Raw genomic sequence first — 60,948 nt, 5'->3', positions numbered from 1 at the left:
AGAAAAGGGATGGTGTATATTATTAGTGTAACGCTGGATTCATTTTATGGTTCATCTGATTGGGGAAGAGCTTTAGTTCAAAGTATTCATCAGTAACACCATGGTTCGATCCTCTTGATATAGAGAGGACTAGGGAACCGGGAGCGTTGTCCTCCCCGCCTCTTGCAATTAGCATGGCTAGCAAAATAAAAAAAGCAATGCATATTTCTTTTGTTAAGGTGTCAATTATATGACACAACGTTGCGAGTATACAAAAGAACCGCTCCCCATCTGATAGACTACAACTTCGCAACGTCCATTCCAATGGGGAACGTCCACTTTCATTTATTCCCCAAGGGCACGTAGAATAAATGCGAGGATCAGATACGTTTTTTGAAGAACCAGCTCCATTGAGGGAAAAATGTACAGCCCCATTGGGCCAACGTCTTTGCTTTACCAAACATTTCAGACGCATGTCATTGGCGTATTCATCTAATACCTGAAGTCTGTTCAAATGACCTTTTTTCGCAGGCCAGTAAAGAGGACTTTCCATCCCACAACACATCACCGTCATAATTAACACAAGCATATACTAAAGAAAAATGGCGTATGGAACCAGCTGTCACTTTCCTGTTACTCTTCTTATATCTTGATCATTGGCCTTTTCATTTTAAGGAAGCGGGTGCCTCTACTTTTCACTCTCCTTTGTTTCAGCTGGATCCTCGGGCATCTGAACAGACATCTCAATAGCGTTCTGCGGTGGCTTATCCTCTTGGGGACCGGGATTTTCAGCCGGTTCAGTGGACGTCAGCTTAGCAGCGGCAACAACCTTTAAAAAGAGCAGAAAATAAATAAACTATTCCATGCAATCTGTTTTTCCCCCAGTATTAAAATGGAAAAGCTGAAATAAGTTAACAAGATGTATTTAAGTAATAACATTATTGAATGATACGTCAGAGCCCTTTTTACCTAGTTTAACAATATCTCTTAGTCGGTCAATTCTAGTTTGCCATACCTTTGAATATATGTACTTTTTGGCACATTCCAATGTGTGTGTGTGTGTGTGTGTGTGTGTATATATATTATATTATATATATATATACACACATACATATACACACACACACACACACACACAGCGAAGCTGACAATATGATATTATACACCGCAGTGCTCTGGCAGAAAACCTACCGGATCCTGCTGCGAGGTGCAATTTTCCTGTTCGGATTGCCCCTGATGCCCAGTCGGCTCCTGCAATATTCCTCTTCTGTCAAGCACGCTGCAAAAAGAGTAAATTAGCTTTTTTTTTGGATTACGAAAAGACAGTGTAAAAAAGTATTTTCATCTTAATGTAACCGGAGTCAACTGAATGAGCGAATGGACTGGTTAACTGGTGGGCATTGGTTACAGGTGAAGGCACTGGGAACACTGGTGATTTTAATTTGAACAGCACCCACAACAGAGCACATCATCTTTATAGTTATAGGAACCCACGGCATACAACGAAGCAGATTCAGAGATGAAATCAGCGCTCAGTATAAAAGGTATCACCGCTCAGGGAGCACTACTGTAATCCTAATATATATTTATTATATCTCGTTTCAACAGAAACGGAGGATTTAATCTCATAAGGATTTCAGACACCAAATACAACTGGAACTGACAAAGCATTAGAAAATTAAATAAAAATTACTTGTCTGGGCAACAAAACGCTTAGTAAACACTAAGATTCTATGCTAACCTGGTCAGTTACTGAACTGTGCATTTTCTATTTAGAATCAACTAAAAAATATCAGACAACATTCAGTATGATCTATTCTGCCAGTATTCAAGGAATATTTCTGGCAGAAAGAGACGATGAGGATTTATTTACGTTTTATTTTTGTTTGTTTGTTTGTTTGTTTTTTAAGCGTATGTCAGACTCATCACCAGAGCTAACATCTTCCAGCAAAGATGACAAAACTCCAAGAAGGAAAGAACTACAGTGCTCTGGATGTTGAACTTAAACAAAGATAGATTACAAAAAGGTGGACAGTTGCTTTGATGACTCGATCGATACACGTTTCAATTTTACAGATCACCCCAACTGATCGGTACCTTGGCTGAACAGGCCCACAAAGAACTTCACAACAGTTCTTCGCCAGGTTTCCATGACTGTATGGGTTCTGAACTCTGTTTTTACCAGTCCAGGAGCCTTTTATCTGTCAAGAAAAAAATAAAAAAAGTTGTGCTATAACCACAAGAGATTCTGTAGGATCCTCCAGGGAACCCTTTGATTTACACAAAGTACGCAACGTATTAAATCAGGTTGGAATTTCAGATTGTGGCTTAATATATTTCAGTTGAAGGAAAGTCAAAATATGTAAGAGGCAGTGAAAAATACACAAAGTGAATAAAATAAAAAAAAAAAAAAGTAAAAAGAATAATAAAATAAAAATCAGATCTTGAACGAGCACTTACATCCTCATTAGTTGTCTGATTCAAGGAAACCAAGAATGTGTGGAAACCAGTTAATCCTACGACGGACCACAGTGTGAAGAAGCAAATGAAGACTTCCAGAACAGTGAAGTAAAGATTAAGAAATAAAACTTTGTTCGGTCAACAACCGCTCAAAAAAATAAAAAAAATAAATGTAAAAAAAAAAAAATATTTGGCCAATATGTGCCAAGACTAAGCATTTTATGACCAGTTCTTCCCCCTTTTGAACCCAATCACATTCTGCTTTCTCATGTATTATCTTTCATTACATAAAGTGTATTCTTCTTCTTATTGCCTTTTCCAATTTCATTATTCGGTTTAGGCCTAGGCTAACCTCCTCTTCTATATCAATTCCATTCCACGATTCTCCTTTTCCTATTTCCTTCATCCTGTTGTGCAAGGGGTTAATGACAGGGAATTACATGTGCAATGATACATTCCTTCTCCCAGACAAACCAGTTTCCTGATCAGAAGGTCTAAATCCAAAAAAAGTTGGAATAATCGCTAAATAAATGATACATTTGGGGGGGACGCGCGCGGTCACCACACGTATAGTTTTTAATTTTCGGGGGGGTTGTTCCTTTCAACTGTTCTAATAAACATCAATGAACAGAAGTCTACTCATCACTGAATATCAAAAGGATATGTGCCTGGGCTTTCTTTGATTGTATTCAAGAAACCAACTTGCAAAGTATCTGTAAAAGCAAAAATAAAAAAAAAAAAAACATTAGAAAAGAAGCTTTGGCGTTTTTCAACATTTGTGGTAGATACGATATAATTTGGAAGACCAACTCACTTAGAGCAACATATACAATGTTGAAGGAGAAGATGTAAATGGTCAGAAGGGACAAAGACAGAATGAAGAGGTAGAAATACCGATAATTCCTCTTTCCAACACAGTTTCCAACCCATGGACAATGATGGTCGAAACGCTCTGTAAAAGAATGGTACTCATGTTGAAGTAATTGGGGTTTCCGAAAAGTAGCGTTTGTGTAAAATATCTATTCTAATTAAATTCGATAAAAACAGATTAGGGTGAATGTCTCCCAAGAGGTGATTAAAAAAAGGTTTTTATAAAAAAATACCATATCCTTTGTTGATTGCATAATCTATAAATTATATAGGTTTTTGCTGATGATGTCCCTTTAACACTTTCACCCCCATTTTTTCCTGTTGGATGCGCTAAAGCACATAAAATTGGATAAAAATGACCCAAGATCAACAGATAATAAGAAGGCTGCTGTTACATTCGGGAGACAACCTCAGACCCACAAATATTAGTTTGTTATCTTGCAGTCCATGATGCAGGATCATGAGCAGAGCATCCTAACCCATGCAGTCCTATAGATTTACCCCAGTGAGTTACTCACCCACGCAGTTATCACAGATACTGCAGTGCGAGGCACGGGGAGGACGGAAGATTTTGCAAGTGTAACAGTATTTCAGCTTCACAATCTGATTGTTTATTTGGACGTTTTTTATGCGAGGTGGTGGCCGTTGACCCTGGGGGACATTCCCATTGGCTGCCTCTGAAACAAAAAAAAAAAAAAAAAAAAAAAAAAAGAAAGAAAGTTTATAGAGAAAAATATTTCGAGACAATTTGTATGAAGTGCTTAGCGCCATTATATTTTTTTTTTTTTATAGTGGAACACACTTGCAACATTAATTCCTGTTGCCACTGGAAAATTGATGATTTACCGAGGGCAGGAAGTTTACCTTCTTTCTATGCCTGCCTTAGTAAGGAAAATACAAAAAAAAAAAATAAAAAAAAAGTAACAGGGATCCACATACTGTAACATATTTGTTCCAGAAAGAAAGGGGAGGAACAGAATGCAAATATCTGCCGTCTCGTTCAACTTGTTCCACGTCATGCCAGCTAAATTTAGACGCCGGGCATATAAAAAGACTCATTCCCAATTCTTAACCCTGTATCCTAAGGCACGCTGAATAATATGAAACAGAGGCCGCGTTTCAGAATCTTGTGGTTGCGGAGATTCCATTAGTCAGGCCGTTGTGAGGTTTTCTTTGTGTGGGGACAGGCTATTTGAAAGTACATACCAAGAGGAAAAACGAATATGGTTGTGTAGCTCCAAAGATGGAGTCGTTCGTCAAAATTTTATTAGGCCAACATAAAAAGATGAAGTGCTATAAGCTTTGGAGACCTCGGAGGTCTTTTCTGCAGAAGACAATTAAGTAATTCCATATGAAGAAGACCTATAAGCACCTAAAGCACTGTGTGACTCTATATATCCTTCTGTGCTAGCCCAAGTCTAAAGACTCTCCGTACAAATGAGTAAACATGCTTAATGTTCTGATACAACACAGGTGGCACACATACATGGAACCCAACTGGGTAATGACATTCACGTATCGTAATGTACGTAATTATAATACAATCTTTTAAAGAAGCAAACGAAAATACAAGCGGCCCTCACACTTACATCACGTAAGAGTCCAATCTGATTTTAAAGTAAATAACTAGCATCAAAGGTTATGTTGACCTAAGGTCTGGCCAACAATTTTCCTATAGAAAAAGTATTTAAAGTGCACTTTTTTGGAACATTTCCATTTTATTTCTAGGCCTTTCTGCCTCTATGATCAATACACGTTATTCAATGTTTAAAGCCTAAGAAACAAATCACAGAAAACAAGTTCTAGGATTTACCGCTTTATTAGTATGTGATTGAGACAGGGAAGTCTGAATGACTTTAAGGCTTCAAGTAAATCCGCAGTTTATGATAAAACCGAAGGCTTTGTTCCATTAATGTGCTCCAAAGCGGGTACATGGCCGGTGTCATTCCTTACCTATCTCCATTTCAATGAAAGCTGCTTCGTCGGGCAGGGCGCGCGGTATAACGCCGGGATCACTGAAACTCGTCCGCAGCAAGGTGGCCATAGAAAAAAGGAAGAGCACGGCTGCAAAAACCGGGATGGCTGGAGAGAGGTGGACTGCTAGGTAACGACACCTTCAGAAACAAGGAAATAGATATCAAAAATAGAAAAACATGTAGCGGTGCAGTCACAAAGAAAACTGTGGGCCTTCAGTGGGATATTGATTTGTTTGGTAGCATTTCTATTAAAATCGACTTTACCTACACACCATGTACAGGCCCAGACTGGTCACCAGGCAAATGCCCATCTATCAATAGGCAGATTAGATAGACAGACACATTGGTCGGGTCCTGAAAACAGGAGGATAACATGGCGGCTCCCATGGTATCCATTACATAGGTGTATGTTTTTGTACCCAGAACAAAAGGATCTCTTAAAAAGGTTGTAGCAACACAAATTACCTAATTGTGTGACCTAATTAGCCAGCCTTCGAACAAATAAACGGTGAAACCGGTCACACCTCATTGCGGCTTTAAAAACTGCCTCTTGACAGGACAATAAAAATTATTCACACATCATAACACAAACTAAAGCAAACAGGCCTGTTCCTGGTTGTGGCCCAACAACCCCATGTTATTAATTATTACTATTTGGTGGAAGCTTCTCTCACTTTACTGGTTCAGTTTGAAGCATTATCTAAATGTCAGGGGGATTGCGCAAGCTCTGAACTTTAGAAAGTCCAGCTGACAATGGCTAAAATAATATGCAACATATTTTTTGTACGGGGATCACTTACACTCAGAACAATAAATTACCAATATTACAAAGAAAAATACAAAGTACAAAATAGTAACACTATCTGCCTGCAAAATACTAAGTTTAGGATGTGTGCCTAAAAGTGGCAAAACGAGTTATTCCTGCCCTAAAAATATCTGTTGTCCACACCCCACCTCTACAAAGCCCACGTAAACCCCTCAACAATGGGTAGGTTAACAATAGAGGATCGCTAACCTACTGGGAGGAATACACACGCAGCTCCTGACGATAAGAGGATTTGTGCACAATGTTGTTAATAATACTGACTTTTCAATAGTACTACTATATCTGTTTATGGAAACACAAGCTTGCCAACCTTGATTGCAAAAAACAGGGGGGGGGGGGTGTTAGCGATCCGCTGTCCCAAAAGGTCAACAAGGAATAACTCTGATGTGCCCAGCCGGCACATATATACTATGGAGGACTGTGCCCAGGTGGCACCGTCTCTACAGAACCCGGTACCTGGCGCTTCTCATGAGTTTGGAAAAAGGAACCACCGGTGGCTACATAAATGAACACCCGCACAGGTACCATTCCAAGGTACGCAAATATTTGTAGGTGCCAGACAAGTATATCCATGCCAAACCATGTTTAATAACGTAACAAGGAAGTAATGTAACAAGAGTTTACAACAACAACAAAACTCTGCATTCAGCTTGGCTGGGTGGTATGAATCAGTAACAGGACTTCAGCTGAGGCAAATCATAACTTCTCCTGATTCCAATATACACTGATCCAGGGAAAAGTAATGAAAAAGTACCATTGATCTGTAATCTTATAGAAGTCTCCTGAGTTTTTGTTTTTCCTCGCCAAAATCTTTGCAAAGACACATAGTTTCCACTGATCCATATAACAGTAGATACGACTTGCAAATGTATAGAACTTACTCAAAAGCAAAGAAGAGAGAACACGTGCCCAGTATAAGAATCAATGTTAGATAGAAGATGCCTTTCTGCCTGGCCATCATCACCCGGCCATCGCAGCAGAACGTGTTCTTCCCCGGAAGCTTCTCCCATTTCCGCGTAACCTTCTTCCTCACCATCATCACCGACATGGTTCCACCTCTGCTTTTCGAAGCCCTCTCTGAATGCAGCCTACGCACAGCTCCAGATATGCTATCCAAGGGTCTCCGTCCCAAGCCTATGTGTGCAAGGCTTCATAATCACGCCGAACAACGACCTGGATGCGATATAAAAAAAAAAAAAAAGGAAACTTAAAATCTAAAATCACCGTCTACATTATCCGACACATGATATGTGGTCAAAGTCTTGAAAATCTGAAAGCTTTTCTACAAGGATCACATTTTAAATCACTGCATAAAGTCTCCTGAATAGGTGGGGTTCTCAGGATACTCGCATATACAGCCAACATAATAATATTAATGAGGTCAACAATATTTTCACAGGAGGGACTGGTATTATTCATGCCTGCAAATTGTAACTCTAGATATGTTAATATTTGCATTACACTGCGACTAGTACAGTGGTTACTTAAAGCTTCTCCGTCACACCATAATCCGCCATAAACTAAATTCCTAGGACATGCTGTATAGTCAAAAGGTCATTGGTTAATGGAAACCGGGAGTCTTCTCTGGAATAGACTTTGGAAGAAATATTTGACGTAAAAAAAGCGTTCCCCCTACCACTGAGATTTACAAGATACAAAACGTATGGAAGGAAGGGTCTAGAAAATGGTGGTGACAACTGTGACTGGCTGACCAGAAACATTAAAAAGATTAAAGGGCAGCAATAAGTGTAACTACGGTCCTACTGTACTCCTTGTTGAGAAGCGTCGCCCATTACAGCGGAGATCTGGATACCTTACCCTGGGTCCTAGCGGTTAAGTGATTTCTACCACCGCAGGCAGTCCAGGCTCTTTGGGCACCGCTAGGTTAATTGGGAAGTAACAGATGTGGACAGAGAGGTTCCAGCGCTGCTTATACTAGGTTCATTATGCACATGCTCCCTTCTTCGTAGGAGTTGGATAAATAAAGTAATCCACATATGTTTACACACAGTGCTTTAAGGTTATATGATAAAAAATGTTTAGCTGCTGCTAAATCTACATTAGGGCTCAACTATTGATAATTTTCATAATCTATTAGTTGGCAGATTTTTTTAATTAATCGGATAAAAAAAACATTTTCCATTTATTTAAAATAACTGGATGTTATAAACAAACAGCAGACTTACCCCCCCCCCTTGCTCTACGTAAATTGTTTGATTCAGCAAAGTACGAATTCATATAAGGAAAAATCAATATATTAAACCCATTTCTTTTCCATTTCTCTCCCAACTTCACTTGATGAAAACTTCTCTTGACGGAAGAGATATTATAATTGAGAACTGGAGGGCAAGAGGCTTAGATGTAATGTGAGGAAGTTTCGCTTATAATGTATATTGATATAAAGCAGTTGAAGAGATTGTGAATTCACCTATTTGTGAGCAGTGCATGAGATATACATATTCTAAAGATGAACACGTTCTCTCTCATTTCACGAATTAAAGCAGAAGACTAACTTGCAAAAAAAAAAAAAAAAATCCATCTCATAACTCTGGAACAAAAATTGTTAAAAAAAACCAACAAAAAAAAAAAAAAACAACCCACTATACATCTATAAAGGAAGATCAAAATCACCCTTTGCACTGAACAATGTTACATCCGTGTAATTCTTAGTATAGATAAAGCAGAATACACAAACTGTTTTTTGGGGTTATTCATTTTATACACAGACTTTCTAAGTGTGGCGTTCTACTTTAAAACCAGCGCAAACACAAGAACTAGGTCAAACACAGCAAGAGATACCATTCTTCCAATACTGAGGTGTGCTAGAAACAGCCTGCCTGCGTTCCTTATCATTCAATGTTGATTTATAGATTTCTTTCGTGTTTTCTTATTCGTTGGACCGACTTCAAAGGTCACTGTAGCTAAGGCTCCAGAACATGTAACTTGATTGCAGAATCTCCAATGCACATGCTAAGTACATATGATCATCGGTTTTATAAGATTGTTTGAAAACCCTGGCTACACAAAGACATGTTTCTACCGGTAATAAAATCCTGAGTCCCCGTTTGATCGCTGGCCTCCTTTTAAAGCCAGGAATCAAAAGAGGGACATCAAGATCTAAAAAGAAACGAGGCCATAGACATCAATACGTCCCGCACATTCTGTCCTTGGAAAAAATATTTGCGGATATGTTCTATAAAGCAGTTTGGAAACAGCCTTCTTCTGGATCTTCTGAAATATATATATATATATATATATATATATAGTATTATACTTACACTATGACAGTGTTTTAAATAGAATATATTTTCCATTTTAAAACAATTACATTATTTCCCAATTCCATAAAAATGACACTAAAATTACGGAGGTAGAATTGCACAAGTTTCCATGCAGAATATATTTATAATCAAGTCACTGGTTTACTGTTCCAAGTAATTAGCAGCATAATTATTATTCATATACTTTGTTAAATAATATTAACTTATTTATGGCTACTTGGCTAATTGTTGAGGGTATGCATGTAGAACACGCCTATAAAACCATAACAGATACCGAGAATGCCTATAACCTCTTTACGCATTTATTCTGTACAACGTCATCACAGAAAGCTTGGAACGTCTTGGGCAAAGAGTGACTGCTCTACACTACACCCTACTACTTACAAGCAATGCAGTCCCACGAGAACCAATAGTGGCCCATCTAGGCCACATGATCGCTGTGACCACCAATGGTGTGTAGATGACTGGCCTACGTAGGGAGTTGTTCTGGAAGACTGCATATGAGCCTACAGCTCTAGAGATGCGCGCGTGTGTGTGTGTGTGTGTGTCGGGACGCCCTGTACCCCGACTGGGTATTTCCACCAAACTACGCTTCCTCCTGTCGGGACACCAGCAGCTAACCCCTTCAGCGCCGGACAGAACCAGCATTGTAAAGAGAAGGGGGATACCGCTGCACCACAGAGTCTTATTTATTGCCCTGATGGTGGAAATGGACATTTTCAATGAACAAATGTCCTGCTCCTTATCACCCATGTGTACTAAAGAATGTAAAATATCAACGGGAATATACTTCAACTGTATTTTTATCATATGAATTCATAGGGGTGCCAATAATTATGACATATATTTAAAAAAAAAATTTTTTATAAACATGTGTTGTGTTTGCAATTGTTTGATATCCATGAGCGCGGAGTATTTTCATACCTGGGAACTTCTGGGCTCCCCGGAGCCTACCCTTGTGGGACACGGCCAGGACTGCCCACCGACGTTGGCGAGAGGTCCCTCTGTCATCGCAGGAAACACCCCCATTTAAAGGGGAAATGGGCAAGAAGTGGGGCATGTCAAGACCCCGCTCCCGCGGCCTGGAGCATTCAGGTGTTGACCCAGAGAATTTGTGCTTCTCCTATTGTTCTCTGGGTCAAACCCGCAGAGATCCCAGTATTGAGTATTTTGTGTGTTTGAATACGAAGTCTTAAACAATAAAGACAATTTCCCAGTCTTCCTTGCTCATATTTACCAAGAGTGCCAATATTTGTGAAGCGCACTGTAAAATAAATATTTTATAGGAGGAACCAGTAAAAAAAAAAATATATAAAAAAATTGATGTTTACATTTAATCAAATATAAGAGAAAGGGTAAAAAGCAATATTATTTGGGATAATCTTATGTGAAAGCCCCCTAAAAGTAAATCACAAAGTGTCTGTCACGCATTTGTATAAAGAATGAAGACGGAATGTGGCCACACTGAAATCTTTGTTTTTACAAGGACAATCCCCCTTCAACTATTCCAGCTGTCAAGCAGATCTTAAAACCAAACCTACCATTATATCTAAGAATAGATCTGAAGAAACATTCAAAAAAAAGAAGCTTCTTGGAAAATCTAGCTCGTTGTTAAAGGGGAAACGAATGAAATAACTGTAAAAAGCAGAACCTCGTGTCTTATGATCAAGGGCAAGTTCCTAATTATGTACAACATACTGTATGTACTCCGTAGTTTTCCTAAATTAACCATAAAAAATAATTTGTATTATTATTTCAGTTCTGTATGTATACATGTTCCTATTTAATTGAAACAGAACCGGACGGCAGATCAGACCCATTTGGTCCGTCCAGTCTGCCCGTTTTTCCTGCGGTAAAGACTCAAACCTTCATTAGCCTTTGGTCTCGTCTTAGATTCAGGATCCGTATGCCTATCCCATGTAGGTTTAAATTCCCTTGCTGTTTAAACCTCTACCACTTCTGCTGGGATGATGTTACACATATCTACAACCTTCCCAATACTCTAAACCTTCCTTGCTTTACTTAAGCTTTGGACGCTCAAGTTTTAGACTATGAGTAGTATCAGAGCCGGCCTTAGGCGTTGTGGCGCCCTGTGCGGACTACTCCTCTGGCGCCCCCCTCACTGCCCCTTCAAACTACCCCCCATGCCCCTCAAACTACCCCTCCCCTCTGCCCCTTCAAACTACCCCCCCTGTCCATTCAAACTACACCCCCCCTGTCCCTTCAAACTACACCCCCCCTGCCCCTTCAAACTACACCCCCCCCTCTGCCCCTTCAAACTACACCCCCCCCTCTGCCCCTTCAAACTACACCCTTCAAACTACACCCCCCCCCCACTTACCTTGTTGCCGGAGTCCTGCGGTGAGAGCGGGAGGCATCCGTCTTCTCTCTCTGCCGCGGTGCCGGCATTTCATGTTGAGAGCCGGAATAGTCCGGCGCTCAACATGAGATGCCGGCACAGCGACGGAGTCACGGAGAGTAAGGGGCGCCGAGCGGTTGCCGAGAACTTCACGAGCAACCGCTCGGCGCCCCTGACCGGGACTTAGATTTAAGCATCATTTTTTTTTTAAACTTTATTTAACATGAATGATGTTAAATAAAGTTTTAAAAAAAACACAAAAAAAAACAAAACGATGCTTTAATCTAAGTCCCAGTCAGGCGCCCCTGCAACCATGGCGCCCTGTGCGGTCGCACAGGTCGCACACCCCTAAGGCCGGCCCTGAGTAGTATATAGAACTATAAAAGGTGCATAGAAATCAGAGAAGACGGGGATACATGGTTCTAAATATCAGATCAATTAAGCTGTTAGGAACATTAACATAAATATATCTTATAAATTAAGCTTTTCACAGCTTTTATTGGGACCGGAGAACTGCCTAATCTGCTGATCTCCTGATCCTGCTGTTGACTGACAAAGGTACCCAACCTGCTTGAATGGGCTTGTATGCGTTATTCTTCCAGCGCCATGTTTACATTATGCGTGTTTTACGAGTCGCTAGGGCTCCCAGTGTTTTGAGTCTTTTCATACGATTATTCTAAGCAGACTCAATAACCACCTTATCCACAAGTAAACAAACCTCATATCATTCTACTCCTTCCCCCCTACATCTAATCTGTGCCGTTCTGCATGAATATTACTCTACATTTTAGACAAAAAAAAAAATGATTTGAGCTCTCCTGCTGTTAAATAAATAAAATCAATTGAAAAAAAATCCTTCCAATTTAAGTTTAATAACTAAAAAAAGTTTTTTGGTTTTGTCGCCAAATAAGCATTCCCTCACAAAAGTTTACATGATTAAATATTTTTTCTGCGTAGGGCTTCGGCATTCAACAGTAGTTGGAATACCGTTTCTAATGCTGAGCTTAATTAAAAAGTGTTACATTTATGCAAGTCAATGTAACAGAAGATCATATAATGTTACGCTTATTCATTCTGAATTCACACTGTTTTAATTATGACGGAATCGCTCATTCATATTTTCTGTAGCCATGATTAGCGCTAGCCCACTGCCATGCGGCACAAGAAAACAGAGCTGATGGGTTTAAAGGCTCTGTGGCTATAGCGCTTCTTTCGAGAGCTCGGCATACAAGCTATTGGGGCTCTGAATGTTGCAGCAGGGCTGTACCCTCAAAATAAATGGCATACAAATTAAACTTGAGGTAGATATATGCATTTGTCACCAGCGCATCCGATCAAATATATAGAATAATAAAATGGGACTATGGGAACATCCTTCTTGAACACAACATCTACCAGATACGAAGGAAAAGGCATTCTGCCAAGACGTGAAACCGCTGTTGCCATATTGTCATTTTTAAATATTAATATTCTTTATATAAAAAAAAAAAAAAAAAAAAAGTTTCAGGATTCAGTGCTATCAGCGCTTTCCATCCACTAGCAGCCATTTAAAAGTAATTATTTTGCCAATATTTCCTACCATCTGTCCCAGCACTCACAATATTTAATGATGTGTCCTTACAGAATCGCAGGGCCTTTCTCTCCTGTCAGTCTTATAACAGATGTAACATTACGGAACAATGTACCGCTGTCACCCAAGTGTGCAAAGCCGAAGCCTTGCTGCAGTCGTTACTTTGCGAAAGCAAAAACTTATTCAGGGGGATTTAAATAAAATAAAAAAAATTTAAACCTTGGAATTTAAGGCACCTTAGCAACGTTAAATAGTGAATTTTAATACTTTTTGGAACCATGGCCAGATCGTGATTTAGTGGCCTTATTAGGAAACTTGTTCATGGCTGAAGCTTGACAGTCAGGTATTTATAAAGAACATTTCTTGTTGGAAAGTTTTAAAAGTGGTGCAGTCTCCTTAGCAACGAGCGTAATATGAATTTGCCAAATTACTACAGTCATACCCTGGCATTATACGTCAATACATTGCATGGTGGTAAAACAGGTGGACTGTCCTGCCCCTTTAATGATCTCAACTAACCGCACCCTTGGAACGCTTATGTCCTACCCAACAAAGGTGACCCACTTTTGACATCTGAAATGTTGGGGGGGTATGGTGAAGGAAGTTCATCTTTCAAGTACCCAATGTTGAGGTTGTAAAAGCCAAATATAATGGGTATAGCTGCATGGGACACAATGAACGTTGGCATGAACCCAAATCTGAAGGGAGCCCAGCGGTTCTGCATTACGTCTCTGGGACATCTAGCAGGAGAGTGCAGTGGATCTCGGTTTCTGTAGCAGTGAAGTCAACATCAACCAACAGAGCAGCCAGCAAGATCACAGACATGTAACCCTCTAATGAGGACATCAGGTAGACTAGAGGCTTCTCATTGGTTTATGCATGCAAGTCTTCACCCCTCCAGCCCAATACTCCTCAATCCGCCTGTGCTTTTACACCATTTAATGAACAGACCAATACACCCTTCTCCTCTCAGGTTTTACCCAGCCATACAAGAATACATATACAAAATCTTGAAGCCTGTGAATTACAGAAGTTCCTCCAATGTTTTCCTGTACTGCTCAGCATGTTCAATTCTTTTGCTCAGTTTTATGTTGCTTTATGTCTCTGACCAGCCACGTATTCTTGGCTAAGTTTAGGATAATGTATGCAGGACAATAAATCATTCTGCGGTATTCTGCCGACCGCCTCATAGCGGATTGAACTTTGCTCATCCTGACTAATGAATCCCGAAAGCTGCATGGATTTTCTGGAAATTAGCTGCTCAGCATAAATGCCTGGTAGTCTTTTCTTCGCGGTGACAGTATTTCCAGCCATATAGGCTCTTGCGATAAGGGATGACCAGCAACATATCTTGAGTTGTGCCGTGATGCTGGTAATGGGCACCAGAATTAATATGTACGTACAGTGTTGTGTTCAGAGGTTATTTAATGTAAAACGAGTTAGGCTTGAGGCCTACCAACACACAATAAAGTCGATTCCCAATTAGAATAGTAAGAGCATCCTGCAACTGGTAAAGAAAGTACGCTAAATGGGAGGCACAACAGCAGCGAGGTTTTTGATGGAGATGCTCTCCTAGGCCTGAGTACCCTCAGCTGCCCACACGCTCGGACCTACAAAGTCTTCCTCTGTCCGTGAGGAGTCCTTGTGGAGGGACGTGACGTCATAGCACACTACCTCCAAAGGAGAACCGGCGTAAAGGTGCGATACTATGGGGGTCCGTGGTGGATAACCACTCTGTAGTGAAAATGGATGGGTTAAAAGGGAGTTTAGCGATCTCCTGGTAAACTGAATTGTGGCCCACCAGGGAGCCCGATCGCCCAATAAGAAGTCAATCTTCGGCACATTTGTGGCAAGTTAATAATAAATATGGAAACCTTTCATATACTGGGCAAGCATCTTACAAATAACCTGTAGAGGTTTAGATAAAAGTCTGGAAACGGAAAAAGTAATAATTTTTGATTAAAGTCTTCAGAAATATTTGCCTATAACGAATAGCTAAAACAAACATAATTATTAATTAGCATAATGAGGAAGTGGACAATCACATTAAACTTTCCAGGAAGGTCTGTAGAGAAAATAAAACATGTACGTCTTTCCATTAGTAAACGGAACCGTTCCACTGTTGATCATAACCCTAGCAATGAAATCCTGAGGGTAATTAGCTGTCGTCTCGTACCTATTACAGCACACAAAAAAAATATGTCAACTCCCAAGAGATCCCAGAGCAGTAATAAATGTATGTTAAATTATGCAACCAATGTAAATAGTTCCCACATACTAAACGGTGAGGTGATTAAAAACCAGTACCCATTTATAATTGGCATCCGAGACAAGATCTCTAGCCATTGACGCCCTACTATATACACTATGTATACACACTCGCTTGTTATGCGATGCAGTACTTGTTCCATTATCCTTTATTTATTAAGCGCCAACATATTTTGTAGAGCTCTAGAATTTCAAAAAAGGTGGTCAACAAAAAACATAACAAAGATACATTTACACACACAGATTGCCACCTAGCCTTACGACAATTTAATATAAGGTTCCTAGAAAGAATAGCGGGCTTGTAGGGCTCTGCTAGCAAGTTTAGTACGTGTCCCGTTTATCCATTGTACAGCGCTGCAGAATACAACAGCGCTATACGAATCAAAACAATAATAACCTTTAGTGATGGAGGTGGATGGCTGGGGGTCATAGCCAGAAAAAAAGTCAGATGGCAGCTGGTTTGGAGGGCATTGGCATCACCCTGGTACCCATCAAAATGTACTTGCATTCCATAACCAGAAAGATGGATGACAAGGGCACCCAAAAGCAATCTCAATGGGAACGGCCACCTTCGCAGCATTTGGCATCTAAAATCTTTGCAATCGGTGGTGATATTTGGTTTCAAAGTTCAAGGACTCCGTTAAGGAACCTAAATAATACGGCAGATAGTATAACACTTTACTCATTAGGGTGTTATCACCTGCCATAAAAGATGGAGAGCAACACAAGGAGAGCGGTACATGACGCGAGGAGCAGCCATGGAAATCTTGAGAACAGGAAGGTAAGATGGCGGCTCTCCTGATATATTAGAAACCTTCTCTGTGGTTATACCGTAATCTGCAAACAATTAACATTATATAGCAGATGTTTGGACAAAGTCATATATTCCCTTAAATATTTCTCGGCAACATTGTCTGTAAACATTTGACCTGCGCATCATTAATCCCTAAAGCGCAGAGCAAACGTAGCACAGGCTCTGAAGAACAGAGTTCAACAAAGTGTCATTTACGTGACGTTGCGTACATGGAAACAATTACCATATGTAACAATCTAAACATAACAGCATTTTCTGCCATCTTTACTCTTCTAGACCACATTCGACTGCCTTGCAGTCAAGAAGAGATTTTTTACCTACTTCTGGATCAGACAACATGGCAGAGGTGTCCACATTTTGTTTTCTACAGTAGACCACTTCATCAGAAATGTATGTGTGCGTGGGCCACACTCACTTTTCATTGAGAAAAAACATACAGCAGGACTCATATCATTATACAGCGATCCAGACACAGATTTTCACTGAGAAGTGGACGAAGAAAGAAGACATGGGGAGAAGCAGATAAAGAAAGAAGACAGAAGAACAAGAAGAGGAAAGAGAAGAGAAGCTGCAGAAAACACAGAAGCGGTCGGTGGAGAAGTCAGGGAGACTCCCTGCATCTGCCTAGGCACAGCTCTGGTTGGAGGTGCCGTTACCACTGCAGATCTCATGCGGGTCGCAGCTCAATGTCTAGCAGGCACACATGGCCTGTGTGCGGCACGTTGGACGCCCTTGTTATATGGGTTTGTGGAACGGTTAAACTTGATGGACTATATGTCATTTTTTCAACCTAATTAACTATGCAACTGTGTTACATATAGAAAATTCTACAACGATAAATGCCAAGATGTGACATTTTAGAAAATGTTCCCCTTACTGTAAAAGTTAAGGAAATCAAAGAGCTGCTTGTTTAATTTAACATGTAAGATACATTGTCTAGGAGCTGATAGATGCGTGTAGAATTCAGGTACATGCACGAACATACGTGTAAAATACCAAAAACTAATAGCAGTGGAACATATGTGAATTTTTAGCTTTAACCAATCCTTACAGCCATAGGGTTCATAGTACATAAGGAGGAGGTACCATAAGTGCAGTTGGACATTATAAACCATCCCTTGCTCAATACCAGTTTATCTCCTTTAAAATAAACATAAAGAAAAATCTTGAGTCCACCTGAATCTGTACGACTATGGAACTTACAGGCTTTAATAGTGAAATTACACTGCCCATCCCTGGCATAAGGAAAGGTGAAATAACCGCCAACTGTTCTATATAGGGAAATCGCACACCCACCCGAATCATAAACCAGCCCTGACCTACCGTACAAAGAAAATCATACCTCCAAACGCACATCATCAGATAATTACCCCACCATCATTTACATGGGACTGAACCCCCTCATTCTACCGTACAAGAGAAGGTTAATTCCATGGCCTTCCTTCCAAATGGAACACCCTGATGGTGCATAACGAACTCGAGAAACAATGTCATTTTGTCTGCTTGTCGGTAAACATACCACCTGACCCCAGACAGCCCCCAGTGATACTTAAAGGAAACCGTAACACCTCTAGGACACAACGTTAATGGGAACAGAGTACAAGAGAATAGGAAACTATCAATCCTCCCACATGGAAAAATACACCCTTCTTCCCAAAGTGAGGAGAAAGACCACCCATCCCACCATAAACAGGCCTTCTTCTAGGTCATCTCTTGCCCTGCAGATACCCTCCCTACAACCTCATCTACCATGCAGACCTCACCTGCAGCACTCGGAGAGGAGGACACCCACCATTGTATATGTGTGGACCATGGAGGGACATACTGAGAAAGGAAAGATCAGTGGGAGAAGAAGACTCACCCAACATAGATGGGAAGACACACACTCCACCCTAATCCCTTTGTCACACTGATACGGACAGGCAGCATCCCTCCCCGTATCCTGCCTCTCCCACACTGTCAGAATGATGGCTCGCCTTCCCTTTAACCAGCCCAGCCATGCTGCAGGCTCTGTCCCCCCACACGCGGGGTCTGACCTTTCCACGGCGATCTGGGATCACGCAGGCAGAAATCACAGGCTGTCTCTGGGTGATTAAAGCCCCACATTGTCTGCATGGGGTCAGGCCCCAGACATGCACCGGATTCCAGAGATTTCACAGCCAAGTCCCCACCCTCCGTAAGCCATGAGCAGCACACTCCATGAACCCCCCCATCTCCCCTGTCCACCTATATGCCTTATGCACAGCTACTCGTATACTGGATACAATGCAGCACGGTCGCCACAACCCATTTACCTTCAGATCCGGTCTGATCCCCGGCCCGCACCACATCCAAAGCTTTGATCCCGCTCACACCCCGTTAAATCCAGTACCGTGCCCCCCCCCCGATTATAAAATCCAGTCGGTCCCTGTTTAAACGATTGGGGGCATCCTGTTAATTATCACCGCTCCACTCTGTTCTAGACAGTGCTCCGGGGAATCTCGGCTTCTTTAATTTCACTCCTTTGACGTCACGCGCTCGAGACAGTGATCAGCGCTATTGGTCCAACGAAATCATTAGACCGACCTCTAGCCATTGTCCTAGATTCTGATTGGCCAATATTTGTGCCAGTCGTTCATACCCATTCTACGCCTGGGTCCTAGCGCCGCCCTCAGCTTGTGATCGCAGCGCCTTCCATCCAAAGTCTGCTATCACGTGAAGTATATTCGTGATAAGCAGATTCGATCCATGCTAAGTCTGTCCCCGGGGGCGGGGGGACCAGGCACGCACAGGCTAATGCAGTAAAAGGGGGCAACATCAGCAAGCACCAGCCAGTAGTTAAAGGGTCACTAACATTATATTAAATACAGAGTTCCACTGGTGCTGTACGAATCAACAAACAATAATCAAGGCTATCTACGAAATGAGAGCCCCTAAGGGGCAAGAGCAATAGAGCATACCTGGGAACTCTTTTTGCCCTAGTCTCAGGGTGAAGGGGCAGATTCTCATGGCGGCACAGTGTGGAGCTGACTCATTTCTATTGTACCCAGCTGTGGTCTTATATAAAACGCCCAACTGGTGCTTTTCCTACCAGTATGTTATGGTTTATATCCCTGCTTGAATGCGGGTGATTCTGGGGAGGGCGGAGTGGCATATCTGGGGTATAAGGCATATCTGGGAGGCAGTGTGGCAAGCCTGGGCTCAGATAACAACAAGAAATGCATTTTTCTCAAAGTTTTTTTATTCTGCTGTTTGTTTTTAACATCCAGTTTGTTCATTAAATTATTTTCCATAATCCACAAATGTACATAATTTTTTTATATGATTAATCGAAAAAATTATCAGTCAACTAATCGATTATGAAAATAATCGTTAGTTGCAGCCCTACAGCCGGTCAAGTTCTTCCACACCAAACTCATCCAACCGCGTCTTTATGGAGCTTGTTTTGTGCCCTGGGGCGCGGTCACGCTGGAATAGAAAATGGCCTTCCCCAAACTGCCCCCACAAAGTTGGAAGCACAGCAGTGTCCGAAATGTCTTTGTATGCTGAAGCGTTAGCCCCTGAAAAACAGCCCCATACAATTACCCCTCCTTTTCCAAACTTTACATTTGGCACAATGCAGTCAGGCAGGTAATGTTTTCAAGGCATCCGCCAGACTCGCCCGTCAGACTGCCAAACAGAGAAGCGTGATTCCCCACTCCAAAGAACCCGTCTCCACTGCTCCAGAGTCCGGTGACGGTGTGCTTTACACCACGCGATGCGACGCTTGGCTTTGTGCTTGGTGACGTGAGGCTTGCACGCAGCTGCTCGGCCGTGGAAACCCATTCCATGAAGCTCCAGCCGCACGGTTTTTGTGTTGATATTAATGCCAGTGGAAGTTTGGATCTCTTCAGCTATGGAATCGGCAGGGAGTTGGCGACTTTTACATATCATGCACCTCAGCACTTGGTGACTTTACGCTCGGTGACTTTACGTGATCTTCTGCTTCGTGGCTAAGTTCCTGCTATTCCTAAACGCTTCCACTTTCAATGGGTCTAATTGAAACACCTGAATTCAATAATTTAGAGGTGTGTGCCAATACTTTTGCACATATAATGTATTAGTGATAAGGTCAGGTGTAATATGTAATGTGTCTAAATCTGCTCTCCAATACAGTGTTATTCTTACTCCTAAAATATATATATTAGACTTGCACTTTCTTTCTCACGGTCTCTAAATGTTTCCCTACCTTCTCTGCCAACCACTTTTCTTCCTTCTATTCTCTATTCTATCTTCAATCTCTAATCTTCTTTCTTTGTCCGCATCTCTGCGGACATAACCCGGAAACTTCCGCCAAAGTGGCGGCGCTACAATGAGGTCCTCCCCGATCCTCTAATTGGGGAAGAGGATGTCACCGAAAGCACCAACTGAGGGCAATATGGCGGCGCTTGCAGTGACCCCCTCCCCTGATCCTCCAATCGAGCAGAGGACGTCAAGTGCCGCCATATTTCCCTCAGTTGGTGCTTTAAGTGACTTAAGGTAACTTTTGTGATTGCTGCTACATTTCATATAACATGGACAAAAAAAAGAAACTCGAGTTTTCCTATAAGTGCTTGAAAGACTTCATCGCAGATGAATTTGATTTCATAAAAAAAAGGCAGCAATGCATAATCTGTAAAAGAACCTTGCAGGCAAAGAGGTCATTAAGTTCAGTGGTCATATGGCACATAGAAGAATAGAGCTGAAATTTTAGTTTTGACATGTCTGCCTTTCATTACAAAAGTCCTAGGATAAAATGGAAAATCTAAAGAAAAAGTTGAAAACTGGGCTTCTAAAAATCTTAGGTGACATGGAAAGAAACCATTGAAATCTTAGCTTCCACTTCTTGATATGGAAGAACAACAAACTCAAATCTTCAACTACTAAGGGACTCGAACCCTCGATCTACTGATCCGAAGTCAGGCGCCTTATCCATTAGGTCTAGTTCTAAAACGAAGTCACAAAAAAATGATGCGCGTGTAGATACTTTGCAATAGCTGTCAAATAGATTTCTTTGGGCAACGAGATTAGGAAGTGTACAACAGAAAATCAAGGGTTCCCTGTTACTATTATGGAGCTGCTTTGAGCCAAAGTCTTCATAACAGTAGGTGGAGAAAGAATTAAAGTTTGCCTTTAAGTGTTTGAAAGAGTACATCGCAATGAACTTTGATTTCATCAAATGCATTAGCAAAGCACAATACGTAGAAGAACCCTGCATGCCCAGGGAGCGATAAGTTTGGTGGTCATATGGCACATCAAAAAACACACGTGAAATCTTAGCATTCACATGCAGGAACTCATGTGTGCTTACACTGTGACTCTAATGAAGCCGCTTTAAACCAATGAAACAGCAACAGGTCTTCCAATAGCTAGTCCCTTGCCTTGAAACCATGTCAAAATATATCATCTTTCTCAACTGTAGTAGCCTGTCTTGTCAAGAATGCTATCTTCTCTCTGCGAGGGTGTTCCGGTCTCCATTTGGAGGCGTGGGTTCAAATCCCGCTTCTGACAGTGTCTTTTTATTGAGCTTTGTTTCATTCAACACAAAGAATCAAATATTGTCTTTAAGTGATGAAAGAGTAAATTGCAGAAGACTCAAAAGAACAGTAACCTGCAGATCCAAATCTCCAGCAACCTCGACCACAAAGGCACTCAAACCCTCAATCTTCTGATCCGAAGTCAGACGCCTTATCCATTAGGCCACGCGGTCCAGACAGAAAGCGAGGATCTTATTCCGCACTTCGGAGAGAAGACATACCGAAAGAGGTGAAAATAACGACCCAGGTGTAGATACTTTGCAATAGAGATTAGGAAGTGTACAACAGAAAATCAAGGGTGCCTGTGACTCTTATGGAGCCACTTTGAGCCAAAGTCTTCATAACAATAGTTGGAGAGAGAATTAAAGTTTGCCTTAAAGTTTTTCAAAGAGTAAATTGCAGACAACTTTGATTTCATCAAAACCCGCAACAATGCACTATCCATAGAAGTACCTTGTATGCCAAGATGGAAACAAGCCGAGGTCACGCTCAACAGAAAAGTAGCAAAGTCCGTTAACAAGCCGAGGTCACGCTCAACAGAAAAGTAGCGAAGTCCGTGTAAACAAGCCGAAGTAATAATCAGGAAATAGGAACTTACGAAACTGGAGCTAGAGAGAAAATACATCAAGCAACAAGCAGTAGCTAAGATGGAGTTTAAATGTTCCCGGGCTGATGACTTCATTGTCAGTGCGCACAGCTGAGAGCCTCCCGACGACTGAGAAAAAGGGGCTAAACCCGCATGCCAGCCGGATCAGTGTGGACGCGGCACATTGAAAAAAATACTTAAAATCTTACTTCTGACATGTCTGCCTTTCATACCAAGAGGGGCTAAAGATCTTGGGTGACACATAACATGGAAAAAAACTGTTGAAATCTAAGCAGCACCATCGTCAATGCCTGGCTCAAGATTTAGTGATAGGAGTCATGCTGTACATCCATCAGTGCCTGGCTCAGTATATAGTGATTGGACTTAATCTGTGCCACATGTATGTCTGGCTTGCTATATAATGATTGGAGACATGTTATTCTACTGTCTTTGTCTGGCTCACTATTTAATAACAGAAGTCATGTGTACATTATCTGTGTCTGGATCACTATTTAATGATAGGAATCATGCTGTAACACCACCTGTGGCTGGATCACTACATAAAAATAGGAGTCATGCTGTACTACCATCAATGGCAATGTACTTGTGAAAGTAAGTAAGAAAGTAAGGGTCCCAGAATGACAGTTAGGAAATGTGGTCACCCTAGCCAAAAGTCATCTTTTTTGTACATACGTAATGCTGCCTCTGCCCAACCCAGGAAGACAGGAATTACTCTAACAAACATTTCAAAATGATTGCAATCGGCGTTAAAAAAAAGCAACAAAAAATTGTCACTGATATTTTCTGATTTATTATTTATGTTGTCCAAAATTAAGAGGTTTTCTTGGCATGCACGGCCCAATTTCTAATTTTCTCACCAATATTTACTGATTTATTGTTTCCTTGTCCAAAAATATTTTTTTTAATTACATTTTTAATTTTTTAAATTGAAAAACAGCCCCCCCAAAATAAATCAGTTATTACGTAAAAAAGGAAATGAAACCAGGGCCGGACTGGGACTGAAAAGCAGCCCTGGAAAAATTTGGAGACCAGCCCCATATAGTTTATCTCACGGTGAAGCTCTTATACCCACACGCACCCCTTATACATACCCGAGTCACACTATGTGCCATTCTTTTTATCTCATTATTTGTATTAAAATGCCAGAAAGCAAAAGTGTTAAAAGGCCCTAATAAATTAAATACATTACACATAATAGGATCAAAACATTTACTACTGCGAACATTGTTAGATGAAAGAGTTCCATTTTATTTAGTGGAACAAAACACTGATCACATTATTCTTCACGATATTCTGGTAAGAAACTTTTATTTCTTTATTAATTCATGTAGACTATTTTTTTCCATATTTAATAAAAGCTATGATTGAGACATATTTGGTTTTTATTTCCTTTCATTTGACAACCTACCCCCGAGTTATGCACCTCTGCCCCCAGGCTTGCCACTCTGCCCCCCTGATATGCCTTCTAACCCCTATATGCCACTCTGCCTCCAGAAATGCCTTATACCCCCTATATGCCACTCTGTCCCATGATATGCCTTCTAACCCCCTATATGCCACTCTGCCATATAGGGGGTTAAAAGGCATATCATGGGGCACTCTGCCTCCAGAAAAGCCTTATGCCCCACTATATGCCACTCTGCCTCCCTGATATGCTTTATACCCTCTCTTTATACCCTCACTCTGCATCCAGAAATGCCTTATACCCCTATATGCCACTCTGTCCCATGATATGCCTTCTAACCCCCTATATGCCACTCTGCCATATAGGGGGTTAAAAGGCATATCATGGGACAGAGTGGCATATAGGGGGGTATAAGGCATTTCTGGAGGCAGAGTGGCATAAAGGGGGTTAAAAGGCATATCATGGGGCACTCTGCCTACAGAAAAGCCTTATGCCCCCTATATGCCACTCTGCCTCCCCAATATGCTTTATACCCTCCTATATGCCCCTCTGCCCCATGACATCCCTTTTAACTCCCTTTATGCCACTCTGCCTCCAGATATGCCGTTGACCCCCTATATGTCACTCTGCATCCAAAAATGCCTTATACCCCTATATGCCACTCTGGCATATAGGGGGTTAAAAGGCATATCATGGGACAGAGTGGCATATAGGGGGGTATAAGGCATTTCTGGAGGCAGAGTTGCATAAAGGGGGTTAAAAGGCATATCATGGGGCACTCTGCCTCCAGAAAAGCCTTATACCCCCCTATATGCCACTCTGCCTCCCTTATATGCCTCAACCCTCCTATATGCCACTCTGTCCCATGATATGCCTTCTAACCCCCTATATGCCACTCTGCCATATAGGAGGTTAAAAGGCATATCATGGGACATTTTTGTTTACTTTATATGGCAAGCCGATCCAGCTTGCCATATTAAATAAAAAATAATATATGCCACTCTGTCCCATGATATGCCTTCTAACCCCCTATATGCCACTCTGCCATATAGGGGGTTAAAAGGCATATCATGGGACAGAGTGGCATATAGGGGGTATAAGGCATTTCTGGAGGCAGAGTGGCATGAAGGGGGTTAAAAGGCATATCATGGGGCACTCTGCCTCCAGAAAAGCCTTATGCCCCCTATATGCCACTCTGCCTCCCCGATATGCTTTATACCCTCCTATATGCTCCTCTGCCCCATGATATACCTTTTAACCCCCTTTATCCCACTCTGCCTCCAGATATGCCTTTTGACCCCCTATATGTCACTCTGCATCCAGAAATGCCTTATACCCCTATATGCAACTCTGGCATATAGGGGGTTAAAAGGCATATCATGGGACAGAGTGGCATATAGGGGGGGTATAAGGCATTTCTGGAGGCAGAGTGGCATATAGGGGGGGACACTTACATACACACACATGCCGATTTTTTTTGTTTTTAACAAATACAAAAAACATTATACAGTACAAAAAATACATTATTTTACTCACCTTCTACTTGTCTTGACTTCCTGGTAGCTGCACACTGTTCTCCTCTATGCTGACAGGAAGTCACTGACCTGACATCCGGTGCTGCAGCAGTCTGAGTGCGAGGGGGCGGAGCTTCCACCTCACGCTGCTCCCATCACTATGCAGCCATCAGACTGCTGGGAAAGTAATCTTAAACGGCCGGTGCGTGCTGATGCCGCCGGCCGGAGCTACTTTAACACTTTTTTTTTAATTATATGGTAAGCTGGATCGGCTTGCCATATAAAGTAAAAAAAAAGTATTAAAGCAGAGCCGGCCGGCGGCATCAGCACGCACCGGCCGTTCAGATTACATTCCCAGCAATCTGATGGCCGCATAGTGATGGGAGCAGCGTGAGGGGTGAAAGGTCAGTGCGAGGGGGCGGAGCTTTCACCCCTCACACTGCTCCCATCACTAGACGGCCATCGCACACGCCTGCTGGGTGCTGATGCCGGCCGGCCGCATCAGCACCCAGCGGCCGCTTTGATTAGATTTCGGGAAGCCTGGGGGGCAATTGCCCCCCTGCCCAGCCCGCCCCTGGCACCGAGGGAGGCGTTCATTGCCATTTGCAGCCGCTCAGCGGCTGTCTTCATGGTAAGTCTGCCGGCCGCCCAGCCCACGGACCTTCCGGCCCACCGGGAAATTTCCCGGTATCCCGGTGGGCCAGTCCGGCCCTGAATGAAACCTTCTGCTGCAGTGCCAGTAAATAAATAAAATGAACTATAGTTGTACAGCACCCCACCCTTTGTAGATAGATCAACTTCAATCTCAGATGAATCTAACACTATCACTGACACTCCTGACTCCCTTCAGTCTGTGGCGGCTACTCAAAAGTTAAAATGGCATCAGCACAGGGCTCTGAATCGGAGGTTTTGGGATGGCCTGAGGGAGTCCAAGCGCTACAAAACAAACAATTTCTCAATTGTTCTGGTATCTTATGTGTGTGCCCATACGGATGATCTGACCTTTCCTCTTCTGCTATTATTTTACTGTAATAGTCGGTCTGATCTGATTTTCTTACCGTTCTGCCATATTGAATTCCATTCCGATGTTTTGCTGCCTTTCAATTTATTACCAATTACCGATCATAATCACTTTGTTATAATGCTGTTATAACTATCTGAAAGCGTTTGATTGATGTTGTATAGCACATATGTTGTGACTTTGCTCAACTATGCTTTCTCCCGCTAATTAAGAAATGTATTTTAAAAGAATATAAAACACACACACAAAAAAGTTGTTTGTGTGTATTTAGCGCCATGTCATGTGATCGGATGCCTGGTTTACCTTAAACTAAGTATTTATGAATATTTTAACTTGTCCTCAATAAAAAATACAGAGGTTAGCTGAGGTAAAGTGTAAACCGCTAATATAGTGCCCCCTATGGCTAACTATAGGCCAACTGTGATAACTGACTCAGTCCCAAGAAGAAAAATGTACCCCAACCCCCCCAGACCTTATAATTTATATGACAGACCTTTTAGACAGTATTACTTGGGTCACGGTGTAGGCTGTCTCTCTCCATCTCCTTATGCCATACATGTATCATACGCGTACCATATACAAATATACCCATGGCCATAGTGGGTGTGGTTAAGGGCGTGGCCAATTTACACACCTGGGAACTTGTGGGCTCCGGCTACTCGGAGCCTACCCTGATGTCAGCGAGCGTTCCTGCTGATGTCAAAGGGGTATTGTCACCGACATCATCGCGGGAAACACCCACATTTAAAGGGCGTGTCAGCACCCCATTCCCGTGACCCGGAGAACCAGAGAAGTGACGCTTCTCTCGGAGTTCTCTGGGCCAAACCCGGAAAGTTCCCAGGTATGGTTATTTACGTAACCCAGTAAGGTATTTAGAAGAAAATGACAGCATTTTAAACACATTTCCTGCTGTTTCTACACACATTATGGTGACTTTTAAGGCTTTTGAACACCAGGATACACATATTCAAAGCAAAACATTCTGCGATAATAGCAAAAAAATCTGGGGCTGAGCTACATCCATCCCAACATTTCAAAGCCCAAACAGGACACTTTAATGTTTTTTATATACAAAATGTAAAATATGTATTTTCGCATCCACTGGTTTGCTTTAGTTTTTGGGGTTTACTTTTTGCTGCAGTTAGCATTACTACCCTGCACGATACTGTGTTGGAATCGACGTCTGTAGGCATCCGCGGAAACCTTTTTGGTCTGACTCGGCCACCGTAGAACTACAGGTAGCATGTCCCTACGGGCAGGGGAAGCTTCCCGACGACATCAATCTACTGGCAGAGGAAGTGGATTGCTTTATGGCTGGTGTGCGCTCCCACGTGTTGGGAAGTGAGTGTGGACTGGTGAAGGGTTCCAGTTGAGATATGAGTGCTGCAAAGAACGGAGGGTGAGTGCAGTTGCCACGGCCATGCGTTTTCTATACATTTTAAATAGCTCTGAAAACGTGTTTCAGAGATACATTCTGCAGGGTGTCGAGTGTGTACCGGAAACACGAAGGCTCTGGTATACGCAACGAGCATAAAGGAGGAAAAGAGAATAAGACAACAATGAAACATTACATATATGTCCCAAGCATATGCTGTACGGACACGAGTTGGGATTTAGATTCGCAGAGGGGCAGTTTTTATTGGGGGGGGGGTAGATTGCCTGGCGGAGGTATCTGGAGAACGGTGAACAAGACTGAAACTCGAAGCTGCTTGTGGAGTGACAATAATACTGCCTGACATGATGAAGCGCTGGGCTAGTGACTGGTACATGATGGGTGTAGTAATGGTGATATATATATATATATATATATATATATATATATAATATATATATATATATATATATATATATATGAACCAGTTTGGAAAGTGCAAAGAAGGGGACAAACAAGCTTGGCAGGGGTCTGGTGATGAGCACAGGGACAGATGTTGGGGGTGACCAGTGAGACATGATGGTGGGCGAGTTGTCAGCCAGGCAGGTAGCGATGACAGGAAAGTCAGCAGGTCGGGTGTGAAAAGTAAAAGGCAGTAGTGGGTGTGTAATGCACCGGCAGACAACCAAAATTAGGGATGTACGGAGCTAAAATGTTTCCTCTCGCCAAAAACCTAAAGGTCCTGTTCCTCATAGAATATTCATTGTGCCGTCTTTACCTTATGCGGGTAATCCGTAGCAAATATGCTTTAATTTCTTTGAAGGATTAATCGCAAGTAGAGTAGCGGAGCATAACAGCAACTTTAAGCCTTTACCACGTAAAGCACTTTTCATCGTTTCGCAGCTATTGTTGTGGAAAGCAGTAGCCAAGCTGTTTCGTTCTATATGATCTTGGTTTACCGGTATGGGATTTGTAGTTGACAACCAGCTGTGCTTAAATGTTGGTGATCCTTTTAAGTGACTGTCTGGGACTGGCCAAAGCAAAATATATGGCTTGAAAGCTGCTCATCTACTACTAGGATAATGCATCATGGGTCTTGTAGTTCTCCAACACCCGGGGAGGTACCTGTTTGCTGACCCTAGTGTAGCGTGTTCGCCCTTCTCGCGCAGAGGACCGTAGACAGACAGAAGCCTTCTTATAAGAAAGAGATGATTGCAAGCCACATCTGAAGGGGCTGAAATGTATTGTTTAGGTCCCCAGGCTCGTCTAGTGCCTCTCCACCGACTGGTTCCTTTACCTCTAGTAATGCAGAGAGCCCAAGGCTGTTACCGGTCACTAAGTACATCGTATGGAAGATATATATAATATATATATATATATATATATATAAGGATATTCTATGCTCAGTATGCACCCTCCTATTGAAATGCTTGAGAGCCCTGCATTAAAGGAACAATTTACTGCCCCATGCAGCCTCACCAAAGAAAAATGCACGTTAAAGTGCCCTGGAAGTGGTTTCATAGGAGAAGCTGCAGCACCACCGCCTTTATGGTCCCCCATATCACTATTTATTATGCAGGGGCCTCGCTGGCAGGTTTCTCAAGGAGACTGAACACCTATACAGGGCCAGTCAAGTACTTCCAGGAGTACAAGGAGCTCTTTGGGGTGACACCATTTTTATAATGATGCTAAAGTCACGATCCAAAACTCTCCCTTTGTGTATAAACTCCATTCTTACCCCTTTTTTAAATTTTTCATCATGTTTTGCTGTCGCCCACATACATTTCTTTTCGTCCGTCTATGTAGTTGATTGATGTTACTTTAAGTAGTAACGTTCCTTACGTTTTGTAACGTCTTGCTTTTTCATTATTCTTTTAGGGGTGCTCTCCTCTTGGGGAGCAAAATGGATGAAGAGGAAGTTCTGTTTGTTAAAGAATACGCAGTGAGCGCAAGCGAGGACGAGGTAGGGGAACTCTTTAAGCCCTTAAGGACCTGGAAAGCGGCAATTATCGTGTTTTTACCGTCTCTCTGTTCGACTGTGATGTCCCCCTTTCTCAATTAGTGAACCCATGCCAATTATTATTATAATAGAAGGGCTTTATTTTGAAATCATATTTTTAAAATGTGACATTTAGTATGATTAAAATTAGAGTGCCAAAAAATGAGAATCACAGTTCTTCGCGCATACATTATACACGGCTAGAGCCTATGGGGAAAAATCCCCCAGATATATTCTTAAACTTACCCTGGTTTCGACAACATTTATCATGTATTATGTGGTTGAACAAACATGGTAAACATGTCAACGCTGTGCTTTCAAAAAAACCCAAAAACCTGTATTTTGACAATTTCTCGTATTTGGTGAGCGATTAAACTCCGGTGTTGCTCTTTCTGCAGGGAGACAGCGATACAGAGAGGAAGCATCAGAAGCTCCTGGATGCCATCACATCTCTGGATGGAAAGAAAAGGTCGGTTTCTATGCACTTTGCCGATGAGTTCTTTCTAAACTGAAAGGCTGGTGTTCGATGGAGTTCTTTATCTTAAATGTGTTTTTGGTGGGGGATCACTGCTCTTTCAGGGGTTTTCTTATGTCAGTGTCTGCATTACACCTTTTAATACGTCTCTTTTCTAGGAGGAGGGTGGCTGAACGCTCAGAGGCCAGTCTTCAAGTGTCAGAATTTGGAATCAGCTCAGAAGGTTAGTACCGGTTCCGTCACCTCTGTTCCACTTGAGGTGTTTATTGTTTATTGAGTGTAGGTCAACTCTCCCTTAAAACTTGTTTTATTGGGTTTGATCTTCTTCATCAGCAGCTGGTCAAGGACTAGCTGTTCCTGTAGACGCACTTGTCTATACTAGACATGTTTTAAATTACTTGCATGCAGTGTGTGATATAAAATGTTTTTTTGGGGGGGAGAGAATGGATTTTGATAGATTAATCACTCACAAATTCCAGTCATGCACTTATAGTTCCAAAAAAATGTTGTTTCTGAAGCTAGTAATTTGATTTCATTGCTTGTGTAGGTACCGGCGAGAAGCTCACACTTTCTGATCTCATTGAACCAACGCAGAAATCTGCCTCCCTATCTACTGTTAGGAAGCAGCTAAAGAAATTGAGTCGGGCCCAAAATGTAGAGGTCCCTCTCACCAAAGAGGAAACTCAGAAAGTAAGTGAATGTTCCGATTGTAGGAAACTTTTAATGGGCTCTTTTTCTATTATTTCTATCCAGCTAGGGTTCTGCCCGGCCCACCTTAAGGATAGTTAATTTCATGTTTCCACTTTCACCAACTGGTTGAAGATACCCCTTGAGTGAATTTTATTTTCGTCTTTGTTATGTATGGAATAAAGTGTTAAAATTCACCATTATCGAATGAAATTAAGATTTTGGGGGTTTTTTTCCTATATTTTTGAGTTTTTCTTTTTTCCTAGATACAAAGAGTTGTAGCTTACGAGAAGGCCTCTGAAGAAGTTACCAGATGGGAGCATATAGTAAAGCAGAATCGAAAGGCCGATCAGCTAGTGTTTGCCGAGAACAATGACACCGTGAAACCTGCGCGGATTGAAGATGTTGTAAAGGGCTGGAAAGTGAGTGATGGAAGAATCCAATGCATTTGTGTTGCAATAAATGGCGTACCTTTTTAATGAAGAGTTTTGTAGTAGGTATGAACTGGCTGGTTACAAAGCATTAGCTAAGTCGACATAAGGAAAGACCGAGGTAGCATGCATGTGTTATGTATGGTTCCTAGCATCTTGTGTTATATTCATCTGTAGTGTTCCAGCGAATGGTTTAAATTTGTTTTTTTTCCCTCTCCGTTCCTTTGTTTGTGGTCCAGTTCCCATACTCTATTTATCAATGTACCATAGGCAGCCATAATAGGACAATCTTTACTTAAAGGTGCTTTTGTGGACTCCGATATGGACGATTTAATGACACCCAAGGCAGCTACAGCCTACTGGTGCACCATGGCTGCCTCTGGTAAACAAGTTTGAGGAGCTTTGTGAGTAAAACAGACCATGCTAGAAAACTCCTTATTTTACTGATGCTGCCTAAGGATTTATCGTTTTATAAGTCATATCCCCTCTGCCATAACATTTGCTTCAGGCCGTCAGTTAAGGTTGCAGAGCATAAAGAAAATAGATCGGAATTGGTAACTCTTTTTTGCGTGTGAATGATGAAATGATATTTGAGGAACTTTTGGGATGGAGCTTACATTAAGCTTAAAGCAGCGCTCGTCATGGAGGAATGATGACTGCACTTTAAAGAAGGAAGTATTCCATTTAGTAGACTATTGGCAAACTTAATATTGCTCTTATATAATGTTTCTTCTTTTTATAACTGTGTGGCTTCCCAGAATAAAAAGTGAGTGGAGTATGCAATACGTACTCGGCCCCTCACATACATCTCAATATAAATCAACAAACTTGAGCGTGTAGTTTTATCTGTAACTTGGACGGTGGTTTGGACGAGGTAACTATATATTAAACTTCTTAGAGTATATACAATATTTTTATTGTGACATACTTAGTCACGTGGGTACTGTTGGTTTATTACAGGGATAATGACTGTGCTTTATACGCCCGTTGTTTATATTGTTTTTGTAGGCGCGTACATCGCTGGAAATGGAGATATTTAATATTCTTCATGAAAATAAACAGCCCTTGACGGATCCGTTATTGACCCCCGTTGAGGAGGCATCGCTGAAAGCTATGAGCCTGGAGGAGGTGAGAAACCAACGTCTTCTATGCATTCGATAAAATGTGTAAATTTTTGTCTTTGCTACCCTCTGCTGGTTCAAGTCTTGCTGCACGCTGCCTCACTTGGGATATTGGGATCGTGGGTCTTCACAACAGCATATTAAACTCCCTAAATTCTGTTTGATTTTTAGGCCAAGCTTCGTCGTGCAGAGCTTCAGAAAGCGAGAGCTTTGCAGTCCTACTATGAGTCAAAAGCTCGAAGAGAAAAGAAAATTAAAAGCAAAAAGTATGAACAGCTGATAATAAATAAGCTTCCCTTTTTGTTTCAAATGTTTCCATATTGTGACTTGTCCTTGCCCTGTAAACTGTTTAGAGCAACATTTAAGGAACAATGATACTTGGGGAATGATGCGTTTCTTTCTATTCTTTTCCATAGTATAAATGCTGTCCCTTCTGATCCTTTTACTGCGTATCAGCTCATAGCTTGGAAATGCATCTAGAATTCTACTTACCGCTCTTTTGTGTTTGTTCTCCAAAGGGAGAGTTGTTTCAGCTCCTTTGCTTCACCGTTCAGCTCCTTTGCTTCACCTAGCGTGAAGGGTGAAGCTGGCCCTTCATAATGTATAATTCAATAGGCGAGGAGACCTGGGAGACTTATGACTTATGTACTCGTGCATTATATAGGGAAACCAAGCCCTGTTTTGTGCTACGTTGTATGGATTGCTGTCGCTCTTTCTTTCTCACTGAAAAAAAATCAAGGGCACCCATTCATTTTATATTCTTCATTAGCCTACCCCTGGGAACCTTTTTGACTTTTTACCCCTCTGCCATCGTTCACATCAATTAATGCACCCATTCAGGTGAAGTTGATACTTCTTATTGGGCCAATTTAGTATAAAATGTAAAGTCACATACGCTTTCAGTCACTCAGAGGGCTCTTTCTCTGGGTGTATGGTGTATTTGTATAAAAAACGCTATGAAAATGTATACCATTTTTGTAAATCTAACAATTTGTTCTACAGGTACCATAAGATGTTAAAAAAGAGCAGGCATAAGGAAGCTTTAAAGGGGTTTGAGGAGTTGAAGAACACTAATCCGGAGGCAGCTTTGGAGGAATTGCAGAAAATAGAGCGAGCCAGGATGGAGGTGACTGAGACAACAGAGCCAATGTCTTCGTGGTATTGGTTTCAACCCTTCGCTGGAGTGCCAAAGTCTGACTATTTAATACTCTGTTTTATAGGAGCGAATGTCCCTGAAGCACCAGAACAGCGGCAAATGGGCCAAATCCAAAGCCATCATGGCCAAATATGACGATGAAGTGAGTACTTTCTCCGACAGAGGAAAATGCAACATTTTCAAGATGTTTAAGTTTCTGAAGTGTAACGTGATCTTAAATTGGAACTTTCATCAAAACAGCCATTATCTAGAATTGGTTTTTTGTTGTTTTTATGAACTCAGCAAGAACAGGAGTTCTTTAGAGCAAACCTTGTGGCGCTTTTACCATGCTGGTCCCAAAGAGCTTCTCATTCTACTGCACCAGACCCATTTACTAGTCACGCTTTTTTTTTTTTTCTTCTTCACCAATCTTGCCCCTAAACTGTAAGATTACTTAAAGGTCTCTGCAAACAGCCGGGGCCACTATGTTTTTTTTTAATTTACTGGAGAACAAAGATGATTTCAGTTCACGGTGGATCAAGGCGATTTAAATCACTAGTCAGTAAAACTCTATTTAAATCGTAATTTAAAACAGCTATATCAGAACTGATTTTAGTTTAATAGATTCATCACTCATTCATGGAGATCTGCTTAAATAGTTTTAACTAAAACAACATTATAGAACATACATATTCTATAATGTCAAAGTTTATTAACTGAATGTGGATGTTATGTTACTTTGCCCAAAATGCAAATACTCCATAAATATACAGCCTTACACTACATAACTAAGCTCTATCTAATGCTCAATAAGTTTTGAACTGTAATGTAAATTAAATAGATTATTTTTTCTCCAAAAGCATTTGATTAAAATCAAAGAAATCAGATTTCAATCAAAAAATAATTTGCTTCCGTCCTGTTTAGTTTCACCTCCTGTCATCAAACATTTTTAGAAGTGGATAAGCCAAGGAATGTCCTGTCCATGTAGTGAAGATTAACCAATTAATTTGACTTTTTTTTATTTTATGCGACTCCAATAGGCACGCAAGGCAATGCAAGAACAGCTGCAGAAGAACAAGGACTTGACTAGGAAAGTACAAGTTATATCAGAAAGTGAGGAGAGCGGGGAGGAGGAGGTGATACCCGACTTTGTGAACGATGCACAACTAAACCCGGATGGGCTGAATCCCTGGATGACCGGCAAACTGAGCAGAGAAGCTAAGGACTCTGGGAATCAAGCAGCCGACGTAGACGTTGAGACTGAGGAGAACAAACAGTCCTTGGACCAGGATGAGGAGGGTGATCCGGAGGATGTGCAGTCGGAGGAAGAGGTCCTGCTACAGGAATTTGAGGAAAAAAGACGCTTGCGAAAAAATCAAGATGACTCTGCTGTAATCCAGCCTGGTGAGCTTTAAAATGAATATCGAACTTACTGCCAACAATCCGAATAGCTTTAAAATGAAACATTTAAAAATAACAGCCACATACTTTAGTGCTGTGTTTGGTTATGCTTTTATCTGGGATGTGACAGTTCTCATTAACCAGTAATAAAACATACTTTTAGAACGGAGAATGATGCACAAAGTACATCAAAGGAATGAAAGATACACCGCACTTTGGTGCCATTTGTTCTCTTATACTCCATCTATTTGTTACTATAACCCACAAAATGATCAAAATCAATGTGAAGAATATGCAACAATACAGAAAATCCTTTCACTGAACTCTATGTTCATACAAAGCCTCGTATTGCCTTTTAATTCATTAGTACTCGCTGTATCCCAACCGGTTTGCATATACATCATTTTGTTGGTTTGTATGGTACTTGTTGTATCATAAAAACATTTTAGTTTAAAAACCTTTCATCTATAGTTCTAGAACCTTTCCGTAAAGTCTTTACTTCTCAGTTTGAAAAGGGAAACCCTTTGCTTGTTGGGTGTTTTTTTTTTAATGCTATTTTACAGGGATCCCCTGTTTATTTTTTTAATTCCGGTTCACTTATGTCTGAAACCATTTTTCTGTAAAAAAAGACAATCTATATTGACCTGCTACGTGGAAATCTCTTGTAGTAGTGGCGTGCGACATTGTCAACGAGCCTGAAGATGAGCAAGTGTCTGCTTTCAAACACCTCTTCCAGAAACTCTTAGAGCAAAATAATCACGAGAGTCGTAAAAGCACTTTCCAGGAGCCTGAGAAGCCGGAGGTGGTAGTTTCACAGGAGGAAACAGAAGAAGGACCTTTGTTGACGGAGAGCTTGGAAAGGAGACAAACCATAGAAGAGATTGGTGCCCTGGCACAAGAAGATCATCAAGACGCGCAGGTTGCAGAGTCCGTTCCACGTAGTAACAACCCACCAGGAGATAGGACCTCCGCAACTGTGAAGGAGATAGAGGCCAAGAAACCGAAGCTTATTGACCACAATGATGTCCTTCCTGTTGCTGCGCAGAAAATTCAGATACCGGTGCTTCTAACTACTGTAGAAGAAGAGGAGGTAAGTCTGTATTTGAGGCATATGGTGAGCTATGCAAGTACGTTGCCAGTGTTATGCTGAGTAGTGGAGATGATGCCCCATGGATGCTTTTTTAATCAGTTAGATAAAGAATATATAGTAAGTAACAATAAAAAAAGTTAAATATGAATTGTGAGTGGATCATGATTTTCTTTGGGGGGAAAAAATAGCCTAAAGTTGTGTTTTGAGGCAAAGTGCGTCTTCTAATAGGTTAAAGTGTAGTAACAACCACAATCTCTGAGTTTTGCATGTTAATAGTTTCATCTATATCGTCAATCAGGAGGAAAATGATGACACAGATCAGAAAATGATCATCAAAGAAGCATTTGCCGGAGATGATGTAATCAGGGACTTCCTGAAAGAGAAGCGCGATGCAGAGAAAGCAGATAAACCGAAGGACATCAATCTAATCCTCCCGGGATGGGGAGAATGGGGTGGTACCAACCTCAAACCCAGCAAGAAAAAACGGAGGAAGTAAGTTCTGCTTAACTTAACATGAACTGTGCTTTTGTTTGCAGGCAAGCGTTTTATTCCTGCCTGCTCCAAATGGCTCATGATTTGCTGATCAGAGATTATCTTTATTTTTTTTGAAAGTGCTGATGTCTTATTCATTCACTCACGATCAGATCAGGATGCCTTTTTGAATTTATTCAGGATCAATTTTTTTTACAATTTCCAATCCCAACACATTACAAATGTTTTATATACGTATACTAGAATTTCTTTAGACCTGAAGGTAACCATTACATTATGCCCCCTCTACCTCATGCATTTCTGTTCAATTTGTCTTTCATTCTAGCAGTAAGCTTTTTAATGGCTGTAACGCTTATGAGCTAGCAGTCTATTTTTACGCACGTTATGCAGAAGCAGTTGCATCGCAAGTTTCCACTGATTCCGTTCCACTTCCACTTGGGCTTCTATGATCGAGCACTGGCAGGTCATGTGATGCCGGCGCATGGTCATAGAAGCCCCAGAGGAAGTGCCGGCAGCAGCTGCGTGCTTTTAATATTAGTTTTTCTAAAGTATCACTTGGACTGTACTGTTACGTTGTTAATTCAACTGAAGGCTCTGCTTGATCGTGGAAGCTATTGGACCAAAAAAGTGTCTATTGTCATTCTAGAGGATTCCAGAGTGTTCCACTGTCTGCAAAGTTAAAATGTCTTTGGTGTTTTTTTTTTTTGTTTGTTTTTGTATCTTTGTCTAACATAAATTATGAATGATAGTTCTTGTAGAAACATTTGGGACAGTAAAGAAGCCAGATGTGTTTCTGCTTTCAAAATAACTTGAAGAGCCTGGTTTACAATAATTCCCTTGTTATGATTATGTGCTGTGCTTCAGTAAGCAGAAAATATGATTATATGGACTTGCCTGTATGATGATGCTGGATATACTAAGGGATGTTTTTAATTAATCTACAGGAATTAATAAAAAAAAAAAAACCCATTAAAACCAGTATGTCTGCAACACATATACCCGAAACCCTCCCCTTTGCCCTCCATTTGAGTCGAAATGCATACCCAGAGGAGTTTTTGATGTTTTTATTCTGGTCACTGTGCGTGAAATATTTAATTAACTTTCATCCTCAGGTTCATTATCAAAGCACGTCCTGCCCCACCACGAAAAGACCAATGTCTTCCCAACGTCATCATGAATGAGAAGAGGAACATCATAGCTGCTGCACATCAGGTAAGAAGAGAAGTTTACATCAGGTGTTAGAATATGGCATTTGTATTTTATTTTTTTTTGAAGCTAAGAATACTTAGGATTACAAAACTTGTCCAACAGAAAAACTGCTCGGGGAAACAGTTTGAAGAATTTGTACCAATAAACTTTCTTTGTCTACAGACCTGGGTGCTGCCATTGTATGCAGTCATGTGATATAAGGGGTAAACGGCGAGCTCAGCTAAGTCAGAGGGTCCCCTGGGTGAATAAAACTGAAATGTATTGCATTGTTAACAACAAGGCCGTATCAGTAGGTACGCGATCATTCTGCCAGGGCGGCAGTCAGTTGGATGCTGGGATACTCGATCATCTCAGTAGAAGAGACAAGAAGGGCGTTTAATTTGTTTTACTGATTAATATGTATCATGTTCTCTTATGCGTCACACTTATGGTTCATGTTTTAAAAGGCAGCAACCTGTTTGTCACGTTCCACAGGTCAACGAGCTTCCTTTCCCATTTAATAGCCGTCAGCATTTTGAAAGCACCATCCGTGCTCCGGTGGGCAATACGTGGAACACAGAGAGGTCTGTGCAGAAGCTGACAGCTCCTCGGGTCATTACAAAACGAGGCCATATCATCGAACCCATGACCGAAGAGGTTCTCAAGAAAAACGGCTCATCTAAAAAACCTGCAATAGAGATGAATAAGCCTCACTCAAAACACACATCCCGCAAGGGAACCAAACAGAGGAAGAAGAAATAGATTAGAGAAGGGCGAACAGCATACTAAGAAAATGATTCACTGCCAACAGTTCAACATGAAAGATATAGTGGGTTGCCACAGGTGTAATGTTCTTTAGAGTCCTACAAGAAGTCTCCATGTGGATGAACCTGAAACTAACTGGACCACTTTCTGTTATCACCTGCTGGTTTTCCGATTGTCCAATGGGAAATATCTGAGAGTCTTTTCAATCTGTTTTATGTTGGCCTCGGGGACATGAAACACCATTCTTATCGATTCATCTTAGAAACGCATTGCTGTGCATAACTGAAGTGGTTTTTATTATCTTCTTACAGAGCAGTTATGCAGCTTTTTAGTAAGTGGCCATGTTTAAATGTCTCAATGTTTAACAGTGGGGATCTGGTGCAAAGCAGAGTATTCAGCAGCTAAATTTCTTCAGTTGCTCCAAATGTAGTTCTCCTCAAAGTTTTGGCTTCATAAATAATGGCCCAGCGTGTTCTTAAGGGTTGGTTTCTTGTATGTTGCACATCTGTTTTTCTGTTGCCGGGACATGCATTATTTGTCGTTTCCACGAACCCCGACCATTGTTCAATAAACAGCGTATGAACTTTGATCCGTCATAATCTTTCATCCATTTTTGCTCTTTGTGAATCCGTCTTACGAAAAGAGCTTATTATTTATACAAAAGAATAAGGCAGCCTTTTCAATGAGCAATATGGTTGCAAACTGAAAAAAGTTTAGACCCAATAGATCACTATTGGATTGGAGTAGAACAATAGAGCTGAAACAAATACAGATGGCCATAACATACAAACATATTATGCCAATCCTAGAATGGTTTAAAAATTTAGTTTGCTGCCTTAAAAGCAGGGTTGTTTGCCCGTTTTAGAGAAGCCCGATAAATATTTTGTTGGTAGTCCATTAATTATTATTTTGTAAGGGGGAGGCTGCATGCTCTTCGAAGTGAAAACTCACATTATACCAAATAGACAATAACATCAACGAATGCTAAAGATTGAGAGGAGGGATGAAATAAAGGGTTAAATTCCCTAAAGGGAGAGCTGGAAGGAGGTTTTCCAGGAAAGCTGTGGGTTTTAACTCCCTTACTTCACTATGCATGATAAGGGGCAACTACAAGCAACTTTTTCAAGCAAAAAGGGTTCAGCTGACCCTGCATAATGCATAATTTAAGGGATAAAGCGATGTTGAATATAACTCACTTATTTAACTATGCGTTATATTGGTCAGGCCAAGTTCTTCCTACAGAGGAAGCTGTCCTGGTTTTGCATATATAATGCTAGGGCCCTGTGAAGATTTGATTTTTCAAATGGAATCGCTTCTGCCAATTTGAATTGGGTTCAGAAAGTCCTTAAAGATTCAATAATCTTAAATCTCATGGGCCGCTGCCCCCCGTTCCATTGACCAGTCCCTCCGCACACAGTAAAGGCATCGTTATTTTTTCTTAATTTATAAGACGATTAATGGATCGCTTAATAAGAGCAAATCATTCATTGCAATCAACGACCAGTGTAAGTAATGTAAGAGATTAATGCTTTATTTACAGATTTATTTATATACATATTATTGTGATGAGTTGGGGTACAGCTATGGATAGTCCTTTCCAAAATCGGGACCTTGGGTGGTACGGGAATGAAATGAACCTTTTTTATACAGGTTGGAGTTGTACAGAAACCGTAGTATCTGGCAGTCACTCTTGATTATTACGTCTGGTTAATAATATATATATTATGATCATGTGTTTGTAAAGCATTAATATTTCCCTCAGCTTTGCACAATGGTCCTCTTTTTTAACAAACCCTATTTTATTTCATTAATGAAAATGTGATCCTGTAGAGCAGCTACTTTGATAAATGAACAACGAATAATGCAGATGTGCCGTGTATTTTTATCCATACAAAAGGTTCTCTACGTGATAAATATTTTGGGAACTTTTTTTTTTTTTTTTTATGAAGTGCTGGAAATTTTGGACGAAATCTAGTTCCTGATTGCGTGCGTTGCCGTGTCATTGCATTTTGTATACTGCTGTTAGACCGTTCTGCCCCCCGTTGGCTTCTCGCAAAATTGAAATGGTGTTTAAATATGAGCTCGATGCCGCATACTATCAGATTAGAGTAATCGCAGCCCAAGGCTTATAGAACCCAAACGCCAGCTTGATTGGCTATTTGTAGCATTTGCAGAGTGGAATAAGATTTTCGGTTGAAAGCAGCGGTGAGAGGCGGCCAAAAACACAGGTCAAGTTTAATATTGCTATAAAACAGCAGTGCGGCAGAGATAGACCTGTATCAACCCGCAGCTGGTGTTTAAGCAGATGGAGATAATCTCCGCTTCTCGCTAACGGTACGGATTATTATGTGTATGGTCGTACCGCTGCGGAAATAGCCGTGGGGAATGTATCTACCGTTGCTACCTATACAAAACTGCCCCTATTGTTCATTTGTTTAACTCTTTCATTGTCACAGTCGGCCATTCTTTTTACTATTTGGGGGGAAATGAGAAAATCTGATTTTAATTTTTTTTTTGGTTACTTGATTACCTATTTTGCCGTTTAATCGGAGGAAGCAAAAAAAAACAACTTTTGTGGCCTTTAATTGGAAGAATTAAAAGAAAAACAGGTTGTGTTTGTTACCTTAAATTAAAGGCTACATAGCTATTAAAGTAATAAAAAAAAAAAACCCAAACTGATTTATTCAGATAGTTTTGAAAATATTAACTCTTTCAGTGGAAGGTGTGTTTATTGAAACACAAGGTTCCGTGGCATAATTAGAATACTTTATAATTAGAGCACTTTATCCATTAAGGTCCCTTCATAACAATGTTATGAAGGGACCTTAATGGATAGCAAGCTGCCCACTGTTCAGTAAAAAATAAAGTGGATCTGTTGCCTTTGAAATGTTGGTCTCATTAAATTTACGTTCAGAAAACGTCCATACTTGTTTCTTCAAACAGTGTATGTGTTTTGAAGATATTTTATAGTCATTAGTTAAGAGCAATTTCCCCTCAGATGAGCTGTGCTCTGTGCGCTAAATTGTAAATAATTTATTATTCGCGTTATTGTCCTGTTCTCATGTAATTTCTACTCGCTGTTCCTCCTGAAGCTGCCAGAAGAAACATCTAGGATGGTGCAATAAAAGCCACCTCTGGAAAGTTTCCCCACACCACAGGAGAAATTTTTCTTTTCAACCACGTCTTTCTAATATATACACTTGTATTTCCAATATACTATGTATTATACAATGTGTGTCCCAGTAATAAATGTCCTACAGTTGATTGTAACCATGTTCAGTTTTTGTGTATAAACACCAAGTGACAGGTTAAGCATTTCCCGTTCGCAGTATTTCTACCGAGGTCTGAGGAGTGCTAACAATTTACCAACCTCTGCAGACCTGCATCACCCATGCTGGATTTCATTGTGTGACCCCTGAAATTCATCATCACCTGGAGCCTGTCGTATGATGAAGCCATGCAGCGAGATTTCTAGCAATATCGCAAGTTTCTCTTGGACTTCTGAATTGGAGAAATAAATATCAGAAGTAGGGTTGACTATCTAGTATGAACGGGCATTTCGGGTAGAAAAAACATATTACCATGTTTTTGCCGAAGGACAAATAGGGCCACATTACCAAAATTAACAAATGTAAAAACAAAAAAAACAACAACCCAAGAACGGCTGTATTGGTGTTTCCCCCGTCGTATGAAGAGACTGGATGAGCTTCAGTGCAGTAGGACTGCAGTGGAAACCAGATCTGCAATCTTCTTCTGCTCGGGCTACACTATGTAGCGTCATCCTTCCCTCCCTCTCCAAAGCCTGAGGTGGGCTGGATCTTTTAGGTTCTCCTTCCAAAAAAAAAATCCTGAGTCTTCAGAGACCTACTTCCCCATGGCATTGACAGGGGGAAAAAACTAAATGTTGCCTACTGTTTACCATAAATAATCCCCCCCCCCCCCACTCTAAGTTGCCACTGGGCTTCTTGCATTTTGCGAGAGGCAGCCAAAAGGTAGCCCTCCAGATATTGCAGACACACAACTCCTATAATTCTTCTACAGTAAACAGCCAGAGAGATTGGTGTAGCAACAGAACTACCTGCTACTGCCCGTTACTTATCCCTGTGCTAGAATGTACCTTCATAAGTATCCACAGACATGTATCTGTTAAAAAAGATACATTAAAGCAATGTTACACTATTGTAAATATGCATTCGATTTGCATAGCTTTCTACGTTGCCTGCTATCTCCAGAAGCTTATCAGATCCAGAGCAAAGCATTTCTTATCTTTTCAGAAGACATCAGTGTTTTGTGGACAACATCTGTTCCCGCAGCATGGGGTGAAAGGCCTTATCATTAGTGTGAAAGGATTCTGCAAATTCACTTAGTTTTTTCCCTTTCATGTTTGCTCACAGCAAGATACCTCTCTTTCATCTACTTTTATTGGTGCTGAATTATGATGAGATTGTTTCTAAATCATACAAGTTAAAGGGGGAAAACTTGTTACAAAATCAGCACTGGATTTTACTGCAAAGTAAGACAGTAGTATCTCATCATGTAGGCTAGACCTGCTTTGGCTAGTTGCGTTATAACAGGAATAATCTTTTTTTATTATGCAACTATACTAAATTTACCCAGATAGCCCTGACAGCCATGTTTAAATTCTGGCAGTGGGTTATTTTAGAAAATGTCCTAAATACAGATTGGTAAGCTTAAGCGAAGTGAGGGTGCTGTCATGACTTTGTGCCATTGGAATACCCCAGTGGGAAAGCGGGACACGTGTCTTCTGGGATCACCATAAAAAGCCGGGGCTCGTCCTCCGACTGTATACTTTCCAGAAAAGAAAGTAGTCCCTTGCCAGGCTGTGGATGGCACCCTCCGTGTGTGTTCATAACATACAGAGTGATAAGACACTTTGATACAAGTGAAGGAGTGTCTCTACTCCACTATGGATGCATAAATGTCCTTGGTCAGGCTCCTTCATGCACCATTAGTCCATTCAGTCTTTGCTTTAGGAACAGGAGCCCTAAAAGGCTCTCCACAGTGTCTCTTCCGTGATGATTTATTTTTATTGAATATGTTTAATAAAAAATCATAACAATATCAATAAAACACATAATGGACTGCGACTCATCAGTGCAAACCACTCGTAGGAACACCGTATAAGTACTGAAAAGCAGTGCAGGGCAATTCACGCACTACACTTACCCCAATCATATGATAAATTTAAATTAACAATAACAGAATATTACAATATCATTTACAAGGCACATGAAGTATGGTTTGACACAATAAGAACATATTTCCGAAATTGGGTGGTGGTGGTGGGACATGATGGGTGAGTTGCCCAGGACATAAAGTTAAGGAATAGCATTAATGTGCTTCAAATGTCACTTCGAATCTATCCCTAAATGCAGGGCCGGCCCGACAATGGAGGGGCGGCACTTTGCCGCCCCAAGCCTTTTTTTTTTTTTTTTAAAGCGAAAGAGAGAGAAAAGGGCGCCGAGTGGTTTTCGCTTACCAAGCTGTCAGTACCCGCTCGGCGCCCCTCTCTCTCTCCTCTGCGGCGAGTCTTCCTGTTCGGTCTCGGTGCCGGCTTGTAATGCTGAGCACCGAGACCGAACACGGAGACTCGCCGCAGGACTGCTGAAAGGTAAGTACAAGGGGGGGGGGGCGGCATTTTAAAATTCGCCCCAGGCAGCATTTTGCCTTGGGCCGGCCCTGCCTAAATGAACCAACTCATAACGTTGGAATGCCCCTGTTAACATCAACTCTTTAATTCTATAAATCCATTAACATATAGCCACAACTCATTGTTAAGTTTTTGGTCCTTGCATCCTTTCCTCTTCTTTCCTCGTTTCCTCCGGTTTGCAGTACATCTAGCTTGGCTTGTCTGTGGCTTGGGATCTGGCTTGGCTTGTACTGAAAAATAGCCAGCTTGACGGCATTCCATTTGGCCCATCTAGTCTGCCCATTTTTCCTGATGTAAGGACTCAAATCTTGAATAGCCCTCTGTACCTTCTTAGATTCAGGATAGTTTTATGCCTATCTCATGTATGTTTAAATGCTGTCACTGTATCAGCCTTCTAACACTTCTTCTGGGAGGCTGCTCTATTTATCTGACACCCTCACAGTAAAGTAAACAACGGTTTATCAATAAAGTATGACTCTCTGTGTGTTTGTATAAGAGGGGAACAGAAAGCATCAGATTTGGCGAATCATTTTACATTCCAAATAACTTGCATTAGAAAATACTGAAGCAAGGAGCCCTGAAGTGGTTATAGAGTTTCACAAGAAAATAGATCCACAACTTGTTTTTCAATTCAGTGTTGCTATTTAAATGTATGGTCAATCCACTTGAATATCAAGGGCCATATTCCATGAACTTCAAAAATCCTGCAGGCTGACTGCACATTCCTTGTGATTTTCCACAATAGCCCATGATAAATAAGTAACACCAAACTCCATAAGATGGCAGTGTTACTCTTTACAAGAAACAAGCTATACGTTTCCAGGAATCCCTGCTTTACCAACTGGCCACATCGCACTAAGGTGACTTGAATATACAAACATAAGTGTGGTTATAAAACTAGCCATAATTTTACATCCTATCTAAAAACTCTGGGTTAATTGTGCCATCACAAGGGAAAAAACAATGATTTTTCTGAGTCAACAAACCTTCTTATTCTCTATACAAATTCACCATTTTATGCACTGAAATACAGTATATTTTTGGGTTCTAAGAATGCCAAGCAGGTAAATGCCATCTTTTATTTTATATGTATTATGTAAATATTATGTTCATGATTTGTGCTCTCAAAGCAGATTGAGATAGAATGGTCTTCGAGCCTTGGAGACCTCTCAAGGCATTCTTTATTTTCCATCAGTGGTTCAAGGACATGACTCTGTTCTCTTATAACTTGTTCTTTGCGGACTATGTTTTTGTGTGTGTGCTTCCATAATTTAGACTCAATCTTTTTCTCTATGTATGGATGACTCACTTGTGTGGATTCTTCTGCAAAAATATCACCTACATACTTGAAACTACTTTTTTAATGCGTTATTTTCCTACAATTATTCGCATCATGTTTCCTGATGTAAATTATTCAATAACTTATATGCATTATATGTTTACCCAAACACGTTTAGCAATGAACAGTAAAGAGGACAAACGTGTTATAAGAATGATGGCAATTTTTGTCTCTGTCTACCTGCAGTCTCATCCGTGCATTGATCTGCTTTATATTTCACACCTCATCAAGCTAATATATATATAAAAAAAAAAGCCGGAAAAATCATATTGTGCTCATATGACCATCAGTGCAACTCTGTTTCCTATAGTGGCTTTAAGGCACCAATGCCTGAGTGAGCTAAGATATGACATCATACGCAGGTATATGATATACCCTGGCTCACTTTGTCAGTTCCACAGAATATCATGAGTAATCAGATTAAGAAAGATCTTTGCGCAGCTGTCAACAGAATTTGCCAAGTCAGCCGGAATTGTGTTCCTACTGTAGGCTCTTCTGTCCAGTGTCCTGAGTATCCGGGCTCTTGGCAGCTAAGGTTGTATTATCACCAAACTGACCATTGCATGGGGGAATGCCCCATGATGTAATGTGTGGAGAAAAGCCTGTCCCATAAAATACAACTAAATGAATGGGGGCTTCCTTGTTTTCTATATGAAATGGTATCATACTGTACAAGGGCCTACTCGTGCTACACACTTGGCTAACTTGTACAATTAAACTTAAATTAATAAATGTTATAAATATGAACTATAAATCAAACCCCACAAAAGTATTTTAATTAACAATGTTGCAACAGTAAATTAGATTAAGGAGTGTATGGGGCAAACAGAAGATATCTAGATAATCTTCCTTGATGTTGACAGATTGGATTTCTGGTAGTCTATGTTTTAAAGGACCATCAGCACTTTAACTTCCAGTCGATAGTAATAGAAAATATCATGTTTGCTCACTGGCCCTCTGTTGTGGATATAACAGTAAAGGGCGGGGGGGGGGGGGAGCATCAGATTTTTAACATAAATCTGAGCTATTACAAAGATTAAAAAAAATCCTTGATGCCCTCTTTGTGTTGGTAAAGCTACTTCTCAAGCCTTAGACAGATCTCAGGATAAATAGTAATACATAATAAATGAATAGATTGTAAATTTCAAGAGCAGGTCCTGTTCTTATTCTATAGCAGTATGTCTTGATGTCATTCTCAAATAGCATAATGTTAGCTTTAACATTATTGTTAACGTTCACTGTCCCCTTATTGTAATAGTGCTATGGAACCTGTCAATTTTCTATAAATAAAAGTAATGTAATGTAATGTGGGTTAAAAAGGAGTAATTGTGCATACATATGCACCTGTGAATTCCATCTTGCTATGGGCATGTTCTCATGTGTTTGTTCACCTGAAAGACAAAAAATGGTACTTTCCACAAGCAATGCTCGATTAGGGGGAAAAAAGAGGGCACAGACAGTATGTTTGAGGACAATCATCTCACAGGCATGCTTTTTGGGGGCACTGACAAGCTGGTAGCAAAGATGGCACATACAGTCTGTTTGGGGACACTGAAAAACTGTTTGGGGACAAAGATGGTGTAGACAGGTTGCTTGGGGCACTTGCAAGCTGTTTGGGGCAAAGATGGTGCAGGCAAAATTTTTGGAGGCAACGATATCAAACACAAATTTTGGGGAGAAATATGGCACAGGCAAGCTGTTTGGGGGCAAATATGGCACTGGCAAACTGTTTGGGGGCTCAGATGGCACTGGGCTCTCATTCCAAATTGTAATATTTTTTTTTCAGAATGAACCCTCTTTACCTGGCTTGCAGACTTTGTCTCTCTAAGCGGCCCCCCAGGACAGCCAGGCCTCTTTAACCTGTAATAGTTGTACCCCCTGGTGTTGGCCCTGGCTTCACACCATTAAAGCCACTGGACCTAGGCCTTTGTGACACTGAATCTTGCATTTCATTTTTGAAGCAGAAAAGTAAAGGTAAAAAGTACTTTCCAACTATTCTTATATTTCAGCTACCCAAAGTCATGAACAAGTGTATATTTGCATTAAAACCAGATAATAGAGAATACATTCTCTTCCCTGGTGACACGTGTCTGGTAGTAACTGTGGCAGTGTGCACCATGATCTATTAGGATTGGGATACTCTATTATTGATCCGTGGATGTAATTGTTCTAAGATTTAAATGTTTTGGATTAATTAGTGACTATAGGAGATGGATAGCCCTCCGTTAGGGAACAAAAAGCTTTGTAATTGCATCTCAACTTAAAAAAGGGAGTGGAAACAATTTAATCATATTACTTTTTAATGCTTTTAGTGTGAGGGTATATTTAAAACCTTTAAAGAAATGTTTACTGCTTTTAATGGATCTTGCTTTAATGTAATCTGTTAACTCATAGCTGACGTTAAAAGTCTCAGAGTAATTCACCTCAAATCAAATCAAGTACTTTATAGGTCGGAATGAAAACCAACTGCCCTGTGACTACAACTCTCATCATCCCTAGCGAATCCAGTACTGGTTGTGGATGCGTGGGACTACAATTCAACAATAGTCCTGGGCTCTCTGTGCACTTCCACAAAAGGGCGGAACCATGGGGACAGCCTCTCCGTGGTTCTGCCAATCTGGGGGGAAAGTGTGTACCCGGAGGATTCACCCTTTTGCAGAAGTGCACCAAGAAGCCGTTTCTAGCGGACAAAGAAAGAAGACAGAAGAACAAAAAGATACAAAAGAAGCAGAGCTTCGTGGCATGGAACACAGATACGATAGTCGGAGAAGGTAGGTGAATGAGAACATGAGAGAATGTGAATGAAAGTGTGAGAGAGTATGAGTGAGAATGAAAAAACCCACCGAAATTCAAATTAAAATTCAGAGCTCCCTCCTCATTTTCATTGATTCGTACGAATTGGGGAAATTTTGTTAAAACCAAAATTCATACAAATCTGAATGCACAGGTCTACGTATTTCTAGGTGACTACTGTGCCTGGGAAATTTAGAAAAGCTGTTAGTAGGTAACTTGTTATGCTGGCCAGGAGATCTCCCCAATATGGCAACTAGGAAGGTGATCAATGGGGCTGTTTGTAAAGGCTGTGGATCGGGGGTGGGGCGTGGAGAAGGAGACAGAAAAGAAGTGCAAGATTCCATGCAACTTATCGGCAAAGACTGCCCCAATTAGCTACCAAACTCCATAGACTTTATAGCGATAGAGTTACTAGATGGTTATTACTGTCGATCTGATACCATTATTTTGCTTTATTTGTCTACCCTTAAAGGAGTTTTAGACATTGCCATCACCTCAAAGACAAGATAATTGCTCATAATGACCAAAAATAAGACAGAATTTCTTTAAAGTGGTCTACTGTATATACATGTTTAATCTGTAAAGAGAGCTCAGAGGTTCCTAATTCGGAGGTTCCTAAAGTAATAAGCAGGCCATCAGTAATTGTTTAAATGCAATCTTGAAGATCCAAATGTATCAAGTCATATGGTGTATGAGGATCACAGAAACTAAACCATGTCTGCTCTTCACTCAAATAAATAAGCATCATTGGACATCCAACACAATTGAACACCGTTCAGGGAATTTGGACCTGCCAGTTCCTTGGATTTACATATAAAAGTCAACACGTGGCTAAACTTACAAAAGTATATTGATTTTACATCAAGGGTTTTGGAATGTGTTCAGAAAATCATCTAAATATTTCAGTTGCTAATTTATTTACATCAATAATTGATTTCAATGCGTCAAAACACTAATCGATTGACTCTTAATTTTTATTTGTGGTTTCTAAAGAAAAGATTAAGTAGATTTACAGCTGCTCCATGTTAATGATCTATCGGTAAATACATTTCTGTAGCACTGCGGAACGTTAAACACATCTGATTCTAAGTATAATTTAATAATCATAAATTGGATTTCATCAGTTATGAAATCTTACAACAATAGAGGATAACAATAGAAATTAATCATATAACCCAATTCTTGCTTGTTTAATGGTTTTCTTTGTAAGTCTTTACCAAGCTTTCTATAGAGACTAAGATTTTTTTCTTGAAACAAAAATAAATGGAATGCTTAGCGCTTTGGGGTCTATTCACTAAAGAGTAGTTGCATTATGAAGGACCAACGCAAGTGAGCTCCTCCGGAAAGAAGGGCTGAACTGACCATCTACAACGTATAATGAAATTGGTGAGAATTCTCTCCACATTAAATATGAATTTTATAAATGGTTGGTTCTGCTTTGTTTGCAGGAGGAGTTCACAGGGGTTGGCCCTTCATAATGGATAATGATATTATAGAGTTGATATGTTCAATTATCCGACTTTAGTTCACATACTCCTTAGTAAATGATTCCCATTCTCACTATAAAACATTTGATTTTTTGCCATTACACTTTTTAAAAAGCGGCGTTTGGTTCCAGTAGTGTTACATCACTGGAGTCTAAGGGGTTTAAATCCATCTCTGGATGCTGAGGGCTCACCTTAAGTATTTACCAACTAAACCAAGAGTTGTAGGCTAGACAAGAAATCTGAAACAATTTGCAGTATAAGCAGGTTGATTCTTCATGATGCACAGTTAAATTGGTGAAATGTGGCTTTCGCATCTCAAACACACTCACGCTAACACACTTACACATACACATTCATGCAAACACACTTTAAATAAAATAAAAATTAAAAAAAGAAGAAAAGAAGAAAAAATATTACATATGATGCAATTTGGGAACAAGCACTCGTGAACTGTCAGGAAAAGATATACTGTAAACTTCCAGTTTCTCTGACACAGTAGCTAAACTATGTATTATTATTTTATATTTTCATGTAGATTTAAGCTTGTACACACTGCTTTGAATTACTGGGATACAAATTATTTAAAATACTGTACAAGGGAATGATAAGCCTTTAATGGGATAAGAGCAGCAGGAAATGATGTACGGTGAAGTTCCAGACCTAGGTAAAGAGCATTATTATACCTAATGAGTAATACTTCAAATAAGGCAGACTTCACAGGAAAAATGTTCTTCTATAGTGTTTTTATGCGAGAGCACTAAGGTTGTTACAATTATCTATGAAAACGTATCTCCTAATTACGCACAACGTCAGTGTTCTGGTCTAGTCGGGGATTTCTATTCAATAAACTAATTTAAAAAATAGCCTAGCAGGTATAGAGAAAAGAGGGTCATGTACTCTTAAAGGGGAACCATCTTTAATTAAAGAGTAAAAATACTTTTTGTCAAGCTAAGTCCTGCCTTATTCATAACATCTATAAATGTAATTTTTCCGACAGAATAAAAGCACAACGGAATGTCTGCGGCGCACGCTACTATACCGCAAGATTCTTTCGGAAAAGCGCATTTAGAAAAGCTTTTCAATACAACAAGGTTATATGTTACGTTCATCGCCTTCTTTTATAAAAGGTTTTGTACACCTATGACTTAGACCCTTTAACATCCTATGTCCTTGTGGAGTGACTACACATAGATAGTTTGAAGTATCATGTCTGGGACTAGTGTTGGGGCAGGGAATGTTCATCTTAAAGGGTATCTGTCCATGTCACACATTTTTGTTAGTATAATTGTTTTGGAAGTATTCCTTTTAATTTAAAAGATAATCTCCTGAAAGAAGCAATCAAGGGTAACCAGTGGTACAACCAGCATTATTTTATCGGGTTCCTGTCATTAAGTTCTCCACTCACCAACCCACTCCCATCACTCTACAAAGGCTGCCCGAACAAGCATTCATCAACCGACAACAACCATCAATTTAGTGGAAAGATGACATAATTGTGATCCTGGTCAGATCCTGGGATTAGAAAGTGAATGTGAGTATTAAAACACCATTATACGATTGTATTCAGTATATAGAACTACAAAGATGCGAGGGCAATATAGCAAAGCTTGTCTTAAATATAAAAGTAAACGTGATAAAAGTACTGAAGAAGACTATTTATAACTTGGCATATTGCTACAAAAGGTCCTGGTTTCTAATATGGGAAAAAAGGCATCTTCCTAGGGTAGTGTGGTTCATAAAAATAAATAATCGTCCCAAATTTTTCACAGCACACCTTCATTCCATCCATGACCTCTTAAGTAGTATCATATGAGATAGTAATCTGGATTGTCACTTGGCTCAAAGGAGACCTCTTTGTCCTCTGCTTACCATAATCTGCAACGAGATGTGGATAATGTTACAGTAAACAAGTCAAGTTAGGCCAGTTAGCTAGAATTGAGGTATATGCCTCTTTTCTTCCTGGAAAGTAACATGGTAGTTCATTGAGGCAAAGAGCCATTTTCACATGTTACTGGGCCTAGCTGAGTTAGACATTGCTCCAGGGCCAGCTTTAGCACCAGGCACTACTGATGTATTGGGACCCAAATACTTGTACTTCTATTTTGTTCTCTGATGTCCCTTCTCAGAATGTCTTTTGTGTTATACAGCTCTAAAAGTCACAATAATGTTTAGATGAAACAGCATGGCAATTCAGAAAGTGTGTGAACACATATCAATTGTTGGGGATGCAGTTTGGTTTAGGAATGGGCATGCTGGACTTCAAAAAAAACTTTTTTGGGGCCTGCACACAAGTCAAGATTCCGTCCAAGATCCAAGAAGGTTCTAGTAATCAACAGCCAATCTTGCGCATTGGCAGCAGAAGTTGTGATGCCAGGAGCCCTCTGTCACCTCCATAATTACACAAAGTCACATACTTTTCAAACCACATCGGAGGAGGACATTACTGTAATCTTACAGAATCCCAATCATGTATTCTGTGAATAACTACCTTCTTGCACTTGTTCATCCATCTGGCCATGTGACCTTTGACTCTTCCTCTTCTGTTATCCTCATTTTTCATTTACCAAAAGACATCGCTGCGCACCCTTTAATTTATCCACACATTGTCAGCCTGATTCCAAACCACTGAACGAGCAAAGCATTGGTCAGAATTATTCTCCAATGTAAATTCTATTAAGCCGCAATTAGTATGCAATGCGCTCCATACTGTACAATTAATTTAAGACTTTAATTAAATCTTTTAATGTTTTAAAAGAAATGAGTCATGAAGTTTCAACGGACAAAGGGGGGAAGAATTATTTCTGCTTGATAATGTGTAAGAGAGCCTATTTTTAAGGCTAAACAATACATCACAAGGAATATTTATCTTAACTACTTCAATGCTACAGAGAGCTGGCCCTCATCTCAATACAATTATCTCCAGCCCCTTCTGACACTTTGAAGGTTAATCTGTTCTGCACAATGCTGAATACAGAAACGGTAATATATCCGAATGGCAAAAGAAAATCATTTAGTCATTAGCAGCATTTTAACATTTGTATACAGAGACACCGATATTTTCGGCCATGGATAGACTCGAGCCTCATTTAAGATATTTATTTTTGCGCAAATCCATTTAGTTCTTTATAATATGCATAATAAATTCCAGTTATTCCTTTATTCTCAAGGATTTCCAAAGTCTAACTGAAATGTGTCAGCTGGTAGTTACATTAAGATTATCCATTGGTTAACTCCATGCTTATATTAAAAACATTGCCATGTAAATCATATTTATTTCAAATGACTGAATTTCCCCTGCATATCCATACGTTCTAAAATCAATTTCGTTCATGTGTTTGTGTTATTCAGATTCTTTCATCTCGGCTTGATTTGATCATTGGCTGATGTCAAATCCTTCAACTGGAGCCCGTGATGGCAATTTCTGATTAAAATGGTGTTTGCTGCAGTTCTATTTATGATTCATTAGAACACAGGTTGGTTTGTTAAGCAACTTTTATTTGGTAGGCTAGTAAGTCAGGCAATAAACAGAAATAACATGACCTTATGCTTCAAGAGAAACCAAAATATACAGTATATTTCATCTAAAAAACAAAGTATTTGTGATTTAACCCCTTAAGGACAATGGGCGGTCCCTAAACCCATTGAAAACAATGCATTTTGAGCCCGTACATGTACGGGCTTTGTCATTAAGGGGTTAACACAGAAAATAATTGCCTTTCCAGGGCTGAACGCGTGTGTGGAGTACCGACTTCATTGGGTACGGAGAAAGAGTTGTCAAATGCCATGTCATTATCCATTAAACACACTAACTCTGAGTCCTTGGGGATATTCTTGACTGTGAGCTACGAGTCTGCAACGGCGGTGATATTTGATAGGAAACATTTAAACACCAGATTATCCCCAATCCTAATTATTATTATACCTTAATGCTACGTTTAAATTATGTTTTTCTTTTCACGTAGTATCAATTTAAAAACTTCCTTTGTTATTTTGCTTTTGGCTCCTTACTTGGGCTGACAGTAGGATTCCAACCCCTGTCTTCACCGGGGAATCATAGGAATGAAGGAAAATATATCATGCATAGTAGTTATACCATAGACTGTCTGTACACGATATATCTTTACATGTATAATGTAGAAGCACAATTATTATACTGTGGTCACACCAAGCAGCTCTCGGAACAAAGATGTGCGTCCAAATACACAAGGTCAAGCCTCTCAACATGTAATTTATGCGCTGCTTTTCTTTTCCATTAACTATATATAATTTATTTATCAAGCTGTGTGTATCAAATATGCACTTAAAAGTTCACGGAAATGGTCAGACTGAATATGTATTTGTTTACCATTTGCATGATGAATTTAAATGGACTCTGGAATTTTACTCGGTGATGCATGCAGAAGTACATACGGCTTTTATAACATAGATTAGGTGCATAATGATATAACATATATAACAAGTATATTTTAACTGTACAGCAGCTATGGAATGTGTACTGCTAGTCTACATATTCAAAGATCTTGGGTCGATTTACTACAAAATGAACTACTAGTTACTCAGACGTTGGACTCCAGCTCCAAATTAGAGATTTTCCCAAGATAGCCTTAGCTGGGTCCTCTTACAAACCATCGCCTTTAAAGAGACTGAGCACATTTTGGTTGATTTGGACCAACATACATTTTATGCATTTGGCCTTGGTTGACCCTTTATTCACTGGCAAAAAAAAGAGAATATAGAGGTGGGATGAAATCTCAGGGTACAAAGTGATAAGGAGAAAATCATACTTCTGTCTGCTACACAAGATAGTGGACAAGTTGAGATTGACTTGATCTACAGATAGAATGTAGGTCCTCAAAAATAGGACGCATCCTATGACAGTTTTTGTTACCATCAATTGGTGGGAATATTTTTCTTAACATATTTTTTCAACATATTTTTATTATGGATCTTTCAATTCATATAAACACACCAACACTTAAAATCCTTTATTTTGCAGGTAGTAAATCAATTATGATACATTTATGTAATTCTTGCCTCCCCGATAGGGCCACATAGAACACGGAAGGGATCCTAGCCAGTTGCTTTTCATGTTAAGTGGTAGTGGGCTGGATAGCCTGTGCGAGCACGACCATGTCTTCATCAACATATGAACATATGAAACTTAAACAGAAGTGTAAATGGGAGCCAGGCAAAGTCAATCTTTCGAAGCGAGCGATTTATCAAAAATAACAGGAGACCTCTTGGTGGTAGTCACACAGATAACTGAATTAAGCTCCATCTTATTTATTCTACCTGTTGATACTTAATGATAAACAACTGTCAGCTTCTCATAAGTACTCACGTATTTCTATAGAAAAGCCAAAAATAAAAAGATTGATTGCTTTATGCAAAAAAGGTCTAGAAGAATAATTAAATATAACAACCCAGCATACGAGATAGGCAGGGTAAAGATACATTCATCTCCACAAAGTAAGCTCATAATGAAAAGGGTCAGCAGGTAAGCTAGTTCATTTTTCATATGAAGTGCCTGTGATGGAAAATATGTCATCTGAAATATATACATTGATTACACAGAAGCTATGCCTCTAACTGAATGCATTTTCCATATTACCACGTTGTGTTATATACAGTCTATACCGAATAAAACCTTAACAAGGTGCCATAACACAAGATGCCATCACCATCATATTATAACATGATTTAATGATTTATTTCATTAATAAATCTTTTCAAGAGGCTCAGAATGTTAGCTGGGTATTCGTGTACCATAGTGTTTTACATCCCTACAACTCATAATAATGAGCGTAGAAGAAATGGGTTTACAAAAAAAAATGTGTAAATAAAAAACATTATTCTTCTTTTAAAAGCCTTCTTAGTTACATAGGTAGCTATAAGTTAATAATCCAATAAAAATTATTGATAAAGCCCGCTAGCCATACCCCTAAAACCTTTACTTTTTAAATTGTTGACGGGTATGTTTTGCCAGGGATATGTCTCTTTGACCCATAACGGGAAAACACTCAACTAAATGCAGTTTTGTACCAAGACTCGTTCAATCCATAAGGGGCTCTATAAGGGCGACATATTGATGTAATTGAGTAAAGCCTTGTATTTACCCATTTTAATGACATAAACCAATTTTCTGCTATTTCTATATGTGCAGAAGAAAGGGAGCAGAAGGATTTGGGTTAGGAAAGAAGGGGTATCTTTTCTAAAAGGGGCGCACCTGGTAGATACAAGAAAGTACCCCGAAGGCTATCACTCACTAAAGAAAAATGCTGCATTTCCTGTAATATTTCTCCAGTCGCTGTAAGTAAATGGGAAATGATTCATGTGTTTCTTTTTTGTCGGATGATACATTATTAATTTTAATTCCCCGTGCCAGTGGGTACGAAAGAGGTTTACGATTAAAATCAACAATTAGATGTCTATTAGGAAGTAATGCAATATTCAAAGCATCTCAAATATTTTCGGTAATGCTGCCCGCATTGTTTGCTCGTACACGTTGACCGGTTCTCTCTTTTTTTTTTTTTCATTTTACTTAATCTACGCTTGGTTCCTATAATATTACGCTCTGATTTTGCACGGCACGTGTTTTATTATTTTATTTCCTTTATTCTGGGAAATCGAAATAAAAATGTTTTTACTTTGCGCGGCACTTCGTGAAAAGTTTCTGTTGAAGGATCATTTTGATTGACTGATCAATATTCATAATGTTGTTGAGTAGCAGAACTTGTGGTTTATTGTAAATTGTTGGAAAGTTTACCCCTTGATGCTCTTCTTGTAGAAATGTTTGCATTTTTCAGGAGTTACTGTATGCTCCTTTTCTCGGGAATCAGGCCTGGACTGGCCATCTGGCATACAAGGCAAATGCACAGTGGGCCAGTAGCACGTGGACTTTCATACTTACCAATATTGCCGGATCCAGCGGCAGATTGGGCCCTCAGTGTGCGGCTGCAAGTTGCTTTCCGTGTTAACATTTCGACAGTGACTGAACAAATGTAATTCGACGGCAACTGGCCTTAAAGTTCCAGGGCTAACTAATCATCCCCAGACTGACCCTGATTGGGTTCAAGAGTTTTTCAAGTATTACAAACTACAGGAAATATTCTATATATTCAACATGTGTAGGTATCTCATATCAGGTAATTACACGATCTTACATTTTACGTAAAAAGACCAATCTTCTACGTAGTGAAAGCTTCTGGATACGAGCTGCCTTTAGACTTAAACTTTCAGCCTACACATGACCTAATAAAGAGCCTGAAGCTACGTGATACTCCCATCTTACATTTAATCTGAGTTTGACCCATTTGATACCTTCCTAATCGGATATGCCTAGGTGATCCGGTTAATTCAGTTAACGATGCATCACATCATCAACTCGGTTGTGGCCAATTGGTCCCCACAGTCGAAACAGATGGATTTAACTCCTTTCATTCCTTCATTTCATTCATTCATTCAATGGGTTAACGTATGCATTCAGACAATTCCCGTGTAATTTCACATATGATATATTGCAATCTATAGTAATTATAGAGCCAGTCAGGAACCTATGAAATTGACAAAATTTAGGCAGTTCTAACATGGAAAACTGTATTTAGATACTGTCAGATTTGTTAGACTATAGTTCCCATTACTCTCATGCACACATTGTTTTGCTCATGTTTAGTCTAAGCAGATGGCCCATGGATGTCCACATTCTACATTAAAATATCTGTAAGAATGTTAAACATATTTGGAATCAGCCGGTATGCTAACATCAGACGTGTGATCCTACAGAAACAGAGAGCTGCAGTAGAAGACTTTGTAAGAAAAGTGAAGATCTTGATGTCATATCTCTGAAACTGGTCACTCCGACTGCCAGCATGTGAAACAGCTGAAACAGATTATTACTGTATTACAATGTAACATTGTGTAATGGATTGTAAACTCTCATGGACAGGCCCCTATTCTCGTTCTGTATTAGCATTTCTTAACATGATAATCTTATTGTCAAATTGTATACTTTCAATTTTAATTTAAATTTTCACTGTCTCCCTATTGCAATGGCTTCATTAAATCTACGGGTACCCTAATAAAACTGTTACCGTGATTATCTATACAGACAGACTTTAACATGCCTATATTTTCTTTAAGATGCTGTGCTATCTCTTTAAGGATAAGACCCGAGATGAACAGATACAGTTTTTGATTCAATGACACATTTGTTCCTTGCAGGTGATACAAAGTCAGTTTCGAATTCTATATTAGTATTTCAAAGTAGCCAAGAAAATCTCTTTTGCTTTACTACAAGATAAAATTTAATATAGCAAGGGACTCTGGAAAAATCCCCAAAGCCAACAAAATATTAATTACACCAAGAAATTGAAATGTACCAAACTTTTGGAAGTAATTAAGTGTCAGAGCTAAGTCAAGAAATGTGATATATTGAATAAAAATCCTAGAAACTTCAAAAATGTAAAAAAAAGGTTTAGAAATTGTGTGCTAGGCAAAGGGGATTTTTACAGCAAATCGAGTTACTTACTAAAACTACTGGAGACAAAGTTTTAGTCTTATTGGAAGTACTTGACCTTTTTAGGGCAACCGGAGGAAATTTATTTTTTGTGTTCATTGATGGATATCTGAAATATGAGACCATAAAAATGAAAAACATCTGTCTAGAAAAGGTTACCAAGGCTGGTCCTGATAAGAGAAGGTGGGTTTAGGAAAGCTTATAGAATTGTATCAAGAGATATAAGAGATGTATTCAGTCTTGAGAAGTGTTCAAGAACCACTTGTTTGATTTTTGACAAAGTAACTCTTTAACTCTTTATCATCGGCAAAAATCATGTAACGCATTGTGTAAGTCGGATCATCCGGCCTGGACTAGCCATCTGGCAAATGCTTGGTTTGTCTCTGGACAACGGCACCGCACACTCACTCCAGACGCTGGCTGCTGCAGCTTGCGGATATGCCCAGCCGCACGCTACGTGAGCCATCGGCCACACTTATGTCATCGGGTGACTGTTGCAGGTTGTGGATATGCCCAGCCGGACACTACGTGAGCCATAGGCCACACTTACGTCATCGGGTGACTGCTGCAGGTTGTGGAGATGCCCAGCAGGACACTACGTGAGCATTCGGCCACACTTATGTCACCGGGTGACTGCTGTCCCTCACCGAAGCTTTGCACCTGGTTACAGGGTCTAGAAAATGTACCATTTGGGACTGTTGACGTCAATGCATAATAAGGTACATGCGTTAAAACCACATGCAAATTCACGTACGACCACTTTAGTGAATTCTCTCTGAAACGTCCTTTTAGCACTGTTTTCTTAATACAAGGTTTATTTTTTAACACCCTATGCTGTATGCTTCCATGGATTTCCAACACATTCAGTATAAAAGGAACTGTCTTTTTATGTATATGGAATTGAAGCCAAAATAAAATGTACAAATAAGTTTAATCTGTTGAGTACTATGAATGTCAAAGATAACGTGCTCATTTCTAATAAACCTGTCTGAGATGCTTTCTCTTGTATTATGTATAATTGCTCCCCACATACAACTGAGCCTTAGCAAAATGTATGAAGACAACCTTCTGTATTACACCCCAGAGGCGTTTGAATGTATGATATTGCTGTGCCCTTAAAGTTTAGTTCACTTAAAAAACTAGTGCCTTACATTATGTTAGAGAAATATTAAACATTACACCTTTCCAGACTGTGTTATTATAAAACTTTCTGTAACCTCAACATTTTATCATTATTCTCTAAATCCCTATTGCTTTTCAATATACGGAGAAGGCCGTTAATATGGCAACTTCGGTATGTTCTAATTAATATGAGGATATAAAAATATACTTTATACAGTGTTTGTAGGATTTTTTGTTATGCTTACAGAACTACAGTAATCAAAAGCCAAAAATCGTTTGTGCAGGAGCAATTAACGACTTTACTTCTATAATGTATATATGAAAAAAAATATTTATTATATTCTAATTTTGAAAACTGTGTAAATATCAAATCCAATACATTGCTACAGTTTTATATATATATATATATATATATATATATATATATATATAAAATATATATATATATATATATATATATATATATATATGAGAAGCAGTCTTTCAGGGTTAAAATATAAAATATATTCTGGATATTCATCTATATTTTTTTTAATATAGACTGGATATTCTTCTTACATCAAACCTTAGCTGAAGTCAACTTTTTATTTTTGCTTCCTATGAGTATAGCTTAGCAATTCAAATTTGGCAAGGCCAAGAAAATATTTTCTATATTATAAGTACCGATAAATAGACTAGTTCTCCACCAGGAATTGCATATCAATGTTGAAAAATGATTGGGTGCATGCATAAATGATTTGTCAGTAGGCGCATTTAAATGTATTGCATTACAGCCACACATTCACTCCGTGTCACTCAAACCTTCTCGGTATAACAGGCAAGGCTTTGTCACTTTAATGTCACAGTGACAAAAGTCTTGAGAACTAATCACATCTGTCACAGTGTGCAGTGGAAGCATATAAATGCTAATAACGTGTTTTATGAGTAATCAGCTGCAGATATCCTAGTCAATTATCCTGTATTTTAATGTTTACCCAATCCTCTCTTTTTATTTACTAATCACACTATGGGGCTATGTTCTACTTGAGAGAAGTCTTCAAGGGGATGTGAGAGCGCCAAAAGGTCAAGTCAAATCACCATCAAAAACGGAGTCTTTGGCGACCCGGTTCCTTTGTAGCGTTTCGAGTGTGTGCACGCAGAGCCGGCCTTAGGCGTTGTGGCGCCCTGTGCGGACTACTCCTCTGGCGCCCCCCCTCACCACCCCCCCTCTCTGCCCCTTCAAACTACCTGCCCTCTCTGCCCCTTCAAACTACACCCCCCCTCTGCCCCTTCAAACTACACCCCCCTCCCTCTGCCCCTTCAAACTACACCCCCCTCCCTCTGCCCCTTCAAACTACACCCCCCTCTGCCCCTTCAAACTACACCCCCCTCTGCCCCTTCA

The 60,948-nt window shown here is 40.1% G+C and overlaps 2 protein-coding genes across 2 annotated transcripts; one reads left to right on the top strand and one right to left on the bottom strand.

Moving 5' to 3' along the window:
- Positions 1 to 667: 667 nt before the first annotated feature.
- LOC149281993 (palmitoyltransferase ZDHHC9-like) lies at positions 668 to 7,159 on the bottom strand. Its single transcript, XM_089498746.1, has 9 exons — positions 6,993 to 7,159; positions 5,263 to 5,423; positions 3,828 to 3,986; positions 3,254 to 3,391; positions 3,104 to 3,152; positions 2,440 to 2,542; positions 2,077 to 2,180; positions 1,171 to 1,258; positions 668 to 808 (listed from the first exon to the last, which is right to left on the bottom strand). The coding sequence occupies exons 1-9, from the start codon at positions 7,157 to 7,159 to the stop codon at positions 668 to 670; spliced, it is 1,110 nt and encodes a 369-aa protein (XP_089354872.1).
- A 13,640-nt stretch (positions 7,160 to 20,799) lies between these two features.
- Positions 20,800 to 38,637, top strand: LOC149281992 (U3 small nucleolar RNA-associated protein 14 homolog A-like). Its single transcript, XM_089498745.1, has 15 exons — positions 20,800 to 20,900; positions 29,735 to 29,819; positions 30,254 to 30,324; positions 30,489 to 30,553; positions 30,878 to 31,020; positions 31,284 to 31,439; positions 32,457 to 32,576; positions 32,741 to 32,835; positions 33,572 to 33,695; positions 33,790 to 33,867; positions 34,745 to 35,108; positions 35,774 to 36,195; positions 36,494 to 36,687; positions 37,800 to 37,899; positions 38,371 to 38,637. Exons 1-15 carry the CDS (start codon positions 20,800 to 20,802, stop codon positions 38,635 to 38,637), a joined length of 2,385 nt encoding a protein of 794 aa, XP_089354871.1.
- Positions 38,638 to 60,948: the final 22,311 nt, after the last annotated feature.

Source organism: Sceloporus occidentalis, unplaced genomic scaffold, assembly GCF_023333645.1.
Source record: "Sceloporus occidentalis isolate IW3139 unplaced genomic scaffold, rSceOcc1.0.p SCAF_125, whole genome shotgun sequence".
In the NCBI taxonomy this organism is placed as follows: Eukaryota; Metazoa; Chordata; class Lepidosauria; order Squamata; family Phrynosomatidae; genus Sceloporus; species Sceloporus occidentalis.
The sequence above is the reverse complement of the archived record's forward strand: the minus strand, read 5'-3'. Positions and strand labels throughout refer to the sequence as shown.

Excerpts from the sequence above, each read along its gene's own strand:
- LOC149281992 (XM_089498745.1), top strand. The coding sequence starts at position 20,800 with ATGGCGGCGCTTGCAGTGACCCCCTCCCCTGATCCTCCAATCGAGCAG. Across the intron at positions 30,325-30,488 it reads TCTCTGGATGGAAAGAAAAG|GAGGAGGGTGGCTGAACGCT; the intron begins GTCGGTTTCTAT and ends TCTCTTTTCTAG. Across the intron at positions 36,688-37,799 it reads AGCAAGAAAAAACGGAGGAA|GTTCATTATCAAAGCACGTC; the intron begins GTAAGTTCTGCT and ends TTTCATCCTCAG.
- LOC149281993 (XM_089498746.1), bottom strand. The coding sequence starts at position 7,159 with ATGTCGGTGATGATGGTGAGGAAGAAGGTTACGCGGAAATGGGAGAAG. Across the intron at positions 3,392-3,827 it reads TATCTGTGATAACTGCGTGG|AGCGTTTCGACCATCATTGT; the intron begins GTGAGTAACTCA and ends ATTCTTTTACAG. Across the intron at positions 3,153-3,253 it reads CATTGTATATGTTGCTCTAA|ATACTTTGCAAGTTGGTTTC; the intron begins GTGAGTTGGTCT and ends TTGCTTTTACAG.